Below are 60,948 nucleotides of genomic sequence, written 5' to 3'. Positions count from 1 at the left end.
CTGTATTGTGTGGCAGAGTGGTCAATGTTGTAGGAAGGGGTCAAGGTACAGGCATTACAGGCACATGGAAAAGTCTCAGGACAAGGATACCTTGCCAGTCAGAATGTTAGCTTGTCCTTTCACCTTACAGAAGCTGATGATCCTGCCGTTCATTAGCATTTTCTATTTTTACTCCTTGCTCCAACAGTTGCCATTCTTTTTCATTATATATGAACAGTAAAGAGAAGTTTTTGTGAATGCCAACAAAATTGTGCAATACCCCATCAGGTACCACGAAGAGAAGGAAGTCTCCTTAAATTAAGTTGGCTTCTTTAAGAAAAATACATACCCTGGATGGTTCAGAAGAGTTTGAGATGGCAAAATACCTGTTGCTTTCTGTTAAATGGAAACATGCATCTCCTGCTCATCCTCTGCTTTCACTTCTGTCTGGATGTAATTGTCCTCAATGTATCCGTCATCTTCCTCTAGATCTGGAAACGTCGTTCTACCACGAATGTCCTCCATCTCACTACTTCTTGGCATGATCACACTAACTGCATCTTGGCTGCTGGCATCATGCTCTGGTAATAGCTGGTGGCTGTAGCTGCTGAGGTATTTGTGGAAGAGTTTAAATTTCGCACCAATGGCAATCAAGGCTGAAATGGTGATGGCAATTACCAGAACTCCAACAAGATATTGCCATTCCTTGCCGCCTTCTTTCGATGGCGCATCAGAAGCTGGAAGTTTCAATAAAGTAATATCAATTAAATATTAAACTATATACACATCAATCAATATTTATGTACGCACTTTGGAGAAACATTTGTACTAACAACAGGAATCCATGCAAACGGTACAGAGTACGACAAAAATTGTGTACAACGTTGCTGAGTGTGGTGGTGAAAGTCAGGGGGTGGGCTTTTCTGGCCCCGCTCACCCGAAAACTGGAAAATCCCACCCAAGGTCAACCAATGCATGGTTGCCCCCTGCCTGCTACGATTCCCGTGGCGGGCGGGTTGGGAAAACTACCCCCCCACCCACTGCATGTGGGATTCCTGGGTCTGTATACAACATTTTTGTTGCCAAATACAAAGAAGTTATGAACAGGCAGGAACATTGACATTTTCTCTCAACATCATCTTCATGCCTCTCTCCCTTACCAATAACATTTTGTGAATGATTTTAAACCACAAATTACAACAAAAGCATTGAGGCAAATTTACTGATCACCTCCCTTTCAGTCAGTTCAGTCTAATCGCGTTTTCACATTATCTGTACATTTGGCAATCTGTAAAAGTCTTTCATTTAAAAACCCTTACAGACCACCAGGCAGTGTATGTGATATATACTGAAGAGGATATTTCATCTCTTATCTTTTATTCGACCATGGGATATGGGTGTCACTGACAAGGCCAGCATTTGTTGCCCATTCCAGATTTTATTAGTGAAATTCAAATTCCACCAGCTGCCATGATGGGATTTGAACCCATGTCCCCTGAATGTTAACCTGGATGTGTAGATTACTAGCCCAGTGACATTGCCACAGCACCACCATTTCCCCGTAAATTGATTGACTCTATGCTTATTGGTTTTGAGTCAGTTGTGCCACCAGCCAAAATACTAGATCTTCCTGTACCAGCGTTATTATTTTGTTGCAAAGAAAAGTAATTATTTATTTTAGCCTGAGCATAATGGTTTGATTGTGTGGTATTTATTGACTTTCAAAGTACACAGGATAAAGCCCTGTTTATCCTACTTAACTAGCAATGTGTAATTCAGTTATAAATGTTAGCCGTGGCCCATTGATTCTCAGCAGAATAGAGGGATGTGGTCCCCAGAAAAGGTAGGGGGTTTTAGTTCAGTCGGGCAGCACGGTCGATGCAGGCTTGGAGGGCTGAAGGGCCTGATCCTGTGCTGTAATTTTCTTTGTTCTTTGTCATTTGAAGTTTTGGTTAATGGGAGACGCAGCATGGAAATTTACACCGGGGGGATTTTCCTGTCCTGCCGAAGTCAATGGACTTTTGAATGGCAGGTCGAATTTTACAGCCCCATCATCGTGATGGGGCTGTAAAATTTGGCTCTTGGTCTGTTTATGGAAAATATTTGATTCCCTCTGAACACAAATAGAAAGTGCTGAGAGCTTCTGCAGAGATCATTAACCTACCCTTGGAGCTGCCTGGACAGCTGTAATGCAACACCAGTATTATATCCTCAACATCTATTGAAGAAGGGTTCATCAAGATGGAAACATAAATAAATCATAGGCCTGAATTTGTAGGATGGTGTGGAGGGGGTGGGAGGGGGAGGGGGGTTGGGGAACACACTCCCACCAATACCTGCAGCCCAACTGCCATTTTATGCTGTAATGACCCTTGATTAGTTTGGCCTTCCACCTCCATTTTGGGAGGACGTCATGCCTTGGGCATCTGCCGGCCAATCAGATTGGCTTGCAGCTCCCTGGTCCCTCTAGGAACAGCACTGCAATAACCAACCCCAGGCTTCCCCCCTGACTTCTTATCCACCCACTAGTGTAAGATTTGAAGCTGGGTGGGAAATGGCCCTTTGAAGCCTTAATTCACAGAATCATAGAATTCTATAGTGCAGAAGAGGCCATTTGGCCCATCGAGTCCGTACCAATGCACGAAATGCCCTGACCTGCCCACCTAATCCCACTTGCCAGCACTTGGCCCATAGCCTCGAATGTTATGGCGTGACAAGTACTCATCCAGGTACTTTTTAAAGGATGTGACGCATCCCGCCTTCACCACCCTCCCAGGCAGTGCATTCCAGATCGTCACCACCCTCTGGGTAAAAACGTTTTTCCTCAAATCCTCCCAAAACTCCCACCCCTCACTTTAACTTGTGTACACTCATAAGTGACTCTTCAACTAAAGGGAATTGCTGCTCCCTATCCATGCCCCTCATAATCTTGAACACCTCAATCAGTCACCCCTCAGTCTTCTCTGCTCCAGAGAAAATAACCCAAGCTTATCCAACCTCTCTTTATAACTTAAATGTTCCATCCCAGGCAACATCCTGGTGAATCTCCTTTGAATCCCTTCCAGTGTGTTCATGTCCTTCCTATAATGTGATGACCAGAACTGCATACAGTACTCCATCTGTGGCCTCACCAAAGTTCTATACAACTCCATCATGACCTCTCTGCTTTTGTAATCTATACCCTGATTGATAAAGGCGAGTGTTCCATATGCCCTTTTCACCACCCTATTAACATGTCTTTCCACTTTCAGAAATCTATGGACAAACACACCAAGGTCCCTTTGTTCTTCAGAAATCCCCAGTGTCAGACCTTTCATAGTATCCTTCCTTGTCAAATTACTCCTTCCAAAGTTCATCACCTCACACTTTTCAGGGTTAAATTCCATCTGCCACTTATCCGCCCATTTGACCATTCCGTCTATATCTTCCTGTAACCCAAGACACTCAACATCACTGTTAACCACCCAGTCAATCTTTGTGTCCTCGGCAAACTTACTGATCCTACCCGCCACATAGTCATCTATGTCATTTATATAAATGACGAACAACTGGGGGCCCAGCATGGATCCCTGTGGTACACCACTGGTCACTGGCCTCCAGTCACTAAAGCAGCTGTCTGTCACCACCCTCTGTCTCCTACCACTAAGTCAATTATGAATCCACCTTATCAGATTACCCTGTATCCCATGTGCATTTGCCTTCTTGATAAGTCTCCCATGTGGGACTTTGTCAAAGACTTTGCTGAAATCCATGTAAATTACATCAACTTCACCACCCTCATCCACACACTTGGTTACGCGCTCAAAAAATTCAATCAAATTTGTTAGGCATGAATTCTCTCTGACAAAACCATGCTGATTATCCCTGATCAAACCTTGCCTCTCCAAATGAAGATAGATTTTCTCCTTCAGATCTCCTTCAGTAATTTTCCAACCACAGACGTGAGAATCACTGGAGAATTGAGGCAGTTGGGCTGGTTTCCAGTAACAGTTCTGCCCACCCCAATGTAAAATTGATGCAAAGTCAGGGTGGCAGGAACCCAGAAGAAATTCCCTCCATGCAATTCCCCCCGCAGCCACCCGCCCCCCCCCCCGCCACTCCTCCACCACTCACCCCACACCCACCACCTCAGAACCCATTTCGGCTATTGAATTTTGCCTCAGGCAAGGGGACCATTCAGCCCATCACTATTACCCCAGCTCTCTGAAAGCACAATCAATATTGTTCTATCCTTTAAGTATTCATTCACTGGCCTTCTAAAGTCATCATTTATTCAAATTCCCTCAATGTTTTAGGAAGGGCTCTTTACAATCCCCCGCATTGGCATTTACTGCAAAAGGACAAGATTTTAAAAGTAAATAAGTGTTGTTACAATTGCACAAGGTGTTGGCGAGACCACACCTGGAGTATTGTGTCCAATTGCGGTCTCCTTACTTGAGGAAGAATTTGGAGGTAGTTCAAATAATGTTCACCAGATTGATTCTGAGGATGAAAGGGCTGTCGTACGAGGAGCGGTTGGACAGCTTGGGCTTGTACTCGGTGGAGTTCAGAAGAATGAGGAGGGATCTGACCGAAGTATATAAAATGCTAAAGGGGATTGATAAGGTGGACGTTGAACAGTTCTCCCTTGTGGGACAGTCTAGAACAAGAAGTTATAGATGCAGAGTGAGAGGAGGTAGGTTCAAAACGGAGGTGAGGAGAAATGACTTCTCTCAGAGGGTTGGGAATCTGTGCAGTGAAGGCAGAATCAATCAATGGATTTAAGAAAGAAATAGATATGTTTCTGATGAAAATGGGATAAAGGGCTGTGGGGAGCAAGCAGGAAAGCGGAGTTGAGACCAGGCTAAGATCAGCCACGATCATGTTGAATGGCGGAGTGGATTTGAAGAGCTGAATTGCCTATTCCCGCTCCTTATTCCTTTGTTCCTGCATTAAAAAATTTCCCTCAAACACACCTTTCATTCTTTTAGTGAAAATCTTAAATTTATTGTGAATGGTTATTGAATCTGTGGCCTACGGGTACAGGCTTTCCCTATTCACCTTCTCAAAATCCTCAATTTTGAACGTTTTTACAGAAAAAAGGTCTCAATTTCTCCTCTCCATGCTCTCAGTTAAATCATAGAATCTACAGTGCAGAAGGAGGCCATTTGGCCCATTGAGCCTGTGCCAACAACAATCCCACCCAGACCCTATCCCCGTAACCCCACATATTTACAGTCCTAATCCCCCTGACACTAAGGTCAATTAAACATGGCGAATCAACCTAACTCGCATGTTTTTCAGACTGTGGGAGCAAACTGAAGCACTCGGAGGAAACCCACACAGACACGGGGAGAATGTCCAAACTCCGCACAGACAGTGACCCAAGGCCGGAATTGAACCTGGGACCCTGGCGCTGTGAGGCAGCAGCGCTAACCACTGTGCTGCCATGCTGCCCCAGTCAGTAGTCATCCCAGATATCTTTGGAATCATGTACCGTCATCTTCACATCCTTCCTAAAATAGGGTACCAAAACTGGGCACCACATTCAATCCGCTGTTTTGCCTGTGATCTACATGGACTGAACGCTCCGTCTTTTCTCTTGTGCCCCCCACTCCATGCTACAAGAGCAGAAATGATTCAGGTTTAGTTGCAACAGTTCATCTATTCCTTTTTCCTGCTTTCACCTCTGCGACTATGCACTTTGTTGTAAAAGTGAAGTTACAAACAATAGATTACTGAAGTAGCATCAACAAGTCAGTGCATGATTTTATACATGGTAGATTGACAAACCTCAAAGTTGCAGTTATAATGTTCCGTGCCTTTTATATTATTTGAAATTATTGGGCTACATCCTATTTAAAAAGCTAAAACACCCTGGGGCTCATTTTCACCTTTGCCACTTGAATGGAAACTGGTGGAATAGATTACTGCTCATTTTAGATTTGATCCAAGTTTTACTTCCTTTATAATTGATGCTCGCTGTTGCTGCAAGAAGGTGCATTCCCCCGAGTGGTGATGTGGACATAAGAGGTAAGGTAAAATCACCATAGTCCTAGATGACCATAATCTGCTCTGCCCTTTGAGGGGGAGAGCTGACTGGTGGTGATTTAACATGAGGATTACCACATCTCTGGCAAGGGACAAGGTTGAGAAGGCAGGGCCTTCATGATTAACCTTAGCCGGTAAAGGAATTGAACCCACGCTGATTGTGTCACTCTGCATCACTAACCAGCTGTCCAGCCACCTGAACGAAACCGACTCGAATGGTGATGTGGATGTAACGAAGCACTGTTGAGACATATCCAAGTTCGAAGATCTGGAGCTCTGGCGGTCTTGGTCCAGATCCAGGAACTATGAGCGGGATTTTCCGGCCACGCTCCCCGTCAGACTGAATTAAGTTGCTTCTTTGTTTCCGTCCGAGGTCAACGGACCTTTGCATGGTCTGCTGAATTTTCTGTCCCACTCCCTACAATTCCCGTGACGGGCGGGACGGGAAAATTCTACGCTATGTTTTACAGAGCCAGACTGTCACACAGAATAGTAAGAATGAGCAAAACTGGAATTCTATTTCAGGCAATTGATGATTGTCTTCTGTTTGACAAAAAGGTCCAGTTTAATAGCATACATGTAGATGCGCCCCCTTGATCTCCCAGACTCAGCCAAGTGTGAGTTATGCCCCCCAATTATCCAGAGACACACCTCAAGGTTTGTGGTTTCAGGCTTATTGTTAACTGTTTTGACAATTACAATGTGCCATTGTACTCTCCTGATAGTGAAATGTAGCAAACTGTAGCAACTTAATTCACAAAGGCTTTGTTAAACAGAATATATTCAACAAAGAAGACAAATTCAGGGTGAGCAGATAGATTGCAAACGAAGTAATCTTCAAGGGGGAACTCAAAATATGAAAAAGTAATCCAGAAAAGGGAGGTAAAAAGTGCTTTGAATTATGACAAGAAATAAACAGGATGCCTCAGCAAAAGTCATTGGTTCCAATAGATTGCTGTCTCATGAACAAAAGAAATAGGAGTTACAGACAAATAAGTAATGATCTTAGACTGAATTTTCTTAAATGCTCATTGTACCCGATTAACGGGTGGCACGGTAGCACAGTGGTTAACACTGCTACCTCACAGCACCAGGGGCCTGGGTTCAATTCCCGACTTAGGTGACCGTCTGTGGGGAGTTTGCACATTCTCCCCATGTCTGCGTGGGTTTCCTCCGGGTGCTCCGGTTTCTTCCCAAAGTCTGAAAGATGTGCTGGTTAGGTGCATTGACCCGAACAGGCGCCGGAGTGTGGCGACTAGGGGAATTTCACAGTAACTTCATTGTAGTGTTAATGTAAACCTTACTTGTGAGACTAATAAATAAACTTTATCTTTACTCCCATTAGAAAGTAAATTAGGTAATGTGGACATGAACTTGCACAATCATTGCAGGAAGAATATTAAAGTTAAAGATTTGAAAGGGAAAATGTGTAATGCATTTATATTAGACAAAAATGTATTTTCTTAGGCTTGGCCAAGCTTGGCTTCAGTTTCCTCATGCAAGTTTTAAATGCGACAATGTTTGTTAAATGTGCAACAATTTCAACTAGTGAGCTTGCAGGAAATAGGATAAAAGATATCACTAATATCAGAGAAGAACATCTGGAACAGGTCCAACCAGGGTGTGAGTGATTCATAGAATCCTACAGTGCAGAAGGAGGCCATTCGGCCCATCAAGACTGCACCGACCACAATCCCACCCAGGCCCTATCTCTATAACCCCATGCCTTTATCCTGCTAGTCCCCCTGACACTAGGAGGCAATTTAGCATGGCCAATCCACTCAACCCGCACATCTTTGGACTAGCACCCGGAGGAAACCCACACAGACACGGGGAGAATGTGCAAACTCCACACAGACAGTGACCCAAGCAGGGAATTGAACCCAGGACCCTGGCGCTGGGAGCAGCAGTGCGAACAACTGTGCTGCTCCAAAGTAATTCACTGATTTAAAATACTAGTGTTAAACTGCTTATTTTTCTTCCTCTCTCTTAACTATGGTCTTGGTGTTTAAATTGATGTTGCAAACAAGAGGTTTGCTACAGATCAACAAGGTGAGTGAGTGCATAACTGTACCACATGAAATACTGATAAACCACTAGGTTGCAAATATTTTACACTGTAGTTAGACTGAGTCTTTGGTGTCTTTTACATTATTTTAAATTGACGGGATAGATAATTTGGGGAGATATGGGTGAATGGGAGTCGGCAGCCCATTTGACATCTCTCTCAATTTTTATTTCCATTGATTTTACCAGCTCTCAGCTGAATTGTTACACTGAACTCCTCAGTGACCTTCCAAGTTCCATACTGCCTACATCCCACCCTGCTTTTTAAAAACAAATTTTACTCCATTCTTAAAATTACAAAGCCAGTGTTTAGAGTGGACCAGACGAACCCAAATCCATTCCTTGCTTGCTCCAAAAACCAAATTCAAAATCCAATTGAATCCAATTCAAGGTCCCCACAAGAGAGACAAACAAGATCCAAGCTGACAAGATAAGGCATTGCACCTTATCTTGGGCTTGATCCAACACACTTGACCTGAGCCGAAAAGGCTGACTCCCCGAGAAGCTGCTGCTGCTGCTGACTCTCCAGCCTTCCCCGTCCCATTACCTTTCACCCTTGCCAACCTCCAGTGGTTCACCTTACCCCAGCATATTGAAGTCAAAAGGGCTGATCTTACCGGCTCATCCTGCTGATCGATCATCCAGCCGGTGGTCGGGGTGGGTGCTGGGGGGGGCAATGTCCAGTGAGGGGGTGGGGGCGGGGGGGGGGAGGGTGGGGGGGGAGTTGGGTGAGGAGATCTCCCAGTGTACACACAATGTACACAGTATACCGGGACATCGGGGTGCATGTGCAGTGGTGCCCTACAGCTCAGCAGCTGGCTTCCCGACGGGAATAGGATCCGCCCGCCCCCTACTGGTGAGAATCATGTCCTAGCTCTTTTTTTCCTAAGTGCCGTATGATTGTGACTGGAAGTTTGCTCAAATAAATTGGCACGATTCTCTCCCATTTTCACACTCGTTCGGCATTTGGAATATTTTTGGTAAGATCATCCCCAAAGTGTCTACGAATCCTCCACAAACCAACTCCCATCTAATTTAACATTGTCCTCCAACATTATATTGTCAGCAGATACCCTTTAGTCTCCTGCCCCTGGCCCCTTTTCATAGAATCCCTACAGTGCAGAAGGAGGCCATTCAGCCCATTGAGTCTGCACCAATAACAATCCCACCCAGCCCCTATTCCCGTAACCCCTCATATTTACCCTGCTAATCCCCCTGACACTAGAGTTAATTTAGCATGGCCAATCAACATAACATGCACATCTTTGGACAGTGGGAGGGAACCAGAGCAGTCAGAGGAAACCCACGCAGACACGGGGAGAACGTGCAAACTCCACACAGACAGTGACCCGAAGCTGGAATTGAACCTGAGTCCCTGTTGCTGTGAGGCAGCAGTGCTAACCACTGTGCCACCGTGCCACCCATTACAAGGTCTCTTCACTTTTACTTTTGATCACAGAACCCTATCCCTGTACTTTAGGAAGATTTCACTACCTGTTCCCGCAAAAACCGAACAAAAATGAACCATTTTGACTATTGCTTTCAGCCACGTTTGCTAACTTTTCTTCCAAAGTACAGCTTATGTCTTTTTTCTACACTTTGTGAAGCATTTGGAACATCTTTATTAAGTTAAACGTAATTCTATATATTTAATTTGTGTTAAAGAATGCAAACTTTTGATGAGGAAGCTGTAAACACATTTATCATGTATTTGGAAAAAGGTCCACTTAATAAAATGTCTACCTTTAACAAATCCTCTTGCCTGAATGTAATGAGGCAGCTCATCATCAGTATCAATGGGTAGAGTTAATGAAAACTGGAAACTGAGAGTTACGTTGCAATGTCCTCACTCTGATATATTATCCATGCCTGATAAAGCACTTACACATTCTGTGTTAGCAAATGGTGAGCTGTCCCACCAGAGGTGCTAATTTTCTAAATCTCTTTAACCCATTTGGTTCCGGCGGGCCATTCCTGAAAATTGAAATATTTAAGTATTAAAGGGGAAGCTTGGAAAAAAGATTTGGAGGTTAAATCTGAAAGGCTTTGGCTCAAAGCATCCTTAATGGGCGGCATGATGATACAGTGGTTAGCACTGCTGTCTCACAGCACCAGGGACCCATGTTCAATTCCAGCCTAAGGTCATTGTCTGTGTGAAGTTTGCACGTTCTCCCCATGTGTGCGTGGGTTTCCTCCGAGTGCTCTGGTTTCCTCCCACAGCCCAAAGATGTGCTGGCTAGGTGGATTGGTCATGTTAAAGTGTCCCTTAGTGTCAGGGGGATTAGAAGAGTAAATACGTGGGGTTACGGCCTGGATGGGATTGTGGTCATAGAATCCTACAGTGCAGAAGGAGGCCATTTGGCCCATCGAGTCTGCACCGACCACAATCTCACCCAGGCCCTATCCCCATAAACCCTTGCATTTACCCTAGCTAGTCCCCCTGACACTAGGGGGCAATTTAGCATGGCCAATCCTCCTAACCCACACATTTTTGGACTGTGGGAGGAAACCAGAGCACCCGAAGGAAACCCACGCAGACACGGGGAGAACGTGCAAACTCCACATAGACAGTGATCCAAGCCGGGAATCGAACCAGGTCCCCAACACTGTGAGGCAGCAGTGCTAACCACTGTGCCATCGGTCAGAGCAGACTTGATGGGCCGAATAGCCTCCTTCTGCGCTGTAGGGATTCTATGATTCAATGAAAGCAGAGTCAATATTATGAATATATGGGCGGCACGGTAGCACAGTGATTAGCACTGCTGCTTAACAGCTCCAGGGACCTGGGTTCGATGAGATGAGAGGGGTGTGGAGGGATATGGTCCAAGTGCAGGTCAGTGGGACTAGGCATAAAATGGTTCGGCACAGACAAGAAGGGCCAAAAGGCCTGTTTCTGAGCTGTAATTTTCTATGGTTCTATATCTCACGTGACAGTGTGATTGTCCCAACACAAATAGATACATCATGCAAACATTCTCGGGAAAATGTAATGTTATTTTAGAAAGATTTCTGCTTATGCTCATGACTTACTCTGATTGGTGATGCTTGTGACTGTGAACGCTGATGTTTCTGTCCCCGCCAGCCGGGGAAACCTTTTCGTGTTTTCTAAACAGGACACAGGCGAGAGGTCCAGATTCAACAAGTTTATTCCCCGGAGCTCAGGCGGGAACATGCACTGTATCTCTTCTCTATGCTCTGTCAAGGAGAAAGACGTTCAAACTATTATTTTGCTCAGCATATTGAGGGTCACGACAAAGTGTATTCCAATTTTGGTCACTTCAATTTTACACATGGGCAACTGAATGGTGCGGTCTGTCGATGCAGTTAACAATGTTGGCAGGGGCATTCGGTGAAGAACAAAACTATAGGCAGGGATTCTCGTTCGCCCTGCCATCGCTAATAGCGAGAGCGGAGAATTTGGCGCTCAGCCAAAACTCCATTCACTGCAGCGAGGCCAGAGAATCCCAGCCGCGGGTGACGTCAGAGAATCCCAACCATAAGGCTGATATGTCGGGAGATTTTCCAGTCGCGCCCGTTGTGGGAATCGTCGTGGATGGGACAAGCAATTTGATGGAGAGTGGAAGGGCTTGTTGGCCTCGGGTGGGAATTTCCGTTTCCAGGGCAGGATTTATGCTATTTTGACTTATCAAATAGCACTTTAGGCGTAGGAGGGTGGATTTTGATATAAGCCTGGGCTCAGTAGTATTAGTCCAAATCAGAAGATCAGGAATGTACGGTCTCAATGCAGAGATTTGAACAGAAAATCTGGATTGATATTTCATTATACGTGGGGTCTTGCTGTGCATAAATTGGCTGGAACATTTGCCTATATCTTATCATTACTTCAATAACATTTCAGCAGCTGTAATGTTCTAAAGGCATGAAGGTGTTCATATAGATACTAATTTTATTTTGGCAAAATCAAATGTATTTTCAGTCTCATTGTTGCCAATGCGCAGTAGGAACCTTCCCCTCCACCATCTGTTGTCAAACTGTAGAGTGAAGAAAGGCATTTAAGCAGAAGCTCAGATCTGATTAGAACAAGGGCAGCTTAGTAGCACAGTGGTCAGCACTGCTGCTCCACAGCACCAGGGACCCGGGTTCAATTCCAGCCTTGGGTGACTGTTTACATCAAGTTTGCACATTCTCCCTGCGTGGGTTTCCTCTGGGTGCTCCAGTTTCCTCCCACTCTCCAAAGATGTGCAGGTTAGGTGGATTGGCCATGCTAAATTGCCGCTTGGTGTCCCAAGATAGGCTAGGGGGATTAGTGGGGTTAACACCTAGGGTTAGGGGGTAAGCCTGGGTAAGCATTGTGGTGTAGTTACTGTGGTAATATAGGAAACATGGGAGCCAATTTGCAGACAATAACAGATCACAAACATCAATGTGATAATGATCGGGTAAAGCCAAACCAACAGAACTGATGAAAGGTTAATGAGCCAACTCTGTTTCTCTCCCCACAGACACTGCCTGACCTGCTGAGAATTTCCAGCATTTTCTGTTGTTATTTCAGATTTGCAGCAACTGCAGTATGTTGCTTTTGTACCCACCCCTTTTAGTATTTCTTATTTGTTCGTGAAATGTTGGTGATGCTGGTGAAGGCAGCATTTATTGCTGTTTGAGTAGGTGAAGAACCACCTTCTTGAGCTGCTGCAGTCTGTGTCATGTAGGTACATCCATACTGCCGTTAGGAGGGGAGTTCCAAGATTTTGACTCAGTAACAGTGAAGAAACAGCGATGTATTTCCAAGTCTGGATGGTGAGTGCCTTGGAGGGAAACTTGCATGTGATAGTGTTCTCATGCATCTGCTGCCCTTGTCCTTCTAGATGGTAGAGGACATGGATTCGGGAGCTGCTGTCAAGGAGTCTTGGGAAGGTCATACTGTGCATCTTGTAGATGGTACACACTGCTGACACTATCTGCTGGTGATGAAGGAAGTGAATATTTAAGTTATTGGATGGGGTACCAATCAAGCGGGTTGCTTTGTTTTGGGTGGTGTCGAGCTTCTTGAGTGTTGTTGGAGCTGCAACATCTAGGCTAACTTGTGCTTTGTAAATGATGGACAGGCTTAGGGTGTCAGGAGATGAGTTACTCAACATAGAATTCCCAGCCTCTGATCAGTCTTGAAGCCACAGTATTTATTTTCCAGTCAATGGTAACCCACATAATGGAGGATTCAGCTAAGGTAATGCCATTGAATGTAATGGGGATATGGTTAGCGTTTCCTTTGTTGGAAATAGCTATTGCCCGACTTTTGTGTGGCACTAATGTTATTTGCCACTGATTATCCCAAGCCTGAAAGTTGCCCTGGTCTTGCTGCATGCCTGTACATGCTGTCATATCTGAGGCAGATTATTATTTGAATAGGTGTAAATTGAGAGAGGTGAATACTCAGTGAGTTCTTGGTGTCCTTGTGCATTCATCGCTGAAAGGAAGTGCAAAAGTACAGCAGGCAGTGAAGGAGGCAAATGGTATGTTGGCCTACATAGCGAGAGGATTTGAGTATATGATGTTTTATTGCAATTGTAGAGGGTGTTGGTGAGGCCACACCTGGAGCATTGTGCGCAGTTTTGGTGTCCTTATCTGAGGAAGGATGTCCTTGCTATAGAGGGAGTGCAGCGAAGGTTTACCGGGCTGATTCCTGGGATGGCAGGTCTGTCGTATGGGGATGAGACTAAGTCGGTTTGGATTATATTCACTGGAGAAAGAGAGGGGATCTGAAAGAAACTTATAAAATTCTAACAGGATTAGACAGGGTAGATTCAGAAAGAATGTTCCTGATGGTGGGGGAGCCAGAACTAGGGGTCATAGTTTGAAAATAAGGGGTAAACCTTTTAGGACTGAGGTGAGGAGAAATTTCTTCACCCAGTGAGTGGTGAATCTTTGGAATTCACTACCAGAAAATATAGTTCAGATCAAAATATGTGTGATTTCAAGAAGAAATTAGATATAGCTCTTGTGGCTAAAGGGATCATAGAATCTACAGTGCAGAAGGAGGCCATTCAGCCCCTCGAGCCTGCAGCAGCAACAATCCAACCCAGTTCCTATCCCTGTAACCCCACATATTTACCCTCCTAATCCCCCTGACACTCAGGGGCAATTTATCATGGCCAATCAACCTAACCCACCCATCTTTGGACTCTGGGAGGAAACAGGAACACCTGGAGGAAATCCACATAGACATGGGAAGAATATCCAAACTCCAAACAGACAGTGACCCAAGGCCAGAATTGAACCTGGGTCCTTGGCACTATGAGACAGCAGTGCTAACCACTGTGCCACCATGCCAGATCAAGGGATATGGGGAGAAGATGGATCAGGATATTGATTTTGATGATCAGCCATGATCAAAATGAATGGCGGGGCAGGCTGGGAGGGCCAAATGGCCTACTCCTGGTTCTAGTTTCTATGTTTGGGCTAAGGATGCAATGCAGTCAGGAGCTGAATGACCCTGGCAGAAGTCAACTCAACATCACTGAGCAGGTTATTGCTGAGTAAGTGCCACTTATTAGTATCAACGATGACACTTTCCATCACTTTGCTGATGATAGAGAGTTAACTGATGGTGTGGTAATTAATCAGATTGGATTTGTCCTTCTGTTTGTGGATAGGGCATACTTGGACAGTTTTCTCCATTATTGAGTAGATCCAAGGTGGTGGCTATTCTGGAAAAGCTTAGCAAAGGGCACAGCAAGTTCTGGAGCACAAATAGTCAGTACTATTGCCGGAATGTTGTTAGGGGCCATTGCCTTAAAGTATCCACTGCCTTCAGCCATTTCTTGATATCATGTGGAATGAATTGAATTGCTTATGGTGGAAGGAAACTCAGGAGGAGACTGAGATTGGTCATCCACACGGCACTTCTGGTTGGAGATGGTTGTAAATACCTCAGCTTTATCTTTCACACTAATGTGCTGGGCTCCCTCACCACTGAGGCGGGCAATCTTTTTCAACCTTCTCTCCCAGTTAATTGTTTAATTGTCCACCACCATTCAGGACTGCAGAGCTTTGATCTGATGCACTTGTTGTGGGTTTGTTTGGCTCTGTTGATTGAGGGATATTTGTTTCTTTATTCTTTCCTGGGATGTGGGCATCGCTGGCAAGTTAACTCTCTATCATCAGCAAAGTGATGGAAAAGTGTCATCGTTAATACTAATAAGCGACACTTACTCAGCAATAACCTACTTAGTGATGTTCAGTTTGAGTTCCGCCAGGGTCATTCAGCTCCTGACTTCATTACAGCCTTAGCCCAAACATAGAAACTAGAACCAGGAGTAGGCCATTTGGCCCTCCCAGCCTGTCCCGCCATTCATTTTGATCATGGCTGATCATCAAAATCAATATCCTGATCCCACCTTCTCCCCACATCCCTTGACCTGGCATGGTGGCACAGTGGTTAGCACTGCTGCCTCACAGCGCCAGGGACCCAGGTTCAATTCTGGCCTTGGGTCATTGTCTGTTTGGAGTTTGGACATTCTCCCCGTGTCTGCGTGGGTTTTCTCCAGGTTCCTTCCACAGTCCAAAGATGGGGGGGGTTAGGTTGATTGGCCATGATAAATTGCCCCTGAGTGTCAGGGGGATTAGGAGGGTAAATGTGTGGGGTTATGGAGAAAGGAACTGGGTGGGGTTGTTTTTTGCCCATCCCTAATTGCCCTTGAATTGAGTGTGTTATCAAGACCGCAGCTGATATTGACAGCCATGCTTGATGGACTATTCTGAAATTGCAAGTGTGTTTTGAGGATAATACTCAATGGGTCATTGTAACCTACACCCCACAGTGAACTGATGTGCTTGGACCAACCGTATGTGTTACAGACCGTCCAATGCTTCCATTGAAGTGGTTTGTAAAGAGGATGGTTGAATTGACCCCTTGGCTTTCCAATGGGCAGTTAAGATAAAAGGTAGTCTCTCTATTCTATGCTGGCGAGGCTCTTTAATGACTAGGCTGAGACTGACAGTCCAGTGTCTTGGCAGACCTCCTGAGCACTTATTTAAGAGCAAGACCCACTGAAACTGAACTTAATTTGCCAATTATTAATTACTTACCAGGTTGTAGCTTCAGCCATCTCTGTAGTGGGTACAGAGTGCAGTCACAGATCCAAGAATTTCCTTGCAGTCGAACTTCATGCATTCCTTCGAATTTCTCTAACAACTGGATGGAGACTGTGCTCAGTTTGTTATTGGCTAGGTCCAATGTTGACAATGCCTGCATGTCACCGAGGAACTGAGGCGCCAAGTCCTTTATTCTGTTATTGTTCAGAATCAGGATCTTTAAGCTTACAAGACCTTCGAAAGCCCTGGGATGGAGTAAATCAATCCTGCAGTTACTCAGATCCAATACCTCCAGCATCTTCAGGTTTGTAAAGGTCTCAGGGCTTAGAGTTGGGATGTGGTTATTTGAAAGATTGAGGAAGACCAGATTCTTGAGTGCCTCCAGTCTCCTGCTGTTTTCGAGATCAGTTGCATCCACTGAGTTGTACGATAAATCCAAATTGGTTAAATTGGTAGGAAGATTTTTTGGCACTTTCGTAAGATTTCTCCCAGAGCAATTTGCTGATTCCTGAGAAATACGTTCAAAATCTCAATTTCTATTACAATGCTTCTGCAATTGAAATTCAAATGTTCAAATATGGCAAGATTGACTAGAGGGTAATTTATATTAACCAAAAAAAAATCTACTTGGTGTCCTAAAACCGGCATGATTCAGAGAGTTAAACCACCAGGTGGAAACCACTGCACAGGGAGGTGGTGACATAGTGGTATTGTCATTGAACTAGAAATCCCCCATAGAAAGAATTCTTTCTGATTGTATCACAGCTTGGTATGGCTCCTGCTCTGTCCAAGACCGCAAGGAACTACAAAGGATCATGAATGAAACCCAATCCATCACTCAAACCAGCCTCACATCCATTGACTCTGTCTACACTTCCCACTGCCTTGGAAAAGCAGCCAGCATAATTAAGAACCCCACGCACCCCAGGCATACTTTCTTCCATCGGGAAAAAGATACCAAAAGTCTGAGGACATGTACAACTGACTCAAGAACAGCTTCTTCCCTGCTGCCATCAGAATGGACCTACCTTGCATTAAGTTGATCTTTCTCTACACCCTCGCTATGACTGTAACACTACATTCTGCACTCTCTCCTTTCCTTCTCTATGAACAGTATGCTGTGTCTGTACAGCGTGCAAAGAACAATACTTTTCACTGTATGCTAATACACGTGACAATAATTAATCAAATCAAATCAAGGGTTTGAGTCCCACTACAGCAGATGGTGAAATTTGAATTTTATGAAAAAATGAAAAAATAAAAGTCTCACGAAAATCATGAATCGTAAAGACACATGTGGTTCACTAATTTAGGTCTTAGATCTGGCCTACATGTGACCCCAGAGCCACAGCAATATGGTTAACTCTTCAATGGCTTAGCAAGGCAATAAATGCTGGTCAGCCCATGAACAAACAGAGAGAGAAAAATAAACTATCTGGGACAGTAGCTGTGTTGTGTTCTCGTCTGTTGTTTGTTGCAATGATGCATTATAAATTAACGTCATAGTGGCTCTGGGGGGCGGCATGGTGGCATAGTGGTGAGCACTGCTGCCTCACAGCGCCAGGGACCCGGGTTCGATTCCTGGCTCGCGTTACTGTCTGTGTGGAGGTTGCACATACTCCCCGTGTCTGCGTGGATTTCCTCCGGATGCTCCAGTTTCCTCCCACTCCAAAGATGTGCAGGTTAGGTTGATTGGCCATGCTAAATTGTCCCTTAGGTGTCAGGGGGACTAAGTAGGATAAATGTATGGGATTATGAGGACAGGGACTGGGTGAGATTGTGGTCAGTGCAGACTCGATGGGCCACCTTCTGCATTGTAGGATTCTATGATTAGAAAAAAAGAAATGAGTTAACAAAGTGAGCATTTGTCCTGTGGAAATTGAGGCTGGGGAATCAGCAATGGAAAATAAGGAGGTGGCAGAGGAATCGAACTGGTATTTTGCATCGGTCTTCGCTGGAGAACACACAAGTAACATCCCAGAAATAGCTGCAAATCAGGAAATGGAAAGGAGGGGGGAACTCGAAAAAATGATAATCACCAGGGAAATGGTAGTGAACCCATTATTGGAACGGGTGAACAAGATTGGCCAGCTAACAGGAAACAGAGGGTTGACATAAATAGGTCGGCATGTTCGCCCCATGTCTGCGTGGATTCCTTTTGGGTTCCCCAGTTTTCTGCCACAATCCAAAAGACGTGCTAAATTCTCCCTCAGTGTACCCAAACAGGTGCCCGAGTGTGGCGACTAGAGGATTTTCACAGTAACTTCATTGCAGTGTTAATGTAAGTCTACTTGTGACACTAATAAATAAACTTAGGAAAAAGACAAATTGTTGGTCTCACTCCACCATTTGTCTACTCCTGACTCCATGGCAGGGTGTTATAGCTGTTAATCTTGCCAATTTTGGGTACTGGAGGGCGAGGCTGTGAAACGTGGAAAGCAGATTCTTACTTATATCAGGAGGTGCATATCAAAAGAAATCCACTTTCTTTCGGAGACGGCCAATTGGGAAATGACAAATGGGAATCATAGAATCCCTACATGGCAGGAGGAGGCCATTCGGCCCCTTGAGGCTGCACTGACAACAATCCCACTCGCAACCCACATATTTACCCTGCTAATCCCCCTGACACTAAGGGGCAATATAGCATGACCAATCCACCTAACTTGCACATCTTTGGAGTGTGGAAGGAAACAGGAGCACCCGGAGGAAACCCACGCAGACACGGGGAGAATGTGTAGACTCCACACAGACAATCACCGAAGGCCGGAATCGAATCCGGATCCCTGGTGGTGTGAGGCAGCAGTGCTAACCACTGTGCCACCGTGTCGCCTAAAAACAATTGGTGCAACCTTCCAATCAGGACCTTGGTCTGGAGACCTGTGTTGCCCCACTTGCTATGGGTTCCCCATGGTAAGCTTTTGCAGAAAATACGGACACATGGGATTGAGGGTGATTTAGTGGTTTGGATCAGGAATTGGCTAGCTGTAAGAAAACAAAGGGTGGTGGTTGATGGGAAATATTCAACCTGGAGTTCAGTTACTAGTGGTGTACCGCAAGGATCTGTTTTGGGGCCACTGCTGTTTGTCATTTTTATTAATGACTTGGATGAGGGCGTGGAAGGATGGATTAGTAAATTTGCGGATGACACTAAAGTCGGTGGAGTTGTAGACAGTGCGGAGGGAAGTGGCAGGTTACAGAGGTCATGATGTGGAGATGCCGGCGTTGGACTGGGGTAAAGACAGTAAGAAGTTTAACAACACCAGGTTAAAGTCCAACAGGTTTATTTGGTAGCAAAAGCCACACAAGCTTTTGGAGCTGCAAGCCCCTTCTTCAGGTGAGTGGGAATTCTGTTCACAAACAGAGCTTATAAAGACACAGACTCAATTTACATGAATAATGGTTGGAATGCGAATACTTACAACTAATCAAGTCTTTAAGAAACAAAACCAGCCTTCAGGAGAACAGTGACCATGACACCACACAACCCTGCCACAGCAACCTCTGCAAGACGTGCCGGATCATCGACACAGATGCTATCATCTCACGTGAGAACACCATCCACCAGGTACACGGTACATACTCTTGCAACTCGGCCAACGTTGTCTACCTGATACGCTGCAAGAAAGGATGTCCCGAGGCATGGTACATTGGGGAAACTATGCAGACGCTGCGACAACGGATGAATGAACACCGCTTGACAATCACCAGGCAAGACTGTTCTCTTCCTGTTGGGGAGCACTTCAGCGGTCATGGGCATTCGGCCTCTGATATTCGGGTAAGCGTTCTCCAAGGCGGCCTTCGCGACACACGACGGCGCAGAGTCGCTGAGCAGAAACTGATAGCCAAGTTCCGCACACATGAGGACGGCCTCAACCGGGATATTGGGTTCATGTCCCACTATTTGTGACCCCCACAGAGTTTCACTGGCTGTCTTGTCTGGAGATAATACACATCTTTTTAGCCTGTCTTGATGCTCTCTCCACTCATGCTGTTTTGTTTCTTAAAGACTTGATTAGTTGTAAGTATTCTCATTCCAACCATTATTCATGTAAATTGAGTTTGTGTCTTTATATGCTCTGTTTGTGAACAGAATTCCCACTCACCTGAAGAAGGGGCTTGCAGCTCCGAAAGCTTGTGTGGCTTTTGCTACCAAATAAACCTGTTGGACATTAACCTGGTGTTGTTAAACTTCTTACTGAGGTTACAGAGGGACATAGATAAGCTGGGCTGAGAGGTGGCAAATGGAGTTTAATGCGGAAAAGTGTGAGGTGATTCACTTTGAAAGGAGTAACAGGAATACAGAGTACTGGGCTAATGGTAAGATACTTGGTAGTGTGGATGAACAGAGGGATCTGGGTGTCCATGTGCATAGATCCCTGAAAGTTGGCACCCAGGTTGATAGGGTTGTTAAGAAGGCGTACGGTGTGTTAGCTTTTATTGGTAGAGGGATTGAGTTTCGGAGCCAGGAGGTCATGCTGCAACTGTACAAAACTCTGGTGCAGCCGCATTTGGAGTATTGCGTACAGTTCTGGTCGCCGCATTATAGGAAAGATGGGGAAGTGTTGGAAAGGGTGCAGAGGGGATTTACCAGGATGTTGCCTGGTATGGTGGGAAAATCGTATGAGGAAAGGCTGAGGGGCTTGAGGTTGTTTTCGTTAGAGAGAAGAAGGTTAAGAGGTGACTTAATAGAGGCATACAAGATGATCAGAGGATTAGATAGGGTGGATAGTGAGAGCCTTTTTCCTTGGATGGTGTTGGCTAGCACGAGGGGACATAGCTTTAAATTGAGGGGTGAGAGATATAGGACAGATGTTAGAGGTAGGTTCTTTACTCAGAGAGTAGTAAGGGCGTGGAATGCCCTGCCTGCAGCAGTGGTGGACTCGTCAATGTTGAGAGCGTTCAAGTGGTTATTGGATAAACATATGGATGATATTGGAATAGTGTAGATTAGAGGGGCTTTAGATTGGTACCACTGGTCGGCGCAACATCGAGGGCCGAAGGGCCTGTACTGTGCTGTAATGTTCTATGTTCTATGTTCTATGCTCTTTCCGCCATGAGGGAAACTCGTCAACTACCAGAATCAGAGTTTGTAAATTTTGGAGAGGGATTTCAGTCGTCAATCTGGGTAAGTTTGAAGTTTGATGCTCTGCATACTTATCTCAACAAGCTGGATGACCACTTTCAACATCAAAGCAAAGTCACAAAGTTGAACTCAGGAAATTGTATAATTTTAAATCATTTGTGGGATATGGGCATCACTTGCTAGGCCAGCATTCATTGCCCATCCCTAATTGCCCTTGAGAAGATGGTGGTGAGCTGCCTTCTTGAAGTGCGTGTGGTGTAGGTCCACTCACTGTGCTGTTATTGGGGGGAGTTGTGGAATTTTGACCCAGTGACAGTGAAGGAACGGCAATATATTTCCAAGTCAGGATGGTGAGTGGCTTGGAGGGGAGTTTGCACACAGTGATGTTTCCAGGTATCTGCTGCCCTTGCCCTTCTAAATGGTAATGGCTATGGGTTTGGAAGGTGCTTCGTAAGGAGCCTTGGTGATATCCTGCAGTGTATCTTGTAGATGGCACACACGGCTGCTACTGTGCCCCGGTGGTGGAGGGAGTGGATGTTTGTGGATGGAGTGCCAATCAAGCGGGCTTCTTTGTTCTGGATGCTGTTGAGCTTTTAGAGTGTTGTTGGAGGCACCCATTTCAGGCAAGTGGACAGAGTATTCCATCGCACTTCAGACTGGTGCATTGTAGATTGTGGACAGACTTTGCAGGGTGGGGGAGTGGTGGGGGTGGGTTGGTAGTGGTGGTGGAGGGAGTGGTCATACCCGGACAGTAGGGGAACAGCCCTAGGCACTACCAAAGAACAGTGTCAGAGGGGTGTTCCATGGTGGAGATGCCAGGGTTCTGTGGTTGGGGGGGGGGGGGGGGGGGGGGGGGGCTAGCAGGGGAGGGTCTGTGTGGGGATGGCGGGGGGAGGGTTCCATGGGTATTTCTTTCTTATATTGATTTTATTTATATCACGATGCCCTTTTAAACAACACCAATCGTTTAAAGACGCCGATCTTTAAACGCCTGCCCCACCAGGATGACATTGTGGGACCTGCCCCTTCATTTGTTTCCCCAAAATGTCAATAAGTATAATAGGAAAGGTTGGTAGCACAGCTGGTAAGCTGCACTCCGCTCTTCCCTCCTGAGCTGATACATTGAAAGAAAATTGGGAAGCTCCACCCAGACCCTCACTCCTTTTTCGACCCCTGTCATTAAGGTCTTCAGCACTGCGTCCAAGAACTGGAGAGCCCTCTCTCTGACCTGCTGTTCCATTCCCAGTCTACTTCCTTCAAACATAGCCTTCCTGACGCTGTCCCAGTAACTGTTGTAGTCTGACTACAGTTCCTTTTTAAAAGGAGCACGTGACCTTTAATGATTGCAGGCCAGCTACATGTCATGTTAGTCACACACTGCTGGAGTCCATGCTCGACAAGTCAACCAGTAACGCATTTTACACTGGGCTGTCCATTCCACCCATGTCAGACACTGTGAGTTTGCCTCAGTGTGACAATAATGGGGTCATTGCTCACAATGATTTTGGTGTCTGATATCACATCTAATCCAACCTTTCGCTCAATATCTCCTTCTTTGGTTCAGTTGTCCATTCTTTTTTCTAATTATGCTTCTGAAACTTTTTCTAATTTGAAGACCCAACAATTGTCTTTGTTGTAAATGTTGAGAAGGAAAATTGAGGAGTAAGAAGAAATCAGAGCGTTAGTCGGTGGGCTCAATTTTCTAGCCCATTGGTGACAGGCTGATGGGTGGGTGTAATAAGCCCTCAGAGGCAGAAGTCCTTTCACCAAAATCCCATTATTTACAAGTCTGACAACAGCGTACAGAGTGCTTTCTGTTAGCAGTCTACACCAGGAGTCCCAGAGGAACTGACACTCCTGGTTAAATACAAAGCAAGAGGCTCCCAAATTGGCTCATCAATTTGGCCATTAATCGTGGAGTTCATATTCTCACAGGCCCACCTCAATTGCCTGATTAAAGTCATTACAGTGGGAGGACTGGTAAAATTGCAAGCAAAAGAGTAACAAGGGAGAGAGTAGGGCCTCTTAAGGATCAACAAGGTCATCTATGTGCGGATCCACAAGAGATGGGTGAGATACTAAATGAACATTTTTCATCAGTATTTACTGTTGAGAAAAGCATGATGTTAGGGAACATGGGGAAATAAAGTGATGTATTGGGGAGTGTATATATTACAGAGAAGGAGGTGCTGGAAGTCTTAAAGCGCATCAAGGTAGATAAATCCCCGGGGCCTGATGAAATGTACCCCAGGACATTGTGGGAAGCTAGGGAGGAAATTGCGACTCCCCTAGCAGAGATATTTGAATCATCGATAGTCACAGGTGAGGTGCCTGAAGATTGAAGGTTGAAGGTTGAATGTTGTGCCTTTGTTTAAAAAGGGCTGCAGGGAAAAGCCTGGGAACTACAGGCCAGTGAGCCTCACATCTGTGGTGGGTAAGTTGTTGGAAGGTATTTTGAGAGACAGGATCTACAGGCATTTAGAGATGTAAGGACTGATTAGTGACAAGCAGCATGGCTTTGTGAGCGGAAAATCATGTCTCACAAATTTGATTGAGTTTTTTTGAAGGGGTAACCAAGAAGGTCATTCACATTAATGATTTGGATGAGAATATAGGAGGCATGGTTAATAAGTTTGCAGATGACACCAAAATTGGTGGCATAGTGAACACTGAAGAAGGTTATCTCAGATTGCAACGGGATCTTGATCAATTGAGCCAGTGGGCTGACGAATGGCAGATGGAGTTTAATTTAGATAAATGCGAGGTGATGCATTTTGGTAGATTGAACCAGGGCAGGACTTCTCAGTTAATGGTAGGGCGTTGGGGGAGAGTGACAGAACAGAGCGATCTAGGGGTACATGTACATAACTCCTTGAAAGTGGAGTCACAAGTGGACAGAGTGGTGAAGAAGGCATTCATCATGCTTGGTTTCATTGGTCAGAACATTGAATACAAGAGTTGGACATCTTGCTGAAGTTGTACAAGACATTGGTAAGGCCACACTTGGAAAACTGGGTACTGTTCTGGGCACCCTATTATAGAAAGGATATTATTAAACAAGAAAAAGTGCAGAAGAGATTTACTAGGATGCTACCGGGACTTGATGGTTTGAGTTATAAGGAGAGGCTGGATAGACTGGGACTTTTTTCTCTGGAGCGTAGGAGGCTGAGGGGTGATCTTATAGAGGTCTATAAAATAATGAGGGGCATAGATCAGCTAGATAGTCAATATCTTTTCCCAAAGGTAGGGGAGTCTAAAACTAGAGGGCATAGGTTTAAAGTGAGAGGGGAGAGATACAAAAGTGTCCAGAGGGGCAATTTTTTCACACAGAGGGTGGTGAGTGTTTGGAACAAGCTGCCAGAGGTAGTAGGTAATAGGTAATTTTGTCTTTTAAAAAGCATTTAAACAGTTACGTGGGTAAGATGGGTATAGAGGGATATGGCCAAATGCGAGCAATTGGGACTAGCTTCGGGATTTTTTAAAAAAGGGCAGCATGAACAAGTTGGGCCGAAGGACCTGTTTCCGTGCTGCAAACCTCAATGACTCTAAAAGCCAAGTTTCCCGCAGCAGAATTGTGGTGGTTCGGTTGCTTGCTGAATGGCCAATTCAGTCATTTGGATGGCCAATGAATGCCTATTTCCTGCTTTGGCAGACATTTTGTGTGGAGAGACTGACAGGTGAAGCCTAGTGGCTTCCCAGTGGGCTCCAGTTGGGGGTGCTGTCCTTTATCAGCAGTGCATGTCCCACGGATTGGCCACCATCGTGGCAATGGTGCCACCAGTGCTTCACCACCCACATCTCCCCCGCACCCACCCGCCCTTTATCGAGAAACTCAGCTATCTTCTGGAACCCGGGTTCAAATCGCGCCACGGCAGATGATGGAATTTGAATTCAATTAAAACAAATCTGGAATTAAGAATCTACTGATGACCATGCAAACATTGATGATTGTCAGAAAAACCCATCTAATGCCTTTTAGAGAAGGAAATCTGCTGTCCTTTACTGGTTTGGCCTACATGTGACTCCAGATCCACAGCAATGTGGTTGACTCTCAACTGCCCTTGGCAACTAGGGATGGGCAATAAATGCTTGCCAACCAGCGACGCCCAGTTAAAAAAAAAGTTTATTTATTTGTGTCACAAGTAGACTTATATTAACACTGTATGGAAGTTACTGTGAAATTATCCTAGTCGCCACACTCCGGTGCCTGTTCGGGTACACTGAGGGAGAATTTAGCATGGCCAATGCACCTAACTGCAGTCTTTCAGACTGTGGGGCTTGGGCCACTGTCTGTGGAATTTGCATGTTCTCCCTGTGTCTGTGTGGGTTTCCTCCGGGTGCTCCGGTTTCCTCCCACATTCTGAAAGACGTGCTGGTTCGGAGCATTGATTCGAACAGGCTCTGGACTGTGGCGACTGGGGGAATTCCACAGTAACTTCATTGCAGTGTTAATGTAAGCCTTACTTGTGACTAATAAATAAACTTTAATACTTTTTTAAAAAACAGAGTACCCAGACACTGGGAGAACGTGCAGACTCCACACAGTGACCCAAGCCGGGAATTGAACCCAGGCACCCTACTGCTGTGAGGCAGCAGTGCTAACCACTGTGCCACCCATGTCCCATGAATAAAATAAAAGTTATCCTCTGCAAGTTAGTGTAAACGCCAATCAGACAGAAACTTCCAATGTCACTTACTTCATTGTGGATTTCACAGGGATTCACTGTATGTGTAACAGCCACCATGCATCCCAGAGAGAACAGGACCAGGCCAACATAATGCCGTGCAATTATTGTCATGGTTCTTCAAAGAATTGTTCTATAAATTAATATTTTCAGAGGTTGTTTTAAAATCCAAGTACCCACAATGATCAGTAAAATATCCAAACACCAATACTGTTGTGATTATTGATGATAAAATGTGAGAATTAAAAATCAATATCTTTTATAAATTATCTTAGCATTAAAATTGGTGTAAAATAAAATTGCTGCAAAGCTAGGTAATGTTAATATTAATGGTGATTACGAATATGTCAGATAAGGCAAAAACATTTTTAACTCAGAACTCATCTTACGAACATGTTTCCTCTGACTGTTCCACATGTTATAATAATCAGGATATTAGCAACAGTAGTAATCTATTAATAGAACAAAATGTTGACAATCCAACGATCAGAGGGTCCACAATAGAAATTTATCATAACAAAAATTATGACGCAAGTTGACTCATAACAATTCTCACATCTGATTGTAAAAATTCTCAATTAACATGAATGTTGAAGTAAAGTAATATTACTAATGGTTTATCTGACTATTACCAATAATGCTGCAGCAATGAAATGTTAGTCCATGGTGCAATCGTTAACACACTTTTGTCTGAGTTACAAGGTTCTGCATATATATGGGCGGCACGGTGGCAAAGTGGTTGGCACTGCTGCCTCACAGTACCAGGGACCTGGCTTTGATTCTCGGCTTGGGTTACTGTTGCATAGAGTCTGCACATTCTCCCCGTGTCTGCGTGAGTTTCCTCCGGGTGCTCCGGTTTCCTCCCACAGTCTGAAAGACGTGCTGGTTAGATGCATTGGCCATGCTAAATTCTCCCTCAGTATACCTGAACAGGCGCCGGGGTGTGGCGACTAGGGGATTTTCACAGTAACTTCATTGCAGTGTTAATGTAAACCTGCTTGTCACACTAATAAATACATTTTAAAAACAAAGAACAAAGAAAATTACAGCACAGGAACAGGCCCTTCGGCCCTCCAAGCCTGCACCGACCATGCTGCCCGACTTAACTAAAACCCCCTACCCTTCTGGGGACCATATCCCCCGATTCCCATCCTATTCATGTACTTGTCAAGATGCCCCTTAAAAATCACTACCGTATCCACTTCCACTACCTCCCCTGCAAAAAGTTCTAGGCACCCACTACTCTGTGTAAAAAATCTGCCTCGTACATCTCCTTTAAACCTTGCCCCTTGCACCTTAAACCTATGCCCCCTAGTAATTGACTCTTCCACCCTGGGAAAAAACTTCTGACTGTCCACTGTGTCCATGCCTCTCATAATCTTGTAGACTTCTATCAGGTCTCCCCTCAACCTCCATCACTCCAGTGAGAACAAACCAAGTTTCTCCAACCTCTCCTCATAGCTAATGCCCTCCATACCAGGCAACATCCTGGTAAATCTTTTCTCTACCCTCTCCAAAGCCTCCACATCCTTCTGGTAGTGTGGCAACCAGAATTGAACACTATATTCCAAGTGCGACCTAACTAAGGTTCTATAAAGCTGCAACATGATTTGCCAATTTTTAAACTCAGTACCCCGACCAATGAAGGCAAGCATGCCGTATGCCTTCTTGACTACCTTCTCCACCTGCATTGCCACTTTCAGTGACCTGTGTACCTGTACACCCAGATCCTTTTGCCTATCAATACTCTTAAGGGTTCTGCCAATTACTGTATATTTCCTATCTGTATTAGACCTTCCAAAATGCATTACCTCACATTTGTCCGGATTAAACTCCATCTGCCACCTCTCCGCCCAAGTCTCCAACTGATCTATATCCTGCTGTATCCTCTGATGGTCCTCATCTCTATCCGCAAATCCACCAACCTTTGTGTTGTCCGCAAACTTACTAATCAAACCAGTTACATTTTCCTCCAAATCATTTATATATATTACAAACAGCAAAGGTCCCAGCACTGATCCCTGAGGAACACCACTTGTCACAGCCCTCCATCTAGAAACACACCCTTCCACTGCTACCCTCTGTCTTCTTTAACCAAGATGTGGAGATGCTGGCGTTGGACTGGGATAAACACAGTAAGAAGTCTAACAACACCAGGTTAAAGTCCAACAGGTTTATTTGGTAGCAAAAGCCACTAGCTTTCAGAGCAGGCTGTTCCGTTCTTTGACCGAGCCAGTTTTGTATCCACCTTGCCAGCTCACCTCTGATCCCATGCGACTTCACTTTCTGCACCAGTCTGCCATGAGGGACCTTGTCAAAGGCCTTACTGAAGGCCATGTAGAAAACATCCACTGCCCTACCCTCATCAAACATCTTCGTCACTTCCTCGAAAAACTCGATCAAGTTTGTGAGACACAACCTCCCCTTCACAAAACCATGTTGCCTCTCACTAATACGTCCACTTATTTCCAAGTGGGAATAAATCCTGTCTCGAAGAATCCTCTCCAATAATTTCCCTACCACTGATGTAAGGCTCACCGACCTGTAATTATCTGGATTATTCTTGCTCTCCTTCTTAAACAAGGGAACAACGTTGGTTATTCTCCAATCCTCTGGAACACCCCCTGTAGCCAGTGAGGATACAAAGATTTCTCTCAAGGCCCCAGCAATTTCTTCCCTTGCCTCTCTCAGTATTCTGAGGTATATCCCTTCAGGCCCTGGGGACTTGTCTACTTTAATTTTTCTCAAGAACCCCAAAACCTCCTCCTTTTTGATCTCAACATGACTCAAACTATCTACGCATCCTTTCCCAGACTCATTATCCACCAAGTCCTTCTTTTTGGTGAATGCTGACGCAAAGTATTCATTTAATACCTCACCCATTTCCTCTGGCTCCACGTATAGATACCCTCCTTTGTTCTTGAGTGGGCCGACCCTTTCCCTGGCTACCCTCTTGCTCTTTATATATGTATAAAAAGCCTTGGGATTTTCCTTAATCCTGCTGGCCAATGCTTTTTCATGACCCCTTTTAGCCCTTCTTACTCCTTGCTTAAGTTTCTTCCTACTTTCCTTGTATTCCACACTTGCTTCGTGTGTTCCCAGCCTCCTGGCTTTGACAAATGCTTCCCTTTTCTCTTTGACTAGGCTCACAATATCTCTCGTTATCCAAGGTTCCCAAAACTTGCCATAATTATCCTTCATCCTTACAGGAATGTGCTGGTGGGACTTTATGTCAGTCCCACTCCGGGGTCTGTGTGTAAGAGTTAAGTCTGACGCTTTAGCAGTGCAATACTGAGGGAGCATTGTATTGTTAGATGCATTGTTTGATTGTAAGCGAATCAGTGGTTATGGAGATAAGGCGGGAAAGTGGATTTGAGGAGTATCACATCAGATCAGTCGCAATCTCACTGAATGGTGGAGCAGACTCGATGGGCTGAATGGCCTACTTCTGCTGCTACATCTTATAGTCTTATGATCTGGATGTGTTACATTTTATATGGGACTTTAAACCAAGCTCACATTTGCAAGTTCAGGTAGATGCACAAGGTCTCATGGCTTTATTTTAAGGAGGAGCAGAGAATATTTATCCCTAAGTCAACATCCACAATAAACAGATTATCTGGTCATTTTCAGGTTGCTGAGAGTTTGTTCAGTGGAAAATGGCAGCTGTGTTTTCTACATTACAACAACAACTCCACTTCAAAAGTGCTTCATTGGTTGTAAAGCTCGATATAAGTCCAAAGATGTGCAGGTTAGGTTGATTGGCCATGCTAAATTGCCCCTTAGTGCCCTGGGATGTGTATGCTACAGGGATTAGCAGGATAAATATGTGGGGTTTTGGGGATCGGGCCTGAGTGGGATTGTTGTCGGTGCGGGCTCAATGGGTCGAATGGCCTCCACTGTGGGGTTTCTATGATTCTATGATTCTAAATGCTAATGAGGAGAATTTAGAACTAGGGGGTCGCTGATTAAAAATAAGAGGTTGCCCATTTAAAATGGAGATGAGGCAAAAACATTTTTAACTCAGAGAACTGTGAGCATTTGGAATCCTGTTCCTGAAAAGGTGAATCACAGAAACCCTACAGTGCAGAGAGAGGCCATTTGGCCCATCGAGTCTGCACCGGCCACAATCCCACCCAGGCCCTACCCCCATATCCCTACATATTTACCCACTAATCCCTCTAACCTACGCATCTCAGGACACTAAGGGACAATTTTAGCATGGCCAATGAACCTAACCCGCACATCTTTGGACTGGGGGAGGAAACCGGAGCACCCGGAGGAAACCCACGCAGACACGAGGAGAATGTGCAGACTCCACACAGACAGTGACCCAACCCAGGTCCCTGGAGCTGAGAAGCAGCAGTGCTAACCATTGTGCTACCGTGCCGCCCACGGTGCTGTAAGCAGAGTCTTTGAATGTTTTTAAGGCCAGAGGCGGATAGTTTCTTGGTACACAAGGAAGGGTGATAAGTTATTGGGAGGAGGTGGGATGCAGATTTGAGGTGACTATCAGCCATGATCTAATTAAAGGCAGAGCAGGCTCGAGGGGCTGGATGGCCATCCCCTGCTCCTTGTCCCTATGTTCGTATATGTTCCTTGGATCTAATATTAGGTGGCGTGTATTTGCCAGCGTTAGAAAATGGGCCTCTGAAGAACTAAACTTCCTTTCCTGTCTGTTTTTTAGAAAATAAAGAGTGTACGGTTGCGGTCACAAGGTGATGGACTCATTGTTTAAACACAGTCCTGATGAGGAAAGCAGCCAAATGAGCTCTCAAATGTTATTCTAATGCTCTGCAGGTTAGATCTTACAGTCGCCTGGAGGCCATGGCCAGAACCTTCAGTGCTCTAACAGTAAATAGATTGAGGCATGGCTGTTCTCATGGAGGGGGGAGGGGAGGGGAGGGGGGGATGCAACCATTGTTCTGCAAAAACAATGTGGAATATAAATTTGGCACTTCCCCCGACTGCTTCATACTTTGGAGTGCAAGACATCGTTATAAACATTACTCTAAAATTAGGAGCTGTTAGTGGCATGTATCAGCTAAAACCGCCATCTATTTGCAGTTCCAGATTGTTAACTCTTTGAGTGTCCTTTAGTCACTTGTTAGGAATCATTTGTGGTAATCTCAGAGCGTCAGATGTTTGCAATGTTTGTAGCTGTCGAGGTCAAAGACTGGCCCTTAATATTTAAGCAAAAGGTGCTGCAGGGATTTGAGACAGAGACACCTCCCAGTTTGCTGCATCTGGAACAACGCAGAGGCTCTGTACCGCAAGAGGAACCCTTACCTCACCTACCTAACGGAGAGGGCAGAGCAGGATGAGGGGGCATTGCGTTTCACCACAGTGCACGCTTACCCAGAGAGCTGAGTGCCATTGGCTGCACTGCCTTGTCATGCATCACCATTCTAGAACTTTCTGAATAGGATGGCGGGCATGGTGGGGGTCATTTAGGAGACCCAGCCTGGGTTCCTGGCAAGTGAAAGCTCACCACCACCATTAGGGTTCCAAAACCCAGGGGAAAATCCTACCCCAAATTTTCAACTGTAAAATGGACTCTCTACCACCGATATTTAAAGGGGCAGTCAATAGGTTCCAGGTGAGGTGCTTTTGAATCACTTCTGCCTGGGCTGAGTTTTTAGAAGCTCGCTATTATATGTTTGGAGTCGGTTTTTGAGAGCTGATACTTACAGCTAGGGAAGGCAGACAAATATCTGACCTATGGGAGCTGTGGCAGCAGTGCCTATTGGTCGGCAACTTGAGTTAAGGATTAGAAGGCTCAGTTAGGGCGCTTGAGAGTTACAAGTTAGCCAGGAAGGACCTAAAATGAGAGTTAAGAAGAGCGAGGAGGGGACATGAGAAGTCTTTGGCAGGTAGGATCAAGGAAAACCCTAAAGCTTTCTATAGGTATGTCAGGAGTAAAAGAATGACTAGGCTAAGCTTAGGGCCAGTCAAGGACAGTAGTGGGAAGTTGTGCGTGGAGTCTGAAGAGATAGGAGAGGCGCTAAATGAATATTTTTCATCAGTATTCACGCAGGAAAAAGACAATGTTGTCGAGGAGAATACTGAGATACAGGCTATAGGACTGGATGGGATTGAGGTTAATAAGGAAGAGGTGTTAGCAATTCTGGAAAGTGTGAAAAATATAAGTCCCCTGGGCCGGATGGGATTTATCCCAGGATTGTCTGGGAGGCTAGGGAGGAGATTGCAGAGCCTTTGGCTTTGATCTTTATGTTGTCATTGTCCACAGGAATAGTGCCAGAAGACTGGAGGATAGCAAATGTTGTCCCCTTGTTCAAAAAGGGAAATCAAGACAACCGTGGTAATTATAGACCAGTGAGTCTTACTTCTGTCGTGGGCATAGTTTTGGAAAGGATTATAAGAGATAGGATTTATAATCATCTAGAAAGGAATAATTTGATTAGGGATAGTCAGCACGGTTTTGTGAAGGGTAGGTCGTGCCTCACAAACCTTGTTGAGTTCTTTGAGAAAGTGACCAAAGAGGTGGATGAGGGTAAAGCAGTTGATGTGGTGTATATGGATTTCAGTAAAAGCGTTTGATAAGGTTCCCCACGGTAAGCTATTGCAGAAGATACGGAGGCATGGGATTGAGGGTGATTTAACGGTTTGGATCAGGAATTGGCTAGCTGTAAGAAGACAGAGGGTGGTGGTTGATGGGAAATTTTCATCCTGGAGTTCAGTTACTAGTGGTGTACCGCAAGGATCTGTTTTGGGGCCACTGCTGTTTGTCATTTTTATAAATGACCTGGATGAGGGCGTAGAAGGATGGGTTAGTAAATTTGCGGATGACACTAAAGTCGGTGGAGTTGTGGACAGTGCAGAAGGTTGTTGCAGATTACAGAGGAACATAGATAAGCTGCAATGCTGGGCTGAGAGGTGGCAAATGGAGTTCAATGCGGAAAAGTGTGAGGTGATTCACTTTGGAAGGAGTAACAGGATTACAGAGTACTGGGCTAATGGTAAGATACTTGGTAGTGTGGATGAACAGAGGGATCTGGGTGTCCATGTGCATAGATCCCTGAAAGTTGGCACCCAGGTTGATAGGGTTGTTAAGAAGGCGTACGGAGTGTTAGCTTTTATTGGTAGAGGGATTGAGTTTCGGAGCCAGGAGGTCATGTTGCAGCTGTACAAAACTCTGGTGCGGCCGCACTTGGAGTATTGCGTTCAGTTCTGGTCACCGCATTATAGGAAGGATGTGGATGCATTGGAAAGGGTGCAGAGGAGATTTACTAGGATGTTGCCTGGTATGGTGGGGAGGTCTTATGAGGAAAGGCTGAGGGACTTGAGGTTGTTTTCATTAGAGAGAAGAAGGTTAAGAGGTGACTTAATAGAGGCATACAAGATGATTGGAGGATTAGATAGGGTGGATAGTGAGAGCCTTTTTCCTCGGATGGTGATAGCTAGCATGAGGGGACATAGCTTTAAATTGAGGAGTGATAGATATAGGACAGATGTCAGAGGTAGGTTCTTCACTCGGAGAGTGGTATGGGCGTGGAATGCCCTGCCTGCAGCAGTAGTGGACTCGCCAACATTAAGGGCATTTAAATGGTCATTGGATAAACATATGGATGATATTGGAATAGTGTAGGTTAGATGGGCTTTAGATTGGTTTCACTGGTCGGCGCAACATCGAGGGCCGAAGGGCCTGTACTGCGCTGTAATGTTCTATGTTCTATGCTCTATGTAGAAAGAGGAAAGCTCCGCAAAAAGGGAGACAGAGGAAGAAGCCTCTCTACTGAAGGCCTAACTAAACCAGCGGTCTGCCTCCTGCTGTTCATACAGTAAGAAGTTTAACAACACCAGGTTAAAGTCCAACAGGTTTATTTGGTAGCAAAAGCCACACCTGCTGTACATGCCATGGCGGGGGGAGGGAGGACAGGTGGGCAGAAAATCCCACCCAGTAATTCAGTTTCTCTTTCCGCTGATGCCGCCAGACCTAGAATCATAGAACCCCTACAGTGCAAAAGGAGGCCATTTGGCCCATTGAGTTTGCACCAACCACAAACCCACCCTGGTCTTATTCCCATAACCTCAGATATTTACCCTGCTAATCCCCTGACACGAGGGTCAATTTCGCACAGCCAATCAACCTAACCTGCACATTTTTGGACTGTGGGAGGAAACCGGAGCACCCAGAGGAAACCCACGCAGACATGGGGAGAATGTGCAGACTCCACACAGACAGTGACCCGAGGCCAGAATTGAACCCAGGTCCCTAACGCTGTGAGGCAGCAGTCCTAGCACTGTGCCACCTGCCAAGTATTTCCAGCATTTTCTGCATTCCCCTTTAAGAGGTGTCTTTAATTTGTGTCACTAATTTCCTCTGCTCCTAAACAGGCAAGTGATAATGCAGCAGCACCAAGCTAACCCTACAACCCTATGAACCAACATGTGCAGCCTGCCAGCCCATCCCCGTAGGGTTGGCAATTGTGATTAAATGTTTTCCTGGACATTTCCTCACATGGCCTCATCCCGTGCTCCGGTTACTCAGCAACCACATCCATCCCTGTGATGCACTGCTTCCTGCTACGCCAATTGGAAAGCAATCCCCAATTGGATGATGCCTGACTGTTAGCCATTAACATCCACCCGTGCCAGGCCCCCCACCCCCCTCCATTTTCAGTAGTTTGATATCAGAAAAATGTTCAAAGAAATATCTTTACAACGCAATCCGTTTTTAATATCCCTGGGGGCCTGTGGAATACAAGGTCTCGGCTATGATATGAGTCTGGTGGCACGGTGGTTGGCACTGCTGCCTCACGGCGCCAGGGACCCAGGTTCAATCCCAGCCTTGGGTCACTGTCTGTGTGGAGTTTGCACATTCTCCCCGTGTCTGCGTGGGTTTCCTCCGGGTGTTCCAGTTTCCTCTCTCAGTCCAAAAATGTGCTGGTTAGGTAATTGGCCATGCTAAATTGCCCTTCAGTGCCAGGGGGTTTAGCAGGGTAAATACATGGTGTTACGGGGATAGGGCCAGGGGGATTGTTGCTGGTGCAGGCTCAATGGGCCAAATGGCCTCCTTCAGCACTGTAGGGATTCTACGATTTTTCTCCAGGGTGGCACATGGACTGCAGTGTCCTAGAGATTGATTTCCAATTCCTGAGTGCTCCAGATCAATCCTGAAGGTGTTGGCAACCCTATGCCTACCCCAGTACGCCTGTTCTTGGGTGCTATTGAACTTCAAGGCAGTTGTTTTTAATGTTTAGGCAGCATCAGCTTTCATCAGTCTTTTGCTGTTCAGCCGATTCACATTCATTTGCTAACGGCCCAATATCTAACAGCTCTTTAGGGTCATTTAATATTTCAGGTTGGGAACTCTAGATTGACATATGGAGCCCGCGTCTTGGCAACCGTCTTTCTCAGTTGTTTCCGCAGAAGTTTCACAAAGAGGTGCTGCTCAAAGATTATAAATTATTCAAAGCCGTAATTAAACTTACAACAGAGTATATTGTCACTACAATAATAAATATTCCACATCTCAATGCGCATGTCTGTTTGATAGAATGGTGCATTATTTAAATAAATGGAAATTTGTCCAGCTCCTACGTTCAGGGTAATCCTGCGCAATATTATAAATGTGCTGAGGAAATAACAACATACATAGAATCCCTCCAGCAGAAGGAGGCCATTTGGCCTATCAAGCCTGCACCAACAATTCCCAACAGGTAGCTTTTGCTACCAAATAAACCTGTTGGACTTTAGCCTGGTGTTGTTAAACTTCTTACTGTGTTTACCCCCGTCCAACGCTGACATCTCCACATCACCAACAATTCCCACCCAGGCCCTATCCCTGCAACCGCATGTATTCGCCTCTCCCTGGAGAGCACATGGTCTGGAATGGGGGGGTGGGGGTGAGTTAATAGGTTGTGATGAACAAAGCATCGTAGCTGTGAGGGACAGCTCGGTGGATAGGATATTAGGATGTAGATAGGCTGGAAAATTGGGCGGGGATCCTGGATTCAGGATTCAATCCTGGACCGGGGAGCGGCGCGGGCTTGGAGGGCCGAAGGGCCTGTTCCTGTGCTGTATTGTTCTTTGTTCTTTGTTTGTTTGTATTTACCCTGCTAGTCCCCCTGACACTAAGGGGCAATTTAGCATGGTCAATCTACCTAACCCACACATCTTTGGACTGTGGGAAGAAACCAGAGCACCCGGAGGAAACCCATGCAGACACGGGGAGAACATACAAACTCCACACAGACAGTAACCCGAGGCTGGAATTGAACCCAGGTCCCTGGCGTTGTGAGGCAGCAGTATTAACCACTCTGTCACCGTGCTGCGCAGCTCTTTTGTTTCACTACATGAAAATCCTTCCCCTTTGATTCCTGTCTACCATGTTCCTGTACTCTAAAGTTGCCCCAGTCCAAATCATTGCCCCTTTTGCTCGTGTGCTCTCGGTTTTACCCTGCATATTCTTCCACACTTCATTATTGTTCCATTTGATCCTGTATCTTCCTTCAAGGTTTCTTACACCTCTGCAGAGTAACTCAAACATTGGATCCTGTACTTGTGTGAAGGGAAACCTAATCCCCCTTTGCACACTCCACCATTACTTCCCGATTGACGGATCCCTTACAGGTTGAAGGTGAGGGAGAGGGGGGGTGGGGGAGAATTCTTCCCCGTCTCTGTCAGCCTGAACACCTGAAACCCTTTTACTGAAGTTAACGCAAATGGATTCTCTTACCTGAAGGGATATTTAATTTTTTTTTAGAAAGGCTGCTTTCTTGCCGTTGTTTCGCCTCTCCAAATGCAGGAGTGTTTGTAACGCGGGAGTGCTACAGTGCAAAGGTTGCAGCCCACATTTAACCTTCTCCAGGTTACATCCGTCCGTGGTTAACTGATCCCTGCATGCTCGGTATTGGCTAATCTTTAACCAAACAAGCAAATCAAACCTTTTCTGGCTTTCCTTTCATTCACTGTTGTGTTGCAGGCAGGGTAGTAATTATCCCTGGCCTCACGCACGCTACCAGTCTTGTGATATTGAACACCAGGTTGAGGAAACTGAATGCTCGTTTTGAGAGCTAACCAGCCCAAGAGGACAGAAGGAATTGTGTGTGATTGTATGTATTTGCATGTGTTCCTGGCTGATCAGTGCCTGAGCTGAACTTGCTATACCAGAAACACTTCCTGTAAGTTTATTCGCTCTTACAGGCTACAGAAAGAGACAACAGTCATGATACACGCTTTGCAGGTGACAGTAAATATGGGTGGATTGTACGTTCGTTCAAAGGAATGCAGTTGCCCAACTTTTTCCACTGCATCAGCTACATTGGTGAGACAAAAACATTCTGCTAGTGGGAAATTAACCATTAAAGTGCCACAGTGTACTTACCTTGTTGGATGACCCATCAGGCTGCTCACCTGTTCCTTAACTAGGCCTTGAGCCTGGTATCAAGTGCAGCAAAGAAATGTAACTGCTGCAGACAGATCAGAGATGACTGCTGACATTGGTGTTAAGTCGTTGCTGTTGAAAATAATGACAAAATGTCTCAGTCCTGGAGGTTTCATCGCATGACTCGTCCCCACACTCCAGCCATTATAGAACTCCAATTATGGAATCCCAGGAGGAAGCCATTTGGCCCATCGAGTCTGCACCGACAACAATCCCACACAGGCCCTATCCACTTTTTACCCTGCACGTCCCCCTGACACTAAGGGACAGTTTAGCATGGTCAATCAATCTAACCCGCACATCTTTGGACTGTGGGAGAAAACCGGAGCACCTGGAGGAAATACATGCAGACTTGGGGAGAATGTGCGAACTCCATACAGACAGTGACCTGAGGTCGGAATTGAACCCGAGTCCCTGGCGCTGTGAGGCAGCAGTGCTAACTAACCACTGTGCCACCGTGCCATCCCATTAGTCAGTCAACATATCCGTCCTTGTGACATACTGATAAGGCAAAGGGGAATCCAAAGAGCTTCTACAAATAGATAAGGCAAAGGAGAATCCAAAGAGCTTCTACAAATACATAAAGGGCAAAAGAGTAACAAGGGAGAGAGTAGGGCCTCTTAAGGATCAACAAGGTAATCTATGTGCGGATCCACAAGAGATGGGTGAGATCCTAAATGAATATTTCTCATCAGTATTTACTGTTGAGAAAAGCATGGATGTTAGGGGAACTTGGGGAATTAAATATTGATGTCTTGAGGAGTGTACATATTACAGAGAAGGAGGTGCTGGAAGTCTTAAAGCGCATCAAGGTAGATACGTCTGCGGGACCTGATGAGGTCCAGGACGTTGTGGGAGGCTAGGGAGGAAATTGCACGTCCCCTAGCCAAGATATTTGAATCATCGATAGTCACGGGTGAGGTGCCTGAAGATTGGAGAGTGACAAATGTTGTACTTTGTTTAAAAAGGGCTGCAGGGAAAAGCTTGGGAACTACAGGCCAGTTAGCCTCACATCTGTGGTGGGTAAATTGTTGGAAGGTATTTTGAGAGACAGGATCTACAGGCATTTAGAGATGCAAGGACTGATTAGGAACAGTCAGCACGGCTTTGTGAGTGGAAAATCATGTCTCACAAATTTGATTGAGTTTTTTGAAGGGGTAACCAAGAAGGTAGATGAGGGCAGTGCAGTTGATGTTGTCCACATGGACTTTAGCAAGGCCTTTGACAAGGTACCGCATGGTAGGTTGTTGCATAAAGTTAAATCTCACGTGATCCAGGGTGAGGTATCTAAATGGATACAAAATTGGCTTCTTGACTGCTCGACAATCACCAGGCAAGACTGTTCTCTTCCTGTTGGGGAGCACTTCAGCGGTCACGGGCATTCGGCCTCTGATATTCGGGTAAGCGTTCTCCAAGGCGGCCTTCGCGACACACGACAGCGCAGAGTCGCTGAGCAGAAACTGATAGCCAAGTTCCCCACACACGAGGACGGCCTCAACCGGGATATTGGGTTCATGTCACACTATTTGTAACTCCCACAGTTGCGTGGACCTGCAGAGTTTCACTGGCTGTCTTGTCTGGAGACAATACACATCTTTTTAGCCTGTCTTGATGCTCTCTCCACTCACATTGTTTCATCTCTTAAAGACTTGATTAGTTGTAAGTATTTGCATTCCAACCATTATTCATGTAAATTGAGTCAGTGTCTTTATAAGCTCTTTGTGAACAGAATTCCCACTCACCTGAAGAAGGGGCTAAGAGCTCCGAAAGCTTGTGTGGCTTTTGCTACCAAATAAACCTGTTGGACTTTAACCTGGTGTTGTTAAACTTCTTACTGTGTTTACCCCAGTCCAACGCTGGCATCTCCACATCATTCTTGACAGAAGCCAGAGTGTGGTTGTAGAGAGTTGTTTTTCAAACTGGAGGCCTGTGGCCAGCAGTGTGCCTCAGGGATCAGTGCTGGGCCCACTGTTATTTGTCATTTATATTAATGATTTGGATGAGATTATAGGGAGCATGGTTAGTAAGTTTGCAGATGACACCAAGATTGGTGGCATGGTGGACAGTGAGGAAGGTTATCTCCAATTGCAGTGGGATCTTGATCAATTAGGCCAGTGGGCTGACGAATGGCAGATGGAGTTTAATTTAGACAAATGCGAGGTGATGCATTTTGGTAGATTGAACCAGGGCAGGACTTACTCAGTTAATGGTAGGGCATTGGGGAGAGTTACAGAACAAAGAGATCTAGGGGTACGTGTTCATAGCTCCTTGAAAGTGGAGTCACAGGTGGACAGAGTGGTGAAGAAGGCATTCAGCATGCTTAGTTTCATCGGTCAGAACATTGAATACAGGAGTTGGGACGTCTTGTTGAAGTTGTACAAGACATTGGTAAGGCCACACTTAGAATACTGGGTACAGTTCTGGTCACCCTATTATAGAAAGGATATTATTAAACTAGAAAGAGTGCAGAAAAGATTTACTAGGATGCTACCGGGACTTGATGGATTGAGTTATAAGGAGAGGCTGAATAGACTGGGACTTTTTTCTCTGGAGCGTAGGAGGCTGAGGGGTGACCTTATAGAAGTCTATGAAATAATGAGGGTATAGATAAGGTAGATAGTCAATATCTTTTCCCAAAGATAGGGGAGTCTAAAACTAGAGGGCAAAGGTTTAAGGTGAGAGGGGAGAGATACAAAAGTGTCCAGAGGGGCAATTTTTCCACCTAGAGGGTGGTGAGTGTCTGGAACAAGCTGCCAGAGGTAGTAGTAGAGGCGGGTACGATTTTATCTTTTAAAAAGCATTTAGATAGTTACATGGGTACGATGAGTATAGAGGGATATGTGCCAAATGCGGACAATTGGGATTAGTTTAGGGGTTTTAAAAAAAAGGGCGGCATGGACAAGTTGGGCCAAAGGGCCTGTTTCCATGCTGTAAATCTCTATGAATCTATGACTCTACTGCTTTCCTACGCCAATTGGAAAGCAAAAAGACCCATTACCCAACTGGACGATGTTTGACTGCTTGCCCTTGTCCCCATCATTTTCAATATTTTTCCATCTGGTCAGGAGAAATGTTCAAAGCGAATGACAAAAAAATGTAATGTTCTGAAGATTTTTCTCCAGGATTCCACACAGCAGTGCCCTGGAGGTTGATCTTCTCTTTGTGGAGACTGCAGATCAATTCTGGAGGGTTGGCAACCCTAAGGCTCTAACTCTAATCATCTTAGACCACTGCCATACAAATATCAAGCATGCTTACCGCTCTATCGCTCGCTTTGGCAAATCAGACCACAAGGCTGTGCTCCTGCTCCCGGCTTACAAGCAAAAACTGAAGCTGGAGAATCCATCAAAGAAAGTCGTGCAATGTTGGCCTGAGGAATCGGATGATCTTCTGCGGGGCTGCTTGGAGTCAGTGGACTGATCAGTATTTAAAAACTCTGCGATCAGCCTGAACGAGGACGCCACTACAGTAACTGACTTCATCAGTAAGTGTGTAGAAGACCATGTGCCAAAGCAAATCTGTGTGTTCCCCAACCGGAAACTATGGATGAACAGGGATATCAACTGCTTGCTGAAGTGCAGGTCTGAGGCGTTCAAGTCAGGCGACACTGACCTATAAAAGAAAGCCAGATATAATCTAAGGAGATCCGCTGCCTCGGCAAAAAGCAGCCAGCATAACTAAGGACCCCACGCACCCCGGACATTCTCTCTTCCACCTTCTTCTTTCTGGAAAAAGATACAAAAGTCTGAGACACGTACCAACCGACTCAAGAACAGCTTCTTCCCTGCTGCTGTCAGACTTTTGAATGGACTTACGTTGTATTAAGTTGATCTTTCTCTACACCCTAGCTATGACTGTAACACCACATTCTGCACTCTCTCGTTTCCTTCTCTATGAACGGTACCTTTTGTCTGTATAGCGCGCAAGAAACAATACTTTTCACTGTATGTTAATACATGTGACAATAATAAATCAAATCAAATCAAATCAAATAATCACACACGCCAGTACAAAGAACAAAGAAAATTACAGCACAGGAACAGGCCCTTCTGCCTTTGCCTTTCCCTGTTTTCAGGCTATCCAATTCTTGTCCCTCTTGGTTTTCAGGCAGTTTTCTTTCAGGGAAAAACATGATCTGTATGAACATTGCTACGCAGTGTGTCCTCTTCATAATGGTGAATGGTTTTCCCTTTGCTTTGCTGGAGCCTTTCAGGTCATTCTCCTGGGGGAATGTAGAGATTTCTGCAAGGCCAAATATTTTGTACAGCGCATGTGAAATTCAACAATAGTACCTGATGGATGAATAATACAGCAGCTTGTCTTTTACCCTCAACAAGTTTATTCTACAAAGAGCACAGTGAATATACAAACTCCAGATGGTTCTCCCAGACCAACTGTTCCAGCTGTGTCTATGGCATGGTGGCACAGTGGTTAACACTGTTGCCTCACAGCGCGAGGGACCTGGGTTTGATTCCCGGCTTGGGCCACTGTCTGTGTGGAGTTTGCACATTCTCCCCATGTCTGCATGGGTTTCCTCCGGGTGCTCCAGTTTCCTTCCACAGTCCAAAGATGGGCGGGTTAGGTTGATTGGCCATGTTAAGTTGATCCTAGTGTCAGAGGATTAGCAGGGTAAATATGTGGGGTCACAGGAACAGAGCCTGGGTGGGATTGTGTTCAGTGCAGACTCGATGGGCCAAATGGCCTCCTTCTGCACTGTAATGATTCTATTCTCTTTTGGAGATTGAGCCAATAACCAGCACTTGTCTTTAATAAGGCAATTAGCTTCACAATATAATTGCCAAAGCGTGCACTTGCTGAGACATTGACACATTGGCAGTGCTTCCATGTCAATCTCTTCAAGATTGCATGTGGAACAGCATCGCAAAACCCCTCAAAGGACATAGCATTTGCAAGGGCTAGATTAGACATTCTGCCGCGAAAGTTGCTTTCAGACAAGTCACATTGTCACTCAGGTCCTTTTTGACCCTTTTCTAGAAAGTTGAAATGTCGTTCTCACGTTTTCCTGCCATACCTGGTGCTAGTTGTTTCAGTTTGCCACTCACCGTGAACCCCCCCCCCAAAAATTGCACCAAATCCTTTTCTCCAGCTTCTTATTTGTATCATTCATCAGTTTAGTTCATGAATGGTTTCAGAGAATTGCTGGAAAAGAGAAAGTAAAGTTCAACCATTTCAACTGTCAACCCCCTCATCCCTGAAGCTTCGCCCTCGTATTTTGGGGCAATTTTTCTCACTTACATCTGACACTCTGAGAGTAGTTTGTCAAAGGTTTACAACATTTCAGTCACCTGTCTGTCAGTAACTTGCAGTAGGGAAGGCTAACAGGTCAGGGAATGTCTCAATAGGTATGCACTGTTCTACTTCAGTGAAGCGACAGACACCAACACTTTCTGCTCACAGAAATGCCAATGTGAGCCGACAGCTTGAGAATGGTGTATCCTGCATCAATATACAAGTATTAAGGACAGGGGCCCACCCATCAGAGCTGCCAGTCCGCTCAGAGGTTCGACAGCTCGGCGGCACCACTGCTAGCGGGTGGCCAGTGTGGGGACTGCAGCTGCGAGGAGAGGGCACATGGCTTGGCCTGGTGCCCTAAAAGATAGGTGAGTGGAATCTGGGAACGCCCAGGTCAGGCAGGCAAGCCTTGGAGATTGGGGGAGGGGAGTAGTCACAGGGGACAGGAGGATCATTTGCTATGACGATGTCCATTTGCAGCCAGGGGACCCTTCCCTGGGCTATACGGTGCCCAAAAAGTGATGCCCCCCTGATGCGCGACAATCAAGCACGTGGAACAAGGCTTCAGTATCGAAGGCTTTTATTGTCCAACAATGGAACTACTAACACGAATACACCAGTTCAGACTGAAGGGGTCCTGCCGGAGCAGAGGGTCTTATACCTCTCCTCCGGAGGTGGGGCCCCACCGGGATGTGCCATAATAACATTAACAACAGGTAAACACTCTAACCCAACAACATTGTACAACCCCCACAGTGACAACACCCTAACCCAACAGTAACCTAAGAACAACCCCCAGTGGTAACCAACGATGGTTCACCACATTCACCCCTCCTTTAAAAACAAGGCCGGCGGGGTGCAAAAAAAAACAGGTCATATGTACAAAATTCACAAGTCCAGACGGTCTGGAGGACCGCACCGTCGCTGTGATCTCCTCAACACCGGTTGCGAAACTGGAGCAGGTGCTTGCGGTGGCGTTCTCTCCAAAACAACGTCCGGCTGTCCCCTCAAGGACTCCCGGGCCGGTTGGCCCTGGTGAGGCGATGGTGCAGGGGATCCTGGAACCTTCGGTGGTGGCGCCGATCTCCGAGTCTCAGGCAAGCTGTACATGGGAGTAGAACTGTTATGCACTGGTCCCGGTGCTGACCGCGCCACGTCTGGGGAAGAAATGAGTAGTAGGGGATTCGTGACAGGGGGTATGGGAGCGACAGGAGTTGCTACGTCCCCTGCGGGCGCCAGGTCTCTAATGGAGACAGTGTCCTCTCGCCCGTCAGGATATGCCACATAGGCATACTGAGGGTTGGCGTGGAGGAGTTGGACCGGTTCGACCAAGGGGTCGGACCTGCGAGCCCTCACATGTCGCCGCAGAAGGACGGGTCCTGGGTACGTCAACCAGGCTGGTAATGAGATCCCCGAGGACGACTTCCGAGGGAATGAGAACATCCTCTCGTGGGGAGTAGCATTGGTTGCCGTACACAGGAGGGAGCGGATAGAATGGAGCGCATTTGGAAGGACCTCCTGCCAACGGGAGACTGGAAGGCCCCTGGATTTCAGTGCCAGTAGGACAGCCTTCCAGACTGTAGCATTCTCCCTTTCCACCTGTCCGTTACCCCTAGGGTTGTAGCTCGTGGTTCTACTAGAGGCAATCCCGAATGAGAGCAGGAATTGCCTCAAGTCGTTGCTCATGAACGACGAGCCCCTGTCGCTATGAATGTAGCAGGGGTACCCGAACAGGGTAAAAAGCTCACTGAATGCCTTGATGACGGTGGCAGTCGACGTGTCCGCACAGGGGACAACAAACGGGAACCGGGAGTACTCGTCTATTATGTTGAGGAAATAGACGTTCCGGTCCGTTGAGGGAAGGGGGCCCTTAAAATCCACACTCAGCCTCTCAAAAGGGCGAGTGGCCTTGACCAATTGTGCCCGGTCTGGTCGATAAAAGTGTGGTTTGCATTCTGCGCAAATCCGACAGCTTCTCGTCACTGACCTGACATCCTCCACCGAGTAGGGCAGGTTGCGGGCTTTGACGAAATGGTAGAGTCGGGTGACTCCAGGATGACACAAGTCATTGTGGAGGGCCTTCAAGCGGTCCTCCTGCATGATGGCGCATGTTCCGCGCGAGAGAGCATCCGAGGGCTCATTGAGCTTCCCTGGACAATACATAATATCGTAATTATAGGTGGAGAGCTCAATTCTCCACCGCAAGATCTTATCGTTCTTGATCTTGCCCCTCTGCGTGTTGCTGAACATAAACGGCACGGATCGTTGATCCGTGATCAGAGTGAACCGCTTCCCCACCAGGTAATGGCGCCAGTGTCTGACTGCCTCCACAATGGCCTGAGCCTCCTTCTCCACCGCTGAGTGCCGAATTTCGGGGCCTTGAAGGGTGCGGGAAAAGAACGCGACGGGCCTGCCTGCCTGGTTTAGTGTGGCGGCTAGGGCGAAATCAGATGCATCACTCTCCACCTGGAAAGGGATGGATTCATCCACCGCGTGCATCGTGGCTTTCGAAATGTCGCTTTTCAAAGCCTTGATGGCCAATTGGGCCTCCGGCGTAAGTGGGAAGGTCGTGGACTTGATGAGCGGACGAGCTTTGTCCGCGTAGTTGGGGACCCACTGCGCATAGTACGAAAAGAACCCGAGGCATCTCCTCAGTGCTTTCGTGCTAGCGGGCAAGGGAAGTTCAGTAAGGGGGCGCATACGGTCTGGATCAGGGCCAATGACCCCGTTTTCCACCACGTATCCGAGGATGGCTAATCTGCGCGTACGGAATACGCACTTCTCCCTGTTATAGGTCAGATTCAGGCGAGATGCGGTGCGCAGAAAGTGTTGGAGATTCGTGTCATGGTCCTGCTGGTCATGGCCGCAGATGGTGACGTTATCCAGGTACGGGAAGGTAGCCCACAACCCGTTCTGGTCCACCATTCGGTCCATAGCACGCTGGAAGACCGAGACCCCATTGGTGACACCAAATGGAACCCTGAGGAAATGGTATAGACGACCATCCGCCTCAAAAGCCGTATATTGTCGGTCCTCTGGGCGGATGGGGAGTTGATGGTAGGCGGACTTAACGTCTATGGTAGAGAACACTCGGTACTGCGCAATCTGATTGACCATATCAGAAATGCGCGGGAGAGGATACGCATCCAGCTGCGTATAACGGTTAATGGTCTGACTGTAGTCGATGACCATCCGAGGTTTGTTCCCGCTTTTGACTACCACGACCTGCGCTCTCCACGGATTAGCACTGGCCTGTATGATCCCTTCCTTGAGGAGCCGCTGAACCTCAGATCTAATAAAGATCCGGTCCTCAGCGCTGTAACGCCTACTTTTAGTAGCAATGGGCTTGCAGCCTGGTACCAGATTCTTAAATAGGGATGGTGTAGTGATTTTCAGAGTGGAAAGATTGCATGCGGGGCACTTTGGGCAATTTGGAGGCTGCGGCTGATTCCCTACTGCCAGTGAAGGGAATGGCCCACCGTACTGTAGGATCACACTCTTCATGTGGGCCATAAAATTTAGTCCGAGGAGAATTGGCGCACAAAGGTGAGGTAACACAAGGAGCCTGTATTGCTCGTAAATTGTGCCCCGTACCTCTAGAGTTACCATACATCGTCCTTGGATCGGTACAGACCGGGACCGTGATGCCATGGAAATTGTCTGCTTGGCAGGGAGAACCCGGAGTCCACACCTTTTAGCAGTTTCAGGGTGTATGAAACTCTCGGTGCTCCCACTGTCAAACAGACAATTCACAGTTCGACCATTTACCTTTATATCCATCATGGAATTCTCAAGCCTGTGGTGCTTAGTCTGGTCCAGGGAGATCGACGCCACCGTTGGCCCCTGGGCGTCACTGCATGCCGCCGATGTTGATGCTGAGGACCCCTGCTGGTCGCTCCTAGTCGTCGTGGACCATGATGGCCGCCCCCATGAATCGCACGTGGGCGAGGGCGCCAAACGCAGCGACTCCTGGTGGTCTTCCTCCTCCTCCGTCAGCCACGATGGCGCCGTCCTGGATTCGCACGTGGTCGGACCTCGTGGGTACTGCGACGCCGAAGGAGATTATCTCCGTTCTGGAGGGTTACAAGCTGCACTGCCGTTTTTGGACTTCGACCTGCAGACTTTACCGTAGTGGCCTTTTTTACCGCACTGGCTGCAGGTTGCCGTTCTTGCCGGACACTGTTGCCGTGGATGCTTGGCCCCACCGCAAAAATAGCATCGCTGGCCACCTGGAGCTGCCGCCGTCGTCGGATCGATCTGGGAGCGCGGGTTTGCGGGGCGAGGAGGGAGCTGAGCTTGCTCTTGCCACGTTGACTCCACGTGGTCCTCGGGGTACAGCGCCAAGCTTTTCGACACCGCTTCCAGCATCTCAGCCATCTCCATCGCTTGGGTCAAGTCGAGGTTCCCCTTTTCCAGTAATTTAAGCCGGATGTACGAGGACCCTACCCCTGCTACGAACGCGTCTCGGGCGAGGTCGTACATGTATTGTTCGGCTGATATGTCTTTACAATCGCAACACCTGGCAAGCTGCAGGAGCTCATTGGCGTAGTCCTCCATGGTTTCGCCCGACTGCCGACGTCGTGTAGCGAGGAGGTAACGAGCGTGTATCTCGTTGGGTGGTTTCGTGTATCGTTTCTTCAAGAGCTCGACAGCCCTCGGGTAAGTGGGAGCCGCACGAATCGCGAGATAAATCGTGTCGCTTACCCTTGCGTGGAGGACTTGGAGTTTGTCGCTGTCTGTAGTAATAGCCACAGAGGCAGCCAGGTAGTCTTCGAAACACTTCCACCAGTGGGCGAAGGTGTTAGCGGCACCGACCGCACGTGGGTCCAACGCCAGACGATCTGGTTTCAAGATCTGTTCCATACTCTTTTTTTTTGTACAGCTGAGAGTTTTCTGTTAGACAATAAAATTGATGCGCGACAATCAAGCACGTGGAACAAGGCTTCAGTATCGAAGGCTTTTATTGTCTAACAATGGAACCACTAACACGAATACACCAGTTCAGACTGAAGGGGTCCTGCCGGAGCAGAGGGTCTTATACCTCTCCTCCGGAGGCGGGGCCCCACCGGGATGTGCCATAATAACATTAACAACAGGTAAACACCCTAACCCAACAACATTGTACAACCCCCACAGTGACAACACCCTAACCCAACAGTAACCTAAGAACAACCCCCAGTGGTAACCAACGATGGTTCACCACACCCCCCGGAGGCCACTTGAAGGCTGCTAAACTACTGGCAAAATGTCCACAGAGGCCGGCAGAAGCCCTTAATTGGCCACTTAATTGGCTCAATTGGGCCCCAGAAGGTGACACATCTGCCAAGTTTATGGAACTGGCAAAATGGCAATGTGTAGCAGGCCTCCAAATGCCTAACACATTATTTTTTTTCATTTTCTCCTAGCCCATTGCCAAGGGGCTGGTAAAATTACAGCCCGGATCATTCTCACACAATTGCTAACTCACAATCTCATCAATGTAATCTTCCCTCTCTCTTGTCCCTCCTCAGTTTCCCTCCCAGGTTTGCCATGTTCAGCCTCTCCAATGCACTCATCTCTCGTTCAATCTCAATTTCCTTCATGTATTTTAATCCCATATCATTCTTACCCATCTTTCAAACCCTCTATGAAACTGTCAAACCTTTGCCCATTTGTAAGCTAGCAAACGCACCATCAATCCCTCTCACAAACTTGCTCACACTTACTTCCATTTGTGTAAATTCTTGAAATTATTGGAAATGTCTTTTTGCATCAAGATTTTGTCTTCTAAAAATGAGCAGAAATCTGACCCCCTGCAATCTTCACCCTTCAATGTCCTTCCAAAAACTTCATTAATTAATTCCTGAGCTGCGGCTAACACCCAGAGTTTTCAGCTGGGACTGGAAATAGGGAGCACTTCCGCAGTCTAATCAAGACAGAACTGATTCACAGGCTCGGGAGGAAGCTCGATATGAGCTTCAAGGACAATATTCAACGTCCTGCTGACTGGGGCAATCACCGCCGTTTGAACTCTGCTGTCAACACGGTCATGTGACCTGGACAGAAGAGAGTTATAAAAATGTATTCACACACGGGATGCGGGCATCGACATCAAGGGCAGCATTTCGTGCCCATCCCATAATGTAGATTAGAGGGGCAACATCGAGGGCCGAAGGGCCTGTACTGCGCTGTAGTGTTCTATGTTCTATGTTCTATCCCTGAGATGGAAACATGGGAAAACTTCTCTGATTTTGAGTATGAAGCAGAGAGTTTATTGTCATGATTCGGGATGGCAAGAAAGCTTTTTTTAATAGCAGAAAAAAGTATACATTCAACGCTGTGAGGAAAATCCAGGACAATTTGGTTGAAAACAGCACTTTATGTTCTCACTTTATGACATCTGCTTGGTGGAGGAAGTCCTGTGCAGAACAGATCATCATCATTACTGAGAGACACAGGGATTAGTAACCAGCCCAATCATTACTGAGAGACACAGGGATTAGCAACCAGCCCCATCATAACTGAGAGACACAGGGATTAGTAACCAGCCCCATCAGTACTGAGAGACACATGGATTAGTAACCAGCCCCATCATTACTGGGGAACAGGGATAAGTAACCAGCCCCATCATTACTGAGGGACAGGGATTAGTAACCAGCCCCATCATTACTGAGAGACACAGGGATTAGTAACTAACCCCATCATTACTGAGAGACACAGGGATTAGTAACCAGCCCCATCATTACTGAGAGACACAGGGATTAGTACCCAGCCCCATCATTACTGGGAGAGAGAGGGATTAGTAACCAGCCCCATCATTACTGGGGAACAGGGATTAGTAACCAGCCCCATCATTACTGAGAGACACAGGGATTAGTAAACAGCCCCATCATTACTGAGAGACACAGGGATTAGTAACCAGCCCCATCATTACTGAGAGACAGAGGGATTAGTAACCAGCCCCATCATTACTGGGGAACAGGGATTAGTAACCAGCCCCATCATCACTGAGAGACACAGGGATTAGTAACCAGCCCCATCATTACTGATAGACACAGGGATTAGTAACCAGCCCCATCATTACTGATAAACACAGGGATTAGTAACCAGCCCCATCATTACTGATAGACACAGGGATTAGTAACCAGCCCCATCATTGGGTTGATGTTGCCTGGATTGGGGGGCATGCCTTATGAGGATAGGTTGAGGGAGCTTGGTCTCTTCTCCCTGGAGAGACGAAGGATGAGAGGTGACCTGATAGAGGTTTACAAGATGTTGAGGGGTCTGGATAGGGTGGACTCTCAGAGGCTATTTCCAAGGGCTGAAATGGTTGCTACGAGAGGACACAGGTTTAAGGTGCTGGGGGGTAGGTACAGGGGGGATGTCAGGGGTAAGTTTTTCACTCAGAGGGTGGTGGGTGAGTGGAATCGGCTGACGTCGGTGGTGGTGGAGGCAAACTCGTTGGGGTCTTTTAAGAGACTTCTGGATGAGTACATGGGATTTAATGGGATTGAGGGCTATAGATAGGCCTAGAGGTGGGGATGTGATCGGCGCAACTTGTGGGCCGAAGGGCCTGTTTGTGCTGTGGCTTTCTATGTTCTATGTTCTATGTTCTATTACTGATAAACACAGGGATTAGGAACCAGCCCCATCATTACTGGGGAACAGGGATTAGTAACCAGCCCATCATTACTGAGAGACACAGGGATTAGTAACCAGCCCCATCATTACTGGGGAACAGGGATTAGTAACCAGCCCCATCATTACTGAGAGACACAGGGATTAGTAACCAGCCCCATCATTACTGGGGAACAGGGATTAGTAACCAGCCCCATCATTACTGAGAGACACAGGGATTAGTAACCAGCCCCATCATTACTGGGGAACAGGGATTAGTAACCAACCCCATCATTACTGAGAGACACAGGGATTAGTAACCAGCCCCATCAGTACTGAGAGACACAGGGATTAGTAACCAGCCCCATCATTACTGGGGAACAGGGATTAGTAACTAGCCCCATCATTACTGAGGGACAGAGGGATTAGTAACCAGCCCCATCATTACTGGGGAACAGGGATTAGTAACCAGCCCCATCATTACTGAGAGACACAGGGATTAGTAACCAGCACCATCATTACTGGGAGAGACAGGGATTAGTAACCAGCCCCATCATTACTGAGAGACACAGGGATTAGTAACCAGCCCCATCATTACTGAGAGACACAGGGATTAGTAACCAGCACCATCATTACTGAGAGACACAGGGATTAGTAACCAGCCCCATCATTACTGGGGAACAGGGATTAGTAACCAGCCCAATCATTACTGAGAGACACAGGGATTAGTAACCAGCCCCATCATTACTGAGAGACAGAGGGATTAGTAACCAGCCCCATCATTACTGAGAGACACAGGGATTAGTAACCAGCCCCATCATTACTGAGAGACACAGGGATTAGTAACCAGCCGCGTCATTACTGAGAGACACAGGGATTAGTAACCAGCCCCATCATTACTGGGGAACAGGGATTAGTAACCAGCGCCATCATTACTGAGAGACAGAGATTAGTAACCAGCCCCATCATTACTGAGAGACACAGGGATTAGTAACCAGCCTGTGGTGATCCATAGTTGGTTACCACTATGAGTGCTGAACCATAGATGGTCAGCACTATGGGGGTTTGTAGATATGTCACTGTAGTTACTGTTGGTGTTAGGGTTGGGCTGTTCTACCTGTTGATATTGTTCTGTGGTACACTCCAGTTGGCTCCGCCTACCAGGGGAAGTATAAAGGTCACTGCACTGCCTGGTGACCCTTTAATCTGGGATTGTATTGTGTATAGTGTGCTCCATTCTTGTCAGTAATAAAAGCCTTTATTTCCCGGGTTCAATCTCGTCTCCCGAGTGATTTAATCGCGCATCAATTTTATTACTGACAAAACTTTGAAAACTATGGAGCAAATGTTGAAACCCGATCAGCTTACGTTCGATCCACGTGCGGCAGGAGCGTCAAACACTTTCGACCATTGGTTAAAGTATTTTCAAGACTACATCGATGCCTCAACAGCCATTCAAAACGATGCCGACAGACTGCGGGTCCTCCACGCGAGGGGAAGCGACACTGTATACTTAGCAATCCGCAATGCCCAAGACTACAAAGGGGCCATCGAACTACTTAAGAAACGGTACAACAAACCGCCAAGCGAGATCCATGCTCGACACCTTCTAGCCACTCGACGGCAGCAGCCCAGCGAAACGACAGAACAGTACCTGTGTGAACTCCAGCAGCTAGCCAGAGCCTGCAACTGCAAGCCAGTGTCGGCGGCCCAGTATACGAACGACTTGATCCACGACGCGTTCGTGGCGGGAATCGGCTCATCGTACATTCGCCTTCGGCTGCTAGAGCAAGGTAATTTCGACCTCGCTAAGACAGTAGAATTGGCCGACGCTATGGAGACGGCCTCCAGAAGTCTAGAAATGTACCCCACCGACCACGTGGGAACATCGTGGCAAGTACAGCCACCGACTCTATTCAGCGGCTCCGAAAAACTGTGCGATTGTGCTTTCAACCTCAGACCTGACGACGGCGGCAGCTCCAGGAGGCCCGCGGTGTTACTTCTGTGGATTGGCGAAACACCCTCGGCAGCGATGTCCAGCGAGAACGGTATTGTGCTCCGTGTGTGGAAAGAAAGGGCATTATGCCAAAGTCTGCAGGACCAAACCACTCTCCAAACATAGCAGCGCGGCGTGTGATTCTCCTGAGCCTGTCTCCTTGTCTCCAGCGTCTTCGAGGTCTTCCACCACGTGCGATTCCAGAGCGCCGCCATTCCTGACGACGGAGACGCAAGACACGTGCGACCTGCAGGGGCCACCACTTTTAGCGCCACCGACCACGTGCGATCCATGGGTGCAGCCATTTTGGTCGGCATCGACCGCGGATGATCAGCAGGGGTCATCATCATCAACCATCTCAGATGCCTGCAGTGGCACCCAAGACCCAACGGTGGCATCAATCATCCTGGACCAGGCCAAGGCTCACAGACTCGACAAGTCCATGATGGACATAGAGGTAAATGGGCACCAAATTCATTGTTTGTTTGACAGCGGGAGCACGGAGAGCTTCATTCACCCTGACACTGTGAAACGATGCGGTCTCCGAGTACGGACTGTCAGACAGACAATTTCGATGGCATCGAGGTCCCGGTCTGTTACCGTGCTAGGGAGCTGCGTGGTCAACTTGACGGTGCGGGGCACAATTTACGAGAACGTCAGGCTCCTTGTGTTACCGCACCTTTGTGCTCTGATGCTCCTGGGACTAGACTTTATGGTCCACCTGAGGAGTGTAACCCTGCAGTACGATGGGCCACTCCCTCCACTTTCAGTGGGAGCACAGCAGCCTCCAAATTGCCCAGAGCGCTCCACGTGGAGCCTCTCGACACTCAGAATCACCCCACCATCTTTATTCGAGAATCTCGTGCCAGGCTGCAAGCCCATCGCAACCAAGAGCAGGCGTTACAGCGCTGAGGATTGGATCTTTATTCGATCTGAAGTTCAGCGGCTCCTCAGGGAAGGGATCATCCAACCTAGCTCTAGTCCATGGAGAGCGCAAGTAGTGGTGGTTAAAACTGGAAACAAACCCCGGATGGTCATAGACTATACTCAGACCATTAATAGATATACGCAGCTGGATGCGTATCCTCTCCCACGCATATCTGACATGGTCAACCAGATTGCGCAGTACCGGGTGTTCTCCACTATTGACTTGAAGTCAGCTTACCACCAGCTCCCCATTCGCCCAGAGGACCGAAAATACACGGCCTTTGAGGCGGATGGTCGTCTTTATCACTTTTTAAGGGTTCCCTTTGGCATCACGAATGGGGTCTCGGTCTTCCAGCGTGCAATGGACCGAATGGTGGACCAGAACGGGCTGCGGGCTACCTTCCCGTACCTGGATAACGTCACTATCTGCGGCCATGACCAGCAGGACCACGATGCCAACCTCCTTAGATTTTTACGCACTGCGTCTCGCCTGAATCTGACCTACAACAGGGAGAAGTGCATATTTCGCAAGCGCCGCTTAGCAATTCTCGGATACGTGGTGGAAAACGGGGTCCTTGGCCCTGATCCAGACCGTATGCGGCCCCTCCTGGAACTTCCCCTGCCCACTAGCATCAAAGCACTGAGAAGATGCTTAGGCTTCTTCTCATACTATGCACAGTGGGTTCCCAATTATGCAGACAAAGCCCGTCCACTCATCAAGTCTACCTCCTTTCCCCTAGCAACAGAGGCTCGCTTAGCCTTTGAAGGGATAAAAGCCGACATCGCGAAAGCCACGATGCACGCTGTTGATGAGTCCATCCCCTTTCAGGTGGAGAGTGATGCATCTGATTTCGCCCTGGCCGCCACACTTAACCAGGTGGGCAGGCCCATCGCCTTTTTTTCTCACACCCTCCAAGGCCGCGAAATTCGGCACTCTGCAGTGGAAAAGGAGGCCCAAGCCATTGTGGAGGCCGTTCAGTATTGGCGCCATTACTTGGCGGGAAAACGATTCACCCTGCTCACGGACCAACAGTCCGTGGCGTTCATGTTCAACAACACGTTACGGGGTAAGATCAAAAATGATAAAATCTTGAGGTGGAGAATCGAACTCTCCACCTACAATTATGATATCATGTACCGTCCAGGGAAGCTCAATGAGCCCTCAGATGCCCTGTCGCGTGGATCATGTGCAAGTGTGCAGGAGAATCGATTACAGGCCCTCCACAATGATCTCTGCCATCCGGGGGTCACTCGGCTCTTCCATTTTGTAAAGGCCCGGAATCTACCCTACTCAGTGGAGGATGTCAGGTCCATAACCCGAAGCTGCCAGGTATGTGCTGAATGCAAACCGCACTTTTACCGACCTGACAGGGCACACCTCATTAAAGCCACTCGCCCTTTTGAAAGACTGAGTGTGGACTTCAAGGGCCCCCTTCCTTCGACAGATCGGAACGTGTACTTCCTCAATGTGATTGACGAGTACTCACGATTCCCTTTTGTCATTCCCTGTTCTGATACGACCACTGCCACGGTCATTAAAGCATTACGGGATCTTTTCACCCTGTTCAGTTACCCCAGCTATATCCACAGTGATAGGGGCTCGTCATTCATGAGTGACAACTTGAGGCAATACCTGCTCTCAAAAGGGATTGCCTCAAGTAGAACTACGAGTTACAACCCTAGGGGTAACGGACAGGTTGAACGAGAAAATGCTACAGTCTGGAAGGCTCTCTTACTGGCGTTGAGGTCTAAAGGTCTTCCAGTCTCCTGTTGGCAAGAGGTACTCTCTGATGAGCTCCATTCTATCCGCTCACTCCTGTGTACGGCAACCAACACTACTCCACATGAGAGGATGTTTTCCTTCCCTAGGAAGTCTTCCTCTGGGACCTCATTACCGTCTTGGTTGACGCACTCAGGACCTGTCCTCCTGCGGCGGCATGTTAGGACCCGTAAGTCCGACCCTTTGGTTGAACAGGTCCATCTCCTCCACGCCAACCCTCAATATGCCTATGTGGCATATCCTGACGGGTGAGAGGACACGGTCTCTATTAGAGATCTGGCGCCGGCAGGGGACTTGGAAACCCCAGTCGCTTCCACACCCCTAGTTAGGGACCCCCCGACCCTTATCTCCCCTCCTGACACGGCGCGGGCAGTATCGGGACCACCACTTAATCCTCTTACTCCCGTGTACAGCTTGCCTGAGTCCAGGAGATTGTCACCACCTCGAGGCGTGCTCGAGTCCAGCAGATTGTCACCACCTCGTGGTCCACCTGTCCATGAGGAACTGGAGGCGTCACTGGACACCGCCTTGGAGAGAAGGTCACCACGGTTACCAGAACCGGCGCTACCGCCAGTGTTGAGGAGGTCGCAGAGACGGTGCGGTCCCCCAATACGACTGAACTTGTGAATATATGAACAGTAGTTCTGTTTTTTTGCCCCACCGGCCTTTGTTTTAAAGGAGGGGTGAATGTGGTGAACCATAGTTGGTCACCACTATGACTGCTGAGCCATGGATGGTCAGTACTATGGGGGTTTGTAGATATGTTACTGTAGTTACTGTTGGTGTTAGGGTTGGGCTGTTCTACCTGTTGATATTGTTCTGTGGTACACTCCAGTTGGCTCCGCCTACCAGGGGAAGTATAAATGTCACTGCACTGCCTGGTGACCCTTTAGTCTGGGATTGTATTGTGTATAGTGTGCTCCATTCTTGTCAGTAATAAAAGCCTTTATTTCCCGGGTTCAATCTAGCCTCCCGAGTGATTTAATCACGCATCACAGCCCCATCATTACTGGGAAACAGGGATTAGTAACCAGCCCATCATTACTGAGAGACACAGGGATTAGTAACCAGCCCCATCATTACTGGGGAACAGGGATTAGTAACCAGCCCCATCATTACTGAGAGACCCAGGGATTAGTAACTAGCCCCATCATTACTGAGAGACACAGGGATTAGTAACAAGCCCCATCATTACTGCGAGATACAGGGATTAGTAACCAGCCCCATCATTACTGAGAGACACAGGGATTTGTAACTAACCCCATCATTACTGAGAGACACAGGGATTAGTAACCGGGACCATCATTACTGAGAGACACAGGGATTAGTAACCAGCCGCGTCATTACTGAGAGACAGAGGTATTAGTAACCAGCCCCATCATTACTGGGGAACAGGGATTAGTAACCAGCCCCATCATTACTGGGGAACAGGGATTAGTAACCAGCCCCATCATTACTGAGAGACCCAGGGATTAGTAACTAGCCCCATCATTACTGAGAGACACAGGGATTAGTAACAAGCCCCATCATTACTGAGAGATACAGGGATTAGTAACCAGTCCCATCATTACTGAGAGACACAGGGATTAGTAACTAACCCCATCATTACTGAGAGACACAGGGATTAGTAACCGGGACCATCATTACTGAGAGACACAGGGATTAGTAACCAGCCGCGTCATTACTGAGAGACAGAGGTATTAGTAACCAGCCCCATCATTACTGGGGAACAGGGATTAGTAACCAGCCCCATCATTACTGAGAGACACAGGGATTAGTAACCAGTCCCACCATTACTGAGAGACACAGGGATTAGCAACCAGTCCCATCATTACTGAGAGACACAGGGATTAGTAACCAGTCCCATCATTACTGGGCAACAGGGATTAGTAACCAGTCCCATCATTACTGAGAGACACAGAGATGAGTAACCAGTCCCATCATTACTGAGAGACACAGGGATTAGTAACCAGCCCCATCATTACTGAGAGACACAGGGATTAGTAACCAGTCCCATCATTACTGAGAGACAGAGGTATTAGTAACCAACCCCATCATTCCTGGGGAACAGGGTTGAGTAACCAGCCCCGTCATTACTGGGGACACAGAGATTAGTAACCAGCCCCATCATTACTGAGAGACGCAGGGATTAGTAACCAGCCCCATCATTACTGAGAGACAGAGGGATTAGTAACCAGCCCCGTCATTACTGGGGACACAGAGATTAGTAACCAGCCCCATCATTACTGAGAGACACAGGGATTAGTAAACAGCCCCATCATTACTGAGAGACACAGGGATTAGTAACCAGCCCCATCATTACTGAGAGACACAGGGATTAGTAACCAGCCCCATCATTACTGAGAGACAGGGATTAGTAACCAGCCTCATCATTACTGAGAGACACAGGGATTAGTAACCAGCCCCATCATTACTGAGAGACAGAGGGATTAGTAACCAGCCCCATCATTACTGAGAGACACAGGGATTAGTAACCAGCCCCATCATTACTGAGAGACACAGGGATTAGTAACCAGTCCCATCATTACTGGGCAACAGGGATTAGTAACCAGTCCCATCATTACTGAGAGACACAGAGATGAGTTACCAGTCCCATCATTACTGAGAGACACAGGGATTAGTAACCAGCCCCATCATTACTGAGAGACACAGGGATTAGTAACCAGTCCCATCATTACTGAGAGACAGAGGTATTAGTAACCAACCCCATCATTCCTGGGGAACAGGGTTGAGTAACCAGCCCCGTCATTACTGGGGACACAGAGATTAGTAACCAGCCCCATCATTACTGAGAGACGCAGGGATTAGTAACCAGCCCCATCATTACTGAGAGACAGAGGGATTAGTAACCAGCCCCGTCATTACTGGGGACACAGAGATTAGTAACCAGCCCCATCATTACTGAGAGACACAGGGATTAGTAACCAGCCCCATCATTACTGAGAGACACAGGGATTAGTAACCAGCCCCATCATTACTGAGAGACACAGGGATTAGTAACCAGCCCCATCATTACTGAGAGACAGGGATTAGTAACCAGCCCCATCATTACTGAGAGACACAGGGATTAGTAACCAGCCCCATCATTACTGAGAGACACAGGGATTAGTAACCAGCCCCATCATTACTGAGAGACACAGGGATTAGTAACCAGCCCCATCATTACTGAGAGACAGGGATTAGTAACCAGCCTCATCATTACTGAGAGACACAGGGATTAGTAACCAGCCCCATCATTACTGAGAGACAGAGGGATTAGTAACCAGCCCCATCATTACTGAGAGACACAGGGATTAGTAACCAGCCCCATCATTACTGAGAGACGCAGGGATTAGTAACCAGCCCCATCATTACTGAGAGACAGAGGGATTAGTAACCAGCCCCGTCATTACTGGGGACACAGAGATTAGTAACCAGCCCCATCATTACTGAGAGACACAGGGATTAGTAACCAGCCCCATCATTACTGAGAGACACAGGGATTAGTAACCAGCCCCATCATTACTGAGAGACACAGGGATTAGTAACCAGCCCCATCATTACTGAGAGACAGGGATTAGTAACCAGCCTCATCATTACTGAGAGACACAGGGATTAGTAACCAGCCCCATCATTACTGAGAGACAGAGGGATTAGTAACCAGCCCCATCATTACTGAGAGACACAGGGATTAGTAACCAGCCCCATCATTACTGAGAGACAGGGATTAGTAACCAGCCTCATCATTACTGAGAGACACTGGGATTAGTAACCAGCCCCATCATTACTGAGAGACACAGGGATTAGTAACCAGCCCCATCATTACTGAGAGACACAGGGATTAGTAACCAGCCCCATCATTACTGAGAGACAGAGGGATTAGTAACCAGCCCCGTCATTACTGGGGACACAGGGATTAGTAACCAGCCTCATCATTCCTGGGGAACAGGGATTAGTAACCAGCCCCATCATTGCTGAGAGACACAGGAATTAGTAACGAACCCCATCATTACTGAGAGACAAGGGAGTATTAACCAACCCCAGCAATACTGAGAGACACAGGGATTAGTAACCAGCCCCATCATTACTGAGAGACACAGGTATTACTAACCAGCGCCATCATTTCTGAGAGACACAGGGGTTAGTAATGAACCCCATCATTACTGAGAGACAAGGGAGTATTAACCAACCCCAGCAATACTGAGAGGCACAGGGATTAGTAACCAGCCCCATCATTCCTGAGAGACACAGGTATTAGTAACCAGCGCCAGCATTACTGAGAGACACAGGGATTAGTAACCAGCGCCATCATTACTGAGAGACACAGGTATTAGTAACCAGCCCCATCGTTACTGGGTTATTAACCAGTGATATCGACTGGCACAGCAGTGCCTTTAACATAAGAGATGCCCCCAAGCACTTCATATATTTTCCTCTCACTGTCCAAATGTCTTTTGGCAATACTAAATTGTTCCTTCGTGTCCCAAGATATATTTCTTTTAGGGGTTTGGAGGGTACAATACTGGTGGTTACAGGGTTTAAGCCTGTGTAAGAGCTGGTGCAGACTTGATGGGCCAAATGGCCTCCTTCTGCACTATGCGGATTCTATGATTGCCCTTATGCTACCATTGTTCAGTGTCTATCCTCTGTCTATGTGTAGTGCATTGGGACATCTACTGTGTTAAAGGCACTGTTGTACAAGTCAGTATCACTATTTTAAAACATGCTATCAAATGCTGTTCTGTCCTATATCGTGCCATACTGCTTGTAGCTATACTTCAGTGCATCACATGTTGTTCTGCTGTCAATATAAGCTGTGTGTGTGGAGGTCTGTTATCAGAAACTGAAATGCTTTTGTTCGGATCAGCCATGTTTCAGAGAGAAAGCAAATTCAGATGGCAATGTTGGAAAATTCTGCCTTTCCAGATTTGTTCCGGTGCTTTTACCTTTGACTGGGGGAGGGGGAGGTGGGGGGTGGGGGGGTGGGTGGAGGGGGAGCGGGTGGCGGTGGGGGGCAGGGGGAGCAGTGGGCTGAGCGGACTTACTTCCTCACAGTGAAAGCAATGTTTTCATGAAAGACGCTCGAACAATAACATTGATATCTTGAGGATCTGGCTGCTTCCTGTTAAAGTCTCACAGAACAGGGCCATCATTTGGTACAGTCGCTTGTTGCTGCCCTTTGGAAATTTGCTTTTGATCTGGGAGATGACACTGACATTAGTTAGTGTTCAAAGCTGACTTTCCGGGTTCGAAGGAAGACTGCGCTCACAGGGCATGGCTGCAGCTAAGTGCCAGCCTTGCACTTTCTGAGGATCCACATTTGTGGGCAGCACAGTGGCACAGTGGTTAGCACTGCTGCCTCAGAGTGCTAGGGACCCAGATACAATTCCGGCTTTGGGTCACTGTCTGTGCAGAGTTTGCACGTTCTCCCCATGTCTGCGTGTGTTTCCTCCGGGTTCTCCGGTTTCCTCTCACAGTCCAAAGATGTGCAGGTTAGGTAGATTGGTCATGTTAAATTGCTCCTTCATCTCCTAAGATGTGTCGGTCAGATGGATTAGTGGGGCAAATGTGAGAGGTTATAGGGATAGGGCTGGGGAAAGGGCCTTACCCCAGTTAGAGAGAGTTGGTGCAGACATGATGGGCCGAATGGCCTCCTTCTGCACTGTAGGGATTCTATGATTTGTGACCAGGTACACTCTCCTAATACTCTTCCATCATTGGAGAAACCTCTTTTGTTGTCCATGCATTATACATTAAAGCTTTTTTGATTGCTCTTCATTTCTCCATTGAGCTTTTTGCCATTTCATCATTTGAAGGGCCCTCTTTTAGCCATACCATCTCCCTTCTCAGCTCAACGCTCATTTTCCTCATGCCTCGCTGAGCAACGCATTCCTTACATTACAAGTGCTACATTCATGCCAGCTGTTGCTGTTGAAAGCAACTGTCAGTTTGAACCTGAAATCACAAAGGCTAAACGAGACTAGACAGCGCGCATTCAACCTGCTGGCAATGTTGGAATTCAGTTACTGCTGTACAGGCAACTGGAATTTTACCTATGTTTTTAGTAAAAGTTAAAGTGAAATATTG

The 60,948-nt window shown here is 46.9% G+C and overlaps 1 protein-coding gene across 1 annotated transcript; it reads right to left on the bottom strand.

The window, feature by feature from the left end:
- Positions 1–246: 246 nt before the first annotated feature.
- On the bottom strand, positions 247–36,737 carry c8h1orf210 (chromosome 8 C1orf210 homolog). Its single transcript, XM_078218800.1, has 5 exons — positions 36,602–36,737; positions 25,912–26,032; positions 16,123–16,636; positions 11,107–11,271; positions 247–716 (listed from the first exon to the last, which is right to left on the bottom strand). The coding sequence occupies exons 2-5, from the start codon at positions 26,011–26,013 to the stop codon at positions 379–381; spliced, it is 1,119 nt and encodes a 372-aa protein (XP_078074926.1). The 5' UTR covers positions 26,014–26,032; positions 36,602–36,737; the 3' UTR covers positions 247–378.
- Positions 36,738–60,948: the final 24,211 nt, after the last annotated feature.

This window comes from Mustelus asterias, chromosome 8 (assembly GCF_964213995.1).
Source record: "Mustelus asterias chromosome 8, sMusAst1.hap1.1, whole genome shotgun sequence".
In the NCBI taxonomy this organism is placed as follows: Eukaryota; Metazoa; Chordata; class Chondrichthyes; order Carcharhiniformes; family Triakidae; genus Mustelus; species Mustelus asterias.
The sequence above is the reverse complement of the archived record's forward strand: the minus strand, read 5'-3'. Positions and strand labels throughout refer to the sequence as shown.

Coding starts and splice junctions, on each gene's coding strand:
- c8h1orf210 (XM_078218800.1), bottom strand. CDS start 26,013: ATGACAATAATTGCACGGCATTATGTTGGCCTGGTCCTGTTCTCTCTG. Junction 11,272..16,122: donor ATGGCTGAAGCTACAACCTG/GTAAGTAATTAA, acceptor TCTCCTTGACAG/AGCATAGAGAAGAGATACAG. Junction 717..11,106: donor CACAAGCATCACCAATCAGA/GTAAGTCATGAG, acceptor TGAAACTTCCAG/CTTCTGATGCGCCATCGAAA.